Source organism: Pyrgilauda ruficollis, unplaced genomic scaffold (genome assembly GCF_017590135.1).
Source record: "Pyrgilauda ruficollis isolate IOZ18807 unplaced genomic scaffold, ASM1759013v1 scaffold33, whole genome shotgun sequence".
Lineage (NCBI taxonomy): Eukaryota > Metazoa > Chordata > Aves > Passeriformes > Passeridae > Pyrgilauda > Pyrgilauda ruficollis.
The window spans coordinates 1208342-1280430 of record NW_024524711.1 but is presented as its reverse complement, the minus strand read 5'-3'; the positions used below and the strand labels follow the sequence as shown (position 1 = coordinate 1280430).

General features: G+C 36.8%; 1 pseudogene; it reads right to left on the bottom strand.

Annotated features, from left to right (window-relative positions):
- Positions 1–20028: 20028 nt before the first annotated feature.
- Positions 20029–41681, bottom strand: LOC121357370 (annotated as a pseudogene).
- Positions 41682–72089: the final 30408 nt, after the last annotated feature.

The following is a 72089-nucleotide window of genomic DNA, read 5'->3' as shown; positions in this document are numbered from 1 at the left end:
GTCCCTGAGTGTGCAAATATGTATGCACATAGTAGAGAGAAAGAGATTGATTTGCGATGTTCAAGAACATTTCTGCATTTTCCCAAAACTGGTGATATAAATAGTGATTACATTCCATTGCTGAAATATCTCAGTTCTGTGGCACTTAGTTTTTCTGTAATCATGAATTCTCTTTCATTCCTTATTTCAGACTGATGGACTTGGCACTGCAACACTTACTGTAACAAATGGAAGGAGATGGGCATCTGTAAAATGTGGTCTCATTTACTCTTCACTTCACTCAGGATGCACCTAGAGAAGGTAATACATTTTACACTCTGTTCTGGTGGTGAATGATGATGCTCTGGATACTTTCTGGTAAGAATACAAATAACTCAGAGGTTTTATTTGTGTCTTCTTATAGTTTATTCTGGCAAAACTCAGCTTTAGAAGGCAAGAAACTCTTAGCAAAAATTACTTTTTGTTTGATTTTATTTTAATCACATGGATAGAAAGTTTTGTATTGACATGACGTGAATGAGATAGGATCTATCTGAGGTCTTTCTGGTTTCCTCTTGATATTATTGATTGGTTTTTTATGTTAAAATTAGCACTGGTAAATTTTCTAGGCAAAACCAAACAGTTATTAATTCCTGAAAACTTACAGTTGTCTGTTGTTCATTTCAGCCCTAGCAACAGCATAATATAAATGGCAAAGCACCAAGCTTATTGTCAATATGCAGCTAATAAGACATCATAATTATTAGTTCAGATGTATACAATGGGATTTACATATTTCTGTAAATTTGCCATGCTTCCTTGGCAACTGCTTGTTTTAATTACCTCCTTATAGGCCATATGAAAAAAACTGGAATGTTAAAATGAAATTTTTACTGTTTATCTCCAGGGAGGCCAAGCAAAATATGTTCCTTGAAATCACATCCTTGAAATAATTGTATATTGGTTTGCAGCACTGGCTACTGTTAGGCAGCAGTTTCAGTATGAGAAAACTATTAGATAGAAATAACTCAAACTAACTTACTAGGGTTTGATTTTATTGCTTATCATAAAACTACACTGCAGCTGTTCAAGAGAAGAATGTACTGAGCTTGTCTCTGTGAAGGCATCTGCAAAACTCCATCTTTTGTAACTCTTCTGTGTGTGAAGAAACTGATTAGTTCCGGCTCTTGTATCGAAACTCAGAGGCAAGGGTTTTGCGACTGTTGAGTTTCTTATTGCTTTGTGGGTGAAAGTGCTTCTGTCTAGATTGATATCATAAGCATGGAAGATGTTTTTGAGGTGGTTGAGTTCAGTTCCCTGCTCTCACAGCCCCCTCACACCCTAAGGGGTGCCTCTGAGTGCCCAGCTCCCAGTGCATGCTCTGGCTTAGTGCCAGCACCTTGCTGGGACAAGATGCGCATACACACCTCCTGTCAGCCTCTTGCTTTCTTCACAAAGGCAAGTTGACTGAAAAGGATTTTTAATATACTGGGGCTGACATACCCGGAGTGAAGTACTCATTCACACTTAAAAAAAAAAAAAAAAAAAAAAAAAAAAAAAAAAAAAAAAAAGAAAATAAAAGAAAATGCTTCTGCAGTTTAATCCCATAGATTTTAACAGTATTCAAGAAGACAGTCAGCAAATAAATAGTACTGTTATCTGAATGTCTCAGTGAGTTGGCCCTGATGCACATAAATTCTGCATCCAGAATTACAGGTTTATTTCTTGTTGCTTCTTTGCTGTTCACACCACAGCACCTGGTATTTTTCAAAGCACTAATGAAGAACTTATCTTCATAACCCAAAATGAAGGGGTCAGCATCAGCTCTGCCTCATTTGCAAGGAACTGAGACACAGAGGAAAGAAAAACAACATTCACTTAAGATTCTAGACTATTGTAGCTCAATTGTTCAGATGGTTCCAGCCAATGTGAAGTGCATCCACATGCATACAACAACTCTGTGTGTCCCTGAGAATGCTGGAAAATAACTCAGAATTACAATTTGCACACATTTAGATTAAGATACGTGTTTAAAGCACTGTAGCTGTTCCTGTGTAATTCTACCACAGGAAAAAAGTCCTAATTAGCTGGTGAGTACTGAAAGGATTTGCTTTGTGTTAAGAAGGAAATCTGGCAGCAATGGGCTTCTCCAATTGATTTAGCCTTGAAACAGATAGGCTGGCTACTGAAAGCAAGAGAATTGTCAGGAATGAGATCTCTGTAATTGGTAATTACAGATTTTCTTTATTTTAATAAATTTTAATTTTCTCCCTTTGTAAATGAGAGGGAGAAAAGATGTGTATATCCAACATTTGTGGCCTACTGCAAGAAATTAATGACCAACATAACATGACCTCGCACACCTACCACTGCCAGCAAATGGAATAGGTCCAATATATGCCAAACTTTGCTGTAAAGTTTAATTGACTTTCTGTGTGGTCTAGGTAAGCTGTGACTTATTGAAAGACTCATGACTTGGTTAACCAAGGCCTGTTTTTAATGTGAATGGTGAAAATCAGATGTTCATCACATTGCCATTAGTTTCTCAAAGAAAATAAACAAGCTTCACGACCAGAAAGTCAATGTAAAAAACTAATTTTTCCTCATGTCACTCTCTGAGTAGACTGAAAAATTTCTTTCAAAGATTTGTAGTCTAAGCCAGGCACACATCATGAAAAATGTACCTCTAAAGATTAAGATATAGAAAAAATACGATAAAAACAAACCACAAAATTTAGACAAATTTGTGAAGAGCAACAATATTTTTAATAGCTTTTGCTTTCTGGAGAAGAGTACTTAGGCACATTGTCTTTGATAGAATCTCCTGGGTTTATTGCCTTATTTGCGTGAATATTTTCTATGAACAGTGATGCAGAAACACTGACTTCATTAATGATACATACAGTTAATTTCTTGGCAAAATATTTCTGAAGGAACCCATTGCGAGGAATTAGGTTTATGCAAAACAAATCTTTATACCAAGGAGAAAAAATACATCATAGCCAGAAACAACAGCTCTTGTGTTAACCTCTGATTCTACTGACTGTGGCTGATTGGCCCCTCCAGTCTTAAAGAAAACATTTTCTAACTGAAAATTATTCTAAATACCATCCAGTTTAAAAACAGGAGCCAAAACCAAGGGAATTATTTAGATTGCATGCCAAAAAAACAGCAGTACAAAAACTGGCTTAGCTTCAGTTCATGAAGCTTAGATTTAATTCATAACCTTAACTATATTTTTAGATATTATTAGAGTTGAAAATGGTGTGTGATTGTAAGAAAGCATCACAATGAATGTGCTACAGGTTCAGGGGTTTAGTGGCCAGATAACTTGAAAACTTACCTAATATGGAAAGGTCTTGCTAGGTTATATGCATAACCCAAATCAATAGTTTATTGTGCTTTTGGGAATAACTGTGACCCAATAATTTTTCTGTTTATAGTTTTCCATCTCCAGAATATTTACCACAACCTTATTTTCTGGTTTCACATTAAATAGGGTACTGTTGTGCCTATATTTCTTCATTCAGGTGGCTTTACATCAGTGAATTCTCAAAATTTCTTGTGAAAAATGAGTGTGTCATACACATCACTGAAAAGCTGTGCTTAGGTCCTTTACACACAGGGCTATAAGGCATAAAGGTATAAGTGAAACTTCAGAATGGTGCTACCACCCAACATGTAAATGGTCTTGCATGTATTTTTATGCAGAATTTTGTCCATGGATGTTAAAACTGCCAGAGAATAGAAACCATCACTGTAAAAAGAATTGGCCAAGAATAGATTTTCTTTTTAATCTCTTACTGCTGCCTGAAAGTCACTGAAAGCCTTTCTCTAAAACACAATTCTCTATGAAAAGTTGTACTTACAATGAGACAAAGAGGATTAAATAATATCTGAATTTCTGTGCTTGTCACCACGGAGTATAAATTTACAGGATTAGTCAAATAAATGAGACATCATAATAAAGGGGCCCTCCAACCTATATCAGGAACTGCAGTTTACAATGTCTTTAATTACTCATCAAGTTCTAATTTCAAGTACTCTATGCCTTTCCTTGAAAAGCTGTTCCTGTCTCAAATTTTAACTTTATTGACTTTGAGACTTACCTAAGTGTTTTCCCAGCAATTTGTGCTAAAGCTGCTCCTGTGCAGAGTTTCAGTTTGTGGGAGATTTTGTCTGTTTGATATTCTGATTCTTTTCCCTTTGAAGTTCATTAAAAGTCCTGCAATTAATGCCAGGGAGAATAGGATCTAAGGGTAAATGAGGGTGTTGGGAGAGTCACTAAAAAATTTCTTCTACAGCCTTTGTCAGAGAAATAGTTCTGCATTGGTTTTTGGACTCCAGCCTTTTTCAGCTCATCACAGAGTCTCACATGCACATCAGAAAAACATTCTCTGCATCATTCCTAAAAGACATGTCCTTGAGCTTTACTCATAAATTATGAATAAAACTGGGGATTATAGAATTACTAAAAAAAATGTGATGGGGTAAATCGGTACCTAAAGGGGAGATTGTGATTGACTGTGTTCAGGAAAGGAAACTACAGGTCTTCCATTGTGGTGAAATTCCTTAAGCACTTGAGTTAGGCCAAATTTTATTTAATGCATTAATTGATACCCATTTAGAGCTTTAAGAACGTCATAGTGGTAGTTGCATACATTTAGAAAAATGATTCAGTGTACTAAGTGTAAGACTATAACGAATGAAAGTTATTGTCTTGAGAACTGGAGATGCAGACAGGTGAGAAAAAATAATATTATTCAGTAGAAGCAAAAGCTGTGAAATTTCTTCTGCTTTCAATAGCTGATTAGATGGAAGCAGCAGGGGAAAAGAAAGAACTGGATATATTGATGCACTACAAGAGGTTTTGGAAAATAAGATTGTGAAAAAGTCCAGTGTTCAATGTTAAGATCCCTCGAAATGTTAGATTTTTCTCAGCTAGAAGAAAATTGAAGCCAGAACACATGCCTTCTTCCCTCTCCAGCTGTGTTGCTTGCAGAGGTAATGACCCCAATCCTGCTCCCAGCTGCTAATCACTTTCTCCTTCACATTGTGATGTGTCTTCTAACTCGTTTTAGCCAAATGAGCTAGGCTGTCTTAAAAAGTTTCAACTGAAAATGTAAATAAGCTCTCCCAGCTTATTTAACCAGAAAAAAAAAAAAATACAATAATCACTTAACTGGCTTGCTGGCATAATCTAAGCAAGTGATAATCTATCAGGGTATTCGCCAACAAAAAGTAGAGCAGAAAATGGGAATGTTAGCCTCTGGTTATCAATATTAATTTTTTATGGCTGCCTTAAAAATGGGGAACTCTCCACTGGGTGTGATTAGAGGTGGAAGATAAGATATAACAATAGCCAACAACTACAATATGTCAAAATACAGCTGCCTTGCATTTGAGGGTTACTTTTGGTGAAACTGGAAAGCATGGATAAAATATTGGAAAACATGAAGAAGAACACAGTTTATGACTACTCATAAGAAACACAGAAGTCACCAAATCATACAACTTCTAGTCTAATATCAATTCCCAGAAAAAGATTTTACCAAGGAATCAAACCTATCTCTAAGCATGCAGAAGATAACAAGCAGATAAATAACAGACAGCACTGAATTGTCAACAGTAAATCATGTCAAACCTGCCCAATTTTTTTCCGTGACAGAACTGCAGGAATGGTGAAGAGGGGAAAAGCAATAGATATCGTATAATGACTTTTGTAGGGCATTTGAAATTATCTCTTGTGACAATCTCATAAGCAAACTTTGGAGTCATAGTCCAGATGAAAACTACCAGGTGGGTGTTAGGCAGCTTTGCTAACAGTACCCATGGAGTCCTTGGCAATATTTCACTGTCAAAAAAGAAGGAAGGGTCAGGTGTGAATATACAGGGTTCTGTCATGGGTCTAGTTCTGTTCAATGTTTTTATTAAGAAATTGAACTGAAATGGAATTGAAATGGAAAAGATGTTTATTAAATTTGCAGGTGTCATGAAACTGAGAGACATCACAAGGATTGAGGCAGGATTAAAGTTCTAAATTATCTTGACAAATGGGAGAAATGGCCTAAAAATTGGATGAAATACAAGGTACAGCACTTAGGCAGAAATAATCTGCAAGATGAAACCAGAATGGGAACAGCTGGCTCACAAATATGTTTCAAAAGAAACCTGGGAGATACAGGGCAAAAGCAAGGTAAAGATTTTATGCTAATATCTGTATGTTGCATAAGCATTGAAATGTGTACCAGTTGGAGAGATTATGGTGGCGAACAAAGAGGATGATGACTACTGAAAAAAATTATCCCAGATAAAAGATTTAATAAATGGGATTATCTATTTAAACTGCAGCAAAGATATACAAGGAAAATGCTGTCTTCAGGTAATTTAAGTAATATTGAAAAGAGAAAATATCTGTGCTCCCTGTAAACAGTGTCTTCAGATGAAACAAGAAAGGCTGAGTTAAGCATAGAGGAGAAAAAGTCTAATGATCAGCAAGATTAAAGCACAGGAATCTCTGTGCAAGGAGTTCCACTCATATCTTAAACATTCCACCTTCCAAGACTGGCACATACAGATGATCTTGCTGTGTGGTGGGTCTTGATAGTGCCAAAATTTTAAAATGATACAATGACTATATAGCACAATAAAGAAACATTATTGGCATTTTATTTCATAAGAATGTTTTTTTTATGAAAAGTGAGGGCCTTCAGTAAAACCTAATATGCAGTTTCATATATGGAAGTATTTCATTACAGAAATAGGTGTAGGCACAAGGAACTCCTGACATCAATTTATTAATAGTACCGTATTCTGAAACAACATAACGCCAATATGGAGGCTTAAGTTAGTGAAATGAAAATTATCTAATTGCAACCAAATATAGTAGACAAGGATTTCTTCTGCAACCTTTGGAAGTTCTCATGGGTCAAATTTAATGCCACTGTCTACAATTTTGGAAACAGAAATAAGACAGTATTTGCATACACAACAAACACTACTGAAAATACTTGGAACAAAAAGCATTCAGCTTTGCTAAAAGTTTGAATATATAATGAAATAATTTTTGCTTTATTATCTTTCAAACCTTGATGTCAGACTTGATGTACTGTAAAAATCTCTTGATAAATAATAACAATCTGATTAAATCTCAAAGTTTTTTTTCATTATGATATAAATATAAATGCCATTAACTGCCTGAATTTCCATAGACTTATATCAGACTATGAACAAGAGGTATAAGAGGAATGATGTAGTAAAGACAGCATAAAAGGGTGAGAAGAGGTGGTGACAATTTTTCTATAATATATTTTCCAAATCACTAGACACCTGTTTCACATGTAAGCTTTGCAAAGAATATATAAGTTGTTGCATTGTCAGTCAGGCTGTACACAGATGAATAGCACATGCAAGGCAATAGTTGATATAATAAAATGCTTTAGTTAGAGGACATTTGACCCAATTTCCTAAGAGAAAAAGCAGCTTCTTCAAGCATGACTTTTATTTCCAATTTTGCATTTATTAGGGATGAAAGCAATATTTTAAATACAGGATAAATTATAGTTACACTTTTCAACAAGGCATAATAATTGTTAGATTGCAAATGTTCTGTCTCATGGTATAAATGAAACAATTTACAATACATTGGCTGATAAATAATTACCCTTCTTTGAATTGTGCATGCAAAACTTTGTTAAACATATTTTCAATATCAAGAAAAAATGATAATGAATATTGCAAATAGATCAGGGAGACTGCAAACATAATACAGATAAGCTCCTTGAGAATAGAATCCCCCATTTTAGTGTTAAGTGCAACTATATATTTCATAATTGGAGAAATAAAAACTTCCTATTTCTGCAGAAAAAAATTCAGCTTTTGAAAACTCTTCTATCATCTGAAATGAGCAGAAGATTCCCCTGGAATTCACATAGAATTCACCTGACTCAATATACTGAAAAATTCCAGAATTATTGTCCAACAGCTTAAGAAGACAGACATGAACATTCTGAGCTGAAAATCTTCCTAGTTGCTAGCGAGAAACCTACTTAACTTTCACTAACAAAAATTGCTTCTTTAGTGGTTTTCTTTTTGGTTGACATTACTATATAATGACATTTTTTACAGTAACACAAGTAATAAGAGTTTGTTTGAAAAACAGTTTCAATCTTATTGAACAGTCATTGTGGTCTCTGGGGGAAAAAGAGTGGTATGGCAATATGTGCCTCAGTCACAGGGCATGGTATTCCACGTTCTCAGTGCCATTATGCTCAGACAGAAAAACAGGCTGTTCAGTCAATTACTTTGATTTTTGAAGCTTTTAGAATTTATCCTCTCAAAAGACTGGCAATTGTCATTAAAATCCATCCAAATACTATCTGCAATGAAATGATGAGATTGTGCTCACACCTATGGCCTCAGTAGAGCTGATATATTGTTTTACAGGCAATGGAAAGAAGAAGGAATCTGTGAAGACATCTGGAAGCCAGCATATCAGCTCAAGCTGTGCCTCACATCTCTGACGTCTGTGTGGGGGATTAGGAGCAGGAACAAAGGACACTTCATGCCAGACTTAGGCTCCTAGCCTTCCTTCTGTTGTGGTTACATACCTAGTGGAGAAAAGCAACCACTTTTCCCAGCATACTATGATACGAAAAGTACCCCAAAAGCCTTTGTTCAGGGTCCTCATCATCTTGAGGAGGCTGGATCCCTCTAACCACACCTAAATTACGCGGTGTTTTTAGTAGTGCAGTGAGGACTCTGGGTTGGAGCAAGGAGACATCTGGAAGAAGAGGTCTCATTTGGATAGAATAAAAAAGAGCTCTGTGCATATTTATGGGAAAACATATCTAGAAAATAGATAGTCCTAGGCATGGAAATTGAAATATGAGGTCTCATACCCTTTCACTAACCTGCTCTTCTTTCCTTTTTTTTCTACAACATTGGACTAAGTAAGTTTTTATTTTCCTTCTAACATTTGCAACCCTGAGAAAGTCTCATAAACCAGCATTAGTACTCTGATATGAAGATCAGCTCTAGTATTCATCTGGATTACTTTGTCAATATCCATACTATATAAAAATTAATGGGTAAGTTAGAAATTGTGTTAGTTAATCTGTGGCTCTGACAATAAGATGGACATTAGTTTTGGGTTTTAATGGCCTAAGGAACATGAAATGTTTATTTTTATTCAATCATGGAGCACTACTGTGTGTATTGTTTGATGGCCTTTTTTATTGTACTGTGGTCATTATTCCACAGTTTTTAGTGATTTTGTTCTATGAATAATTTATTTCCTCTTTTATTTAAACTTTGATGTCCAGATTTGCTCTGGTGGCAATTATACTCATGAATTCTCAATGAGATTGCCTTTGTTTAGAAAGCCAAGAAAATATTTGTTGCCCATGTCATCCCAATCACCACTTTGAATATCTATCATGCCACACCCAAACACTACATTAACAAGTAGCTTCTTTCAGATCAATTGATTAAGGAATTCAATTTGCCAGTTTTGCTATCAAAATAGAATGTACTTTTCAACGCAGCTCAAGTGGCATTGAAAATATGTATTGTTTTGGCTGATTTAGCAGATTTCTAGAATCTGTTTGCATTCCTTTGTCATGCTGCTGTAGCCATGGGCCTATACTCAGCAGCTTACTGCGTTATTTTCTCAGTGAATCTTAGTCTGTCATAGCAAGGATTTGCCTATTTCACCCTTTCTAAAATAGAGCTCTCCCAACTGAAATGGTTTATATATATATGTGTAAAAAGGATTATATTGGTGAAAAATATTGTACTGTAGTGCAGGTTTCTACAGTAATGTTTTGATGGCAAAAAATAATTTCCAAATATGTCATAGATATTGCAACACAACTTTCCAAAACAAAACAGCTTTTAGATTGAGGTGTACATGGTGTTATCAACATACTGATCAAATTAGTGTCTCCATCACCTGCTTGTTACATCCTGATTTTGAACACATTTCTACATTGGGCTTCTTTCTTTGTTTTTGTATAATAACAGTAGTGTTATTAATAATGGTAGTGTAATTAATAAAACACTAATAACATTATGCTGTTTAAAAGGCCAAGTCTCCACTCTACAGCTCCTTAATACCTTTTGTTCTGTCGTCATTCCAGGGTCATTCAGTTGGCTGCATTTGCTTGAAAAATTTGGACCACACTATTTTTTCATGATGTTGATCAAAGTATGAGTAATTTTAAGCATGTGTGTGAAATGTGAGTAAGTGCAAAGTACATCAGCAAAATCTAATATGGTCACATAATTGCTTTCATTGCTAACATTTTTTTACTAGATTAAAATGACTTTTTGAGCCTTTCCTGGATACACTTTTTTAGAGAGATGTTAATATTTTCCAAGATAATAAAACATTTTTTAAAAAAATTGAAAGTTTTCTCAAAGGCAAGAAAGAAGCAGTATTGGAGAAAAGAATGAATTGTCATCAAATGAGTTATGTGTAAAGAATGCTAGTGGTAAGAAGATTAAGAAGAGACTGAATCCTCATAAGTGAATGAGTTCCTATGAAAACATTTAAAAAACCCCCAAACATCTTAGCCTTTCCTCAGGGCCCTTAAGTAAATAAAACAACCCTGTAATGTCTCATAATACAACATAATATAAAATAGCATAACATCAGCTGTGAAAAATAAAAACAAGATGCCATTAGAAATGATTTGTGATAGGAAGTAAAAATGAAGGCGTTTTCCTGGGAATAAAGGTAGAAACTCCCATACTTAAAATAACAACTGAATGGTTTTCCAGAAGATATTGTCTAGTTCACCCCGAAGTAATGTGCTTCGTTTGGAAATCACTTGGTAAAAATAACGTCTTCTCTTTTGCAGGGAGTCAGACAAAATTATCAATGTGGTCCTTTCTAGGCTACAGATCTATGAAACCTCCATTGACAATTTCATTGTGATTTGAGGGCACTCAAAATTCATACAAACTTCATTGTGTATGAAGGCACATGAAAATAATGTGAAATGTCAATGCAGCTCCCTGGAAGGTTAAGCAGAGGATCAAAATGCTCCTCTTTTGGCCCGAAGTGATACACAGGTGAAATGCAGACCATGGTTAATTCCTAAGGCAGCCATGAGTAGGAATAGATTTTGACTTTTCACAGAGATTGCATAGAATCCTCTTGCCACAGTAAAAACACTACTATTTGAGTTTTTAAAATTGCTTAATTTTCCTTGTCAATTCTTACTGTCATCACGTAATGAAAGGGTAAACTCAATACTTATTTCTGTGCATTTCTGCTCATTTACCTTTAGGAAATGAGAAAAAATTTGATTTCTTTCAGCTAGACTCTTAAGAGTCAGTAGATAATTTTAGACATGCTCGCTTTGAAGATTATGGATTGATTCTTAAATATTTTCACTCTTCAGTTTCTGATTTATACTTTTGATTTTTTTTCTTCTGGTGGGTTACATAGTTATGAGAATTTTAAAAAAAATCCAGTTGCTCACAAACAATACCGTGCAGGATTTCATCATTAGGTCTAACTAAGACTGGGAGAAAGACTTCTGTTGTAATTTGTGGAAATAAAAAATTGCTTGTATAACAAATTTTACCAACAACCCAATTAATAACAACTTCACTTCTAGAACCCCTCAGCTGTAAAATTTGACCCTTGGAAAATTCATCAGGTGTTCAAGAGAAGTGGAAAGTGTGACAAGAGAACATGCTATGTTTTCCAACATCTTGAATCTATACTTTACGTAAAAATTAATTTTAATTTTACAGTTTAGTGAAACCGCTATCAGAGAATGGCCTCAGAGTCTCCATTTGCATTGTGCTTTAAACCATAAAATATTTAAGTTAGTGTCTTTTTACTTTTTTAACTGTTTGTATTTGGGTAGTGTTAATAAATTATAATTTCACAAATATCTTCTAATAGCATGCATTTACTTCTGTTTCTGATGAGAAATTAATGTAGAATTAATAAGAAAATGTTTAAATGTAAAACCAAGCTGGTTTAAATATGAAGGCAACAAAGCTTAACACTTCTGCATGATGCACATGTACTGTAGGTGTTTTCTAAAAATGGTTAAATATTCACTTTAAATACACTTTAAATCTTGCCTAGATTCTAAACATTTAAGAAGTGTTAAGCCTCTATTACAGCTCACCCTCTTTTGCTGTTTCCTATTACTGTAAATGGCATTTTCACGCATCTCAGTAGTTTTCAAAGGTCATTTTATTGGCTCAAAATACATGTATTACAGAAATAGATTATGTAATCCATTTGCATTTCTTCTGTAGTTAATAGGAGTCCCAGTTACTTACACTTCACTTAAAATGCATATGTATGGCATAGCAAATGATTAGCCCAAGATCTTCAATTAAGCCTGTATGAAATATATCTCACAGCCGAAGTCTATTAGGACTTCTTGAGCCAGCTTGCTGAATGGTGGCAGAGGAAAGAGAAATGTGGCAGCTACAACACTGAGAACAACAACAAAAAAATTGCATTACATTTTCTTTTATCTGACATAGGTGCAATATCATAAGATTTTTTGCATTTTCCAGCTACTGCTTCATGGTAGAATTAATCCTGTTTTTAAAGCATTCCACATTAAGTCTTTTGGCTTAATAACTGTTAAAGTAGGCATTAGAAATATAGTAATTTTTGAGGAGAAGTATATATATATATATATATATATATGTATATATGTATATATGTGTATATATATATATATATCTCATAGGAATCTAAGGATATTTTTCAGAAAAAGTACCACTTATATTTAAACCTCTGATATAACGTGACAAGAGCAGTGAAAATAACAAAACAATAGTTAACATTTCTCTTCTTTGTTTTGCAAACTTTTACCTGACAGAGGGCTTGATTTTTTATCTTGCAACTGGTTTTTATATTGTCTATTATTATAAAATTTCCCTAGAAAAACACTATGTCAGTTGTCATTTATTAATGTAGTAAAGTAACAGGGGATAAAATCCCCATTGGGTATAGTAGATTAAAGAAGATCCATGAAGAACATTGTTTTCTTCTTTCTGTATGACAGTGAAGATTGTATTTTGTATAAATATTCTTTAGTAATCGGGTTTTACTTAAACTCTTCATCATTGGATTAATCAAAGTTCTTAGGAAGAGATTAAATTTCAATTTTTCACTAGTTTGTTGTTGTCTAGAGGTAAATATAAGCATATGCTCAAGTGCTGATGTGCTGGAATTCTACTTGCTGGATTTCATGTTGCTAAGTGGAAGAAATCACATGAGATTTGTGGATATAGTTGACATGTTCAGATTGCAATAGACATTTTTTTAATGGGAACTTGAGCTGGAACATTGTTCCTTTTGTTTCAAGACACTTTTCAAACTGTTGGAGGATTTCTTCTTGTTGGCATTCTTCATTTGTGTTGTAGTTCTACTGGCTAAAAAAGGCACTTCGACTTCTTTTGTGTCTTTTCCTTCAACAGGATTTTTAAACCACTGGAATAAAAAATGCAAAATAAGTCAGAGATTTCAGTAAATTCTGTTTGGGCTCTGTGCTTTGGGTTTTTCATTCTATACTAAAAAGAAGAAAAAAAAGGAAATAGGGGAAAAATGAAAATAAAAAGAATGAAAGAGATTTGCACAAAGAAAGACACTTCTTAATGCATTATAGTTGAATATTTTTTTAGAGTGCCCACTGGGGAAGTTCACAAACTAGCAACATAACAAGTCCAGCTTGGACTTATTCATATTTAATGGGACTAACTTCAGAAGAGTTGATGAAGCGTTTATGTAAACCCCTCAGGCAGCTCATAATTGGCTGTGTTAAATGAATCTGAATATATTTTGAAGAGACAATAAATACTCAATGCCTTGAAAGTATCTGGCTGAACTTGTGAAAAATCACAAGGGTATTTTTAGAAGTTTGTGTTGCTGCAGTATGATTACTCTAAAACCTTAGCATAATTATAATGAAAATCACAGCTATGAACAGGGGAACTCATTTAGTTGAGCTCCAAGCTGTGGGGAAGTGAGCTGAGACCTACAGAGAAACTTACAGGCATTGGCTGTGTGTTGCTTCCTGAACTTTTAAAATGTTTTTTTACTTAGAAAATAGAATTAAAATAACGATTAGCAAGGGAGGAGGGACCAGAATCTAAGACTTCTCCCTGATGATACATACTATCAGTGTGCTAGGTGCACTGCACTGGGGAGCCACAAGGATAATTTTAATATTAAAAAAGCTTATTCATTTAGGAGATTTAAACTTCACAGTACTGTGAAGCACCAGGAACAGAGAAGGAATGATCTGGTAATTTGAGAATAGGTAATAAAATATTTTATTTTAATTATCTGATCTAACCTAACGAATACAACTGGTCAAGCATTTTGTGTTTGTTTCCTTTTCCATGTCTTTTAAAATTTTTGCTCTTAATTATGACCATTCCCTCCATTTAAGAGTTAGGTTTTGATTTAGCAAACCAGCACAATCTTTCTACAAATATACTAGAGTTTTCCACACAGCAGGCAAAATTAAGGAAAAGCTATTGGAAGTGTTTATCAAAGTATTTAAGGTTTTGTTACCTGCTTTATAGCCCTGTTCATATACTAAACTATAATTGTTATCCAGCACTTAGGAGAGAAAAGAAAAAGTGGACTGCTTGTACAATTTAGTAAGTAATTTCAGCTGCTGCACAACTGTTATTCTCTGATTAATGTAACTGCTGAAGCAGGGTACATGTAGATGATTATGAGCTTCATGCATTACATAATTATCAGGTTTTTCAGCGTGAATAAAATCTTAAAATGATTTATGAATCAAACTATTTCAACAGGAATAGCACAAGCTTAGATCATGACTTGAGCCTGCTACTCCTTAAGGGTTCTATCATTGATTTAGAGAGGTGTTAATGGAAGGTGCAAACTCGCCATCCATTTCTGGGAGACTCCTCTTGATCTCATGGACTGCCAGGCCTGAGCTCAGTGACAGGGGTTTCATGTGTGATAACTAACTGCCCTTTCAGTTCAGTTCAATGAGGGAACCCTTAAGATAATTTATATTTTTTGCTCTATGTATTAACCTCCATAACTTCAAACTGGGCTCAGTAAAGGCATTTAGGTGATAAAGTAGCTCTTAAACAGAAATAAGAAAAATAAACTGCTATATTAAAAAATAATTCAATCTCAGCTGCTTTCCAAATGCACCCTTGCCTAAAGTGCGGTGGTGGTTTGCTTTTTATGTTTGGTGGGTTTGGGGATTTTTTTTGCCTTAGCTCCACAGGCTTCTAAAAATCTACCCTCAGTCTTAATCATAGTGGACAGGTCAGTGCCAATCACTGCAGTTACTCAGGATTTGTGAGTTCATCTACCTTTACTACCGTAAAGGTTCAATTTAGACAGTTTTCTTGGATCAGATTGCCCCCACTACTTTAGTTCTCAAAGATGACTGAAGAGCTACCAGCTCAATTTTAGAAGTAACTTACCAATTAAGGCACAAATCAGTAAACAAAGGCCCTGAATTTAAGTTCTGCCTCAGCCTGGAGTGATCAAAACACATAATACTGACCTCCATGCGTGTGTCATTCTCTCACTACTTCAAGACAGTTTGTTACTCAGCTCTTCTGTGAAATCTGTTTGCATTCAAAGTGGAATCAAACTACTGACAGGTCCAGGGAGATTCTGCAGGAGTGAGAGTGGGAGTAGAGCTCAGGATGGATCACAGAGGACCAAAGATGGCTTGTATGCATTCATTTCAGACTGCCCTTGAAAAGAAACATGTACCACACAAATTAACTGGCCTGACAGATGGAGCACTGAATGTGATACAGCCTGACTTTTAGCAAAGTTTGCAACACACCTCCAAGTGACATTTTCATAAACAAAGTGGACAAGTGTGTTTTGTGTAAAAACATTGCTAGGTGAACACACAACGTGGTGGAAAACTGCTTCTGGAGGAAATGTCACTTGTTTACTCCTCACCATAAAGATATTTCAGGAGAAATCTTGCAGACGTCTGTTCTGGATCAGAATTTACTTATGTTTTCATTAATGGATAGGTGATGGAGTAAGGAATATAATACATTCTGCTGATAAGTCAGGCTTAGAATAGCTGTTTTGTGGAGAGGGATGAGAATTCAAAACCATCTTAATAAACTGAAGGTATGATTTGATATGAAAGAAGATAAGATTCAAGACAAAGAGATGAAATATTATGAATTAAGAGAAGCTGAATTAGAAAATGGAGACAGACTAAGCAACAATACTACAAAAATGGATCTGGATGTTGCAGTCTGCCACAAAAATGTGATATTTTTTCAAAATTGAAAGGAAACATTTTAGTATGTCTTAGCAAGGGTAGAGCGTTCAAGATATATATGGATCTAGACTGATAAAAATTTTTAAAGTCTTTTTTTTTTTGGGGGGGAGGAAACACATTTGGAGAAAGAGATAAATTGGAAAGAACACAGAAGGTAACAAATATAATAAGAAATTTCAAGATGAGTTGAAAGAATTGGTTTGTTTGTCCTTAAAAAAAAAGACTAAGGAGAAATGTTAACCCACTGTGTGAAAGAGATACTGGAAGAGAATTACATACATTTCTGAGAGAATTAGTTAGGCTAAATATTGCTAGAAATTTTAAAGTATGGAGCTGAATATTAAAAAATGTGGAATGTCATTCACTGGAAGTGAACTAAACCAAAGCAGATAAGAGGTTTATTATGGCGAGTGGGCATGCATACACCTGCTCCAGAGCAGAGGCCAAGACTGCATCTACACATATGTCATTGTACTGTTAGATGCTAAATAAATTATTGTTTGTAAGGTGCCTTGAAATTGTAATTTAGATAGCTTAATGTAGTCTTACATACTGAAAGTCTACAACTTTCTACAGAAAAAAAGATTGCTTTGGTGAAGAGCAAATCATAACCTTATCACTAGAATGCAAGCACAGGGAAAAGGATGACTTCTACTAACTGTATTGAGTATTTAGCTTTGCAGAAATTTAGGCAGAAAAAAATTGGGCCTCAATAGTTTGTTCAGCATAAACACATTACTGACATACAGTTTATGGTGCTGATTTTTAAGGAAAAGAGGGTCTGGTTAATTGAGGAATACACATCAAATACAGTAATAGCTTTGGTTGGAACTTTGGACTGGATACTAGCATTATTTTGCAATCAGCTATTTTGGTTGACAGCCTGTAACATTAAATTGCAAAAAGAACACCACCATGGTGAAGATGCTGTAGGGCTGGTGTATTTTTAAGTGAATCTTTTGTCTAGCCAGTAAGGAAAGAGATACAACAAAACAGTAAAAATTTTTTTTTCAAATGAATGCAAAATTGAAGTATAAATCAAAAACCCCAGAGGTTTAACAAGCAAATTAGAAGCACAATACTTCAGAGCATGGTAGTTTTTGAGGTCAGAATGTCTTCTTAATTGGGCTAAATAAAGAAGGTTTGAACATGGAACCACACGCTAAGCTTCTGAGAGATTTTGCTTTGTGAAAGTGTTTTATTTCAATATTATCTGTAGATTAACAGGGTGCATTTGTCAGATTCTGCTGAAGTTAACCTCCAGCTTCCTACAATCACTTCAGAGTGTCAGGACAGAGTCAACCTCAGCACGTACCAGACTTATTGAACAGACCTCACTCTAACCTAATAATCAACTAAGACATTTCAGAGAAACATCACATGCTTCTGTTTATGGCCCTTGCTGCAGAGAAAAATTACATCAATTTATGCCATTTAAAACAAATCAACATCAAAGTGCTTTATTGATTTATAAATGACACACAAATAACTGACAATCAGTGAAGGATTGGCGATTGATGTTGAGGATCATTATCAGTAATACAACTGATAGACCCAAATTATGAATCAGAAATGTTAATTAACATGCACAATTATTTGAATATTCTTTTGTAACTGGTGCTGAATGGTTCTAACACATATGCATATACATCCACACATCCATACACGTCACAGGGGTCCTCACAGCACACTGCTCTTCCTATCCCCTCCTGGCATGCCATGTGGGCAACCTCTTGCAGCCCCTGGGAAGATGCAGGTGCCATTTTTCACCCCACAGCCCTTCTCTGTGCTCATGACAGGTAGAAAGCCTCACCAAGAATTGATCTGGTAGCAATATAGTATATGCACTGCCAGGACAAGTTCCTTAGCCAGGCAGTAAGCTTTAAAGAGCAATAAGCCTTTCTGAGTCAGTCCAGCTAGGGCTGGATAAAATCTAATAAATTTTCTAGGCTGTTTCTCTGCTAGTACTGAAATACTCCCCAAGGTACACTGCTATATTTTCCAGACTTAGTCCAGTATACTTTTATGTGCATCAGGAAATGTACCTTTTTGCCCATATTTTGTTTATTTTTTTATATCTGGTTTGTATTCAGGTACTAGGATGAAATGAAGACAATATCTCTTTTGGGAAAGTTCCCGGTAAATCCTACTATTCTCAGGTGTCCCTTTGATATGAATATGAAACACAATCCAACAGTGAAATGAATGCCATGAATAACATTTTACCTAATGTGCAACCTTGGCCTAAGATGAAGGAAGTGCCTGCTGGCAATAGGCTGTGGGTACAGGGGCAGCATCTGAACGAACCTGGAGAGAGCACCTCTAACAGTTATCTATTTCCCAGGATGATACATGCAAAACCAATTCTAGTACCAGCATTAAGAATGATCTGCCTGAAAAAAATCTGAGAGAAAAATACAGAAATAAAATAGTGATTGACAAGTAGAAATGTAAACATTGAAGAAATGATGCCCCTGATTGCATGTATGGCTCTTCTAACTGGATGTAAAGTGCAGATAGATGCCCAGACAGAACCTTTCTGTGTACTCAGAGCCTCCTCCAGGTGCTGCTTTACATGCAGTAAAACACACAGACTTTGGCTTTTTGTTCCTCATTGGCAGCTACTGCACAATTAAATGCTCCAAACTTGCACTAGGTTAGCTTCAAATCAGAACCAGCTCCCGCTGAAGTGATCAGAAAATCAGCTTTGGATTCCAAAGGCAGCAGGGTAAGTTTGGAAAAAGTTGAAAGACTTAAGTGCACTCAATTTTGGCAAAGTATATGTGAATCTCTGATGTGACTTGATGCTGCTCGAGCTTTATGATCTACTACAGAAGACAAACCATTACAAATGAAGAGTACTACAAACCACCTACTTATTTTTCTGAAAAGTGAATGCTTATCCTATTACGTCTTTTTAATTCATGAGTAGTGATTTCAGTTTACCTCTCTATTAAAAAATCAGCAGGGTGTCACTGCAAGTTCTGAGCTGATTCGAACATAAATGTTGGTTTTTTTCCTGTGAAATGAATATTCTCTGAGTATTTGCCTCGGGATTATATTACTAAACAGTGAAATTAAATGAAAAGCCAATATAATTCTTTGTTTCTCTTTTACTTTTTTTTTTTCTTTTTCTCTAAGGAAAAAGGCTTAAAGAAATCAAGCAGTTTGTTTTCAAAATAGACATAATCCATTTCTTTAAAAAAACAAAACAAAACAAAACCCAAATTAATTTGATTCTCAAATCCTTCCCTCGTCCTCCAGCTCCAAAATCCCTCCTCAAACCCCAGAGGAAGGCACAAATAAAATTTTTCTTGGTCTTCATCGATTGAAAAAACCAAAGCCTAATAGATCTGGAAGTGGAGCTGTCCATTTAGATGCAGAATCGCAGAATCACAGCATCACAGAATGGGCAAGGTTGCAACAGTGGGTTGTCATCTGTTCCAGCTTCCCCACTCAAACAGGATCAGCCTATAGCACATTGCACAGGATTGCATCCAGATGATTTGGTTCTTAAATATCTCCAGTTACACACCCTCTTTGAGCAATCTGTTCCAGTAAAGAAATTATTCCTCACATTCAGATGGAACTTCCTATGCATCAGTTTCTGCCTGTTGTCTTATTTCTGCCTCTTGTCTCATTGCTTAGTGTCACTAAAAACTTGGACCCATCCTTTTGGATGTGATTTTACAGAATCACAGAATCTTTAGGTTGGAAAAAAACTCTGAGATCATTGAGTCACACCTTTGAACCTTCACCACCTTGTCAATGAGACCATAGCACTAAGTGTCATGTGCAGCTGTTTCTTGAACATTTCCAGGGGTGGTGACTCCCTCACCACCTGGGCAGCCCATTCCAATGCTTAACCACTCTTTCAGTGAAAAAATTCTTCCTGCTGACTGATCTGAACCTCTCCTTGCAGCTTGAGGCCATTTCCTTTTGTCCTTTCACCAGCTGCCTGAGAGAAGAGACTGACCCCCACCTGGCTATGCCCTCCTTTCAGGCAGTTGTAGAGAGCAATAAGGTCTCCCCTGAGCGTCCTCTTCTCCAGGCTAAACACACCCAGCTCCCTCCGCTGCTCCTCACAGAACTTCCTGTCTGGACCTTTCACCAGCTCTATGCCCTTCTCAGCACACACTCCAGCACTTAATGTCTTTCTTCTCATGAGCAGCCCAGAACTGGACACAATGCTCCAGGTACAGCCTCACCAATGTCAAGTACAGAGGGACAATCACTTCCACTGTTCTGCTGGCCACATTATTTCTGATCCAAGCCAGGATGCCATTGGCCTTCTTGGCCACCTGGACACACACTGACTCACGCTCAGCTGCTGTAAGCCAGCACTCCAGGTCCTGTTCCACTGGGCAGCTTTCCAGCTGCTCTGTTCTCAGCCTTTACTGCTGCAGGGGTTTGTTGGTACCCAAGCGCAGGACCTGGCATTTGCTCTTGTCGAGCCTCATACCATTGGCCTCAGCCCATGGATCCACCCTGTCCAGATCCCTCTGCAGAGCCTTCTTACCCTCAGCAGATCACCTGTCCCACCCAACTTGTAGTTTTTATTTGCAAACTGAGTGTGCACTTGAACCCCTCATCCAGATCATCAGTAAAGATATTAAACAGGACTGGTCCCTTGGTGAACCCCAGTAATGATAGTCTCTCTTCAGATACCTAGATTGATTTATAAGGTTCCCTCTCAGTCATTCCTTCTCAAGGGTGAACAGGCCCATCTCTCTCAGCATTTTCTTGTTAGAATAGATGCTCCAATCCCTTAATCATATTTGGCACTCTCTCCTTGTCTCTATAGTACTAAGGACCCCAGAACTGGACACAGAACTCCACTTGTGGCCTCAACAGGGCTGAATAGAGGGGCAATATCATCTCTCTCAACCTGCAGCAGTGTTATTTCTAATGCACCCCAGGACACCTTCTCCTTGGCCGCAAGGACACACTGCTGGCTCCTGGACAGCTTGTTGGCCACCAGAACCTTCAGCTCCTCTGCAGAGCCACTTTCTGGCAGGCCAGCCCCCAGCCTGTACTGGGGTGTGGGGTTGTTCCTCCCCAGGTGCAGGAGCCTGCGTTTGCCATTGTTGGATTTCAGATCTTCTCTGCCCTTCCCTCCAATGTGGCGAGGTCCCTCTGAGGGCTGCACAGCACCCTGGGGTGTCAGCCACTCCTCCCGGGTTTGCATCCTCAGCAAACTTGCTGCAGAGCCATCTTCCCCTTCGTCCAAACCACTGATGAATAAGTTAAACAATACTGGGCCCAGTACTGAACCTTGGGGGACACCAATCGTGTCTCAGACTAGACTCTGTGTGACTGATTAGGACCCTCTGGGATCTTATTTCTTCAATATTTTATGCTTGTTCAGCATGTGTAATTTAAGGCAACATGGGTGGAATATATGAAGTCTCTAAATCAGGTATTCAAAAAAGGGATTGAAAAGAACAATTTTCTGCCTTATGTAAAATCCCCAGCAGCTTAGTAATTCAGTAGTAAGACTGCTTTTCAACACCAAACTTTCTACACTGATTTGTATTGTATTTGGAGGAATAAAATGGAAGTAAAGTTCAATAAATGTGAACTAAATTAAGCATGAAATGTTCTGCAACAGGAATAGTGATATTGGAAATAATTTTAAAAGTCCAAAATTGAAAACCAAAATTACAGAATAAATATTAATAATACTGTAGTATGAAAATAAAGAAAATCTGTTTACATGAATTAAATCATCCTTTCTTATTATTACCATTATTATTATTATGTAAATATTGTATGATTCATACCAGTAGACTTTTTTCTTTCTTTCTTTGTTCTGAAAACCAGTGCAGTTCTGCAGCTGCACAAGGTCAGACCACAGGTTTGTCCAATAGCTAGCAGTAGCAACCAGAAAAATCTTATAGAAAGATTAAGGGAAAATGGAAAATATTATAAAGCAATTTTCCTTTTATATCCTATCAGTTTCTGACAATCATGAGGATTAAGAACTTCTGAGCTGCAGGTTAGGCACAAGACTCATTTTTAATAGCTGCTGACGGACTTTTCCCCATATACCAAACTAATCCCTTTTTCAATTCAACAAAGAATTTTGTGGCATTCTTTTGTCTGAATTGAGCCTGTTATCAAATAATTTCACTGGTTATGACCAGCTTTCTGTAGCAAAGAAAGTCGTGAATAAGCATACCCTATTCCTCTCTCTTACCCACACATGAGAGAGTGATGTCCTGTCTCAATAGTCTCTTATCCAATAAGGACACCTAATTTATTCAGTCATTCCTATATGGAAATACGTTTTGAGTCACTATTCTTGGTTATTGTTCAGTATCCCTCTATACCTTCTAAGATGGGAGAGTAACAGTTTTCAAGAGGTAGAATTGGGCTTTCCTAGGGAAGATGGTGTATGTGTTTACAAATTAGGTATTTAGTCACATCTTGTCATCTGAGCTCCTCTTTAATTCATGGACACATATTAGCATCTCTAGAATTGTATCACTTGGACATTTTTAAATAAGGTGACTTATTGCATTTATTTTTCCCTTTTTTCCCCCAAATGTGGCAAAAGTTAAGCAAACTAATTTACATCCTAGAGCATTTATGTAACTGACGTGATGTCAGTTCTAGTCTGGTTTCAGTGGTTTCATTAATACTATCAACATTTACCTTGTCTTTTCACAGCTACCAAGTGTTGAGCAGTTTCCAGCAGAAAGAGTAACAAAGGTGTGCTAATTCTATAATTTATTCTTGTTGAGATTTTGTTTGGTTCACCTGAAAACAAACCAACAAATGAGTGCAGTGTCAGATTTAATTACCTCTCTGTAACTGGAAACTGAAAGCAAGATTTCTTTGTAGTATCCACCAGAAAAACCTTCTCAAAATCACTAAATGTATTCTATATTATTTTATGAAAACAATCCTGACAATATTTTTTGTGACAGTTTTTGTATGCATTTATAAGAATATTTTATTTCTGTACTGAATTTCATATCAGTAATTATTTGTTTTTGTCAAGTATTTGGCAGTTCTAAAATTATCCAGTTTAGACTTGTGCTCGCTATAATTATATATCTCAAAACAATAGCAGCAACAAGAAAGGAATTCTAGAAGCAAGACAAGCAAGAATATAAGATGTATTCTCTCTTATATTGTCACATATCAGAAAAATGTTATTTCTTTCCTTTTAAAGATAGTTTTAAGGAATTTCCATGGCTTGCTGAGCTTGTCTGCAGCCTTAATTGGGTTTTTTTTGCAGGGCAAGGGAGCAACATCTAAGGGACAATTTCTGGAATTGTGAGAGGGCTTGGTGGTCTATACCTTTCAAACTTAAGACTGCGCTTATGTGAACACATTTATTTTTCCTCTGCATTGATTTGAGAAGCAGCAACTGAAAAGTAAGGCTTTTGAATCTTGTTCTGTCCTAGTGGTCTTTGGATACTAAAGGACTCCATAACCTCGTTCCATGATCTTCTAATCTAGTCCTCTGAAGTCAGTGTGTTTGCTGCTGGATTTTATAAAGAAAGGATCTTTTGAGAAAGAGAAACATTACTGGGTTCACAAATAATTTGGTTTGGGGAAAAGAAACTTGCACACAAATAGTATATGTAATTTTTAAATACTTTGATATTAATTTCAACTATAATCAAACTTCTAATGCGTTACTTTTTTGGTCTTTGCAGAAATGATCTTTACAAGTAAATTTAATTTTATGTTCAGAAAGGATAAAGGATAAAGCAGACTAGACCAGGAGTACACAACTAACATAATTTTGTAGTCATTATTGCTGTTTTAAAGGGAAAGTATTAGAATGACATTCAATGTTTCTGAAACAAATGAAGGACAAAAATGAAATAAAATTCATTATGATGTATTAATGGAAAGAAAGTTTCTGTGTATATAGATGCTTTAATATGACATTTTAGTTTTAGGGCCAATGTAAGCACAGTGGGTTGAAAGGAGATTTTTAATTTATATAGCATTTTTTTCTAACAAAGCATTTTCTGATGAAAAGTTAAAGGAAAATAATCAAGAAAGAAAATTAAAGAAACTCAAAGGGACTATTATATTTTTAATGAAATGAGACAATAGTAATTAGTTTCAGAATTTACAATTATTCAGATACAGTTTTCCTTTTCTGTAAGAGATTGGACACAAGCATAGTCAGTTCTCAGAGAACATTGGGAGGTTCCATGAGTGAAGGAACTGAGAGCAGGCTTTACCTTTAAAAGCAAATGAAAAGCATTTCTGATCTTTGGGTATGAACTAGAGAAGGACAGCTTATTCATTTCCAGTCTTCAAGGTGTTTTATGAAGTGAAAAATTTGAAATATACCCAAAGAAGACAGTGCCAAGATCAAAAGTGAGGGAGATGTCAAAAAAGAAACTTTCCAAAATACAAGACCTATTGTCTTTTAAGACAAAATTAGAATACGTGTAGTTTCAAAGGACTGTGAAATGTTCTATACAGGTTTAAGCTATATTACTAAATTCTGGTCATTTATGAAAATAACGCAAAATAACACTTCCCTCTTTTATTGCAGGAATCCTTGATTTTACACTCTGAAGTTTTTCTCATTATCACATAAATGCTCTATCAGAACATCCACTTGTAAGCATATATCAGCTTCCCCTGCCCTCTTTGGTCACTCTTTTGGAATTGTTGATGCAGAATGCTCATCTAATTCTGGAATTGAGGTATGGTCCCCATTTTGGCAGCAGCAACTGGACGAAATCCTCACCCATTGTCAACATGACTTTACAAGGTTTCTGAAGATATTTTCTTTTTTCTTTTTTTTTTTTTTTTTTTTTTTTTTTTTTTTTTTTTTTTGTGATTTGATCATGAACTGAAGTCAATTAGATTTGATTATCTTGGCGGAACTCCAAACTGCTTGAAATATATCACTAACCATGAGCAGCTGCTTATGCATTGCAGGGAATACAAATCTCTTATTCTGTTTTCTATGATTTTCTCATTTATCTGACTAGAAATATGCTTTTACCACTCTTATCTCATGCTAAATATGGCAGCACTGTTTGTCTTAAGCATCTCTTAAGCATTTCTTAATACCAAGTTCCCTAGAACTCTATCACATAAAGATTCCATTTTTGAGAAGTTGGGTCTTTGCACTGCATTGGAAAAATGCAAGTTAAAGTGTTGTTTGTGTTGTTGTGGATACCAAGAATAAAGACAACTGCCTTTAGAAAATGAATACAGCAGACACCAGGAGATCATTTATATAGCTATGGAATGGTCTGCAGGAAAAAAACCTACACAGTGACTACACAGTTTACAGATGAGTATTGGGTCATCTGTGTATTTCCTGGTGGTAAAGGTCCAGATAATAGAAAATTCTATTTCTAAGTGTGAAACCCATAGGTTGATTTTGCTATTGTTTGTTTATTCGTGCCTATTTTTTCCCTTTAGTTTGGTGTTGGATTGCTTTTTCTGTTTCACAGAACACTATTAAATGTGTTGGTATGAAATAGCTATGCATTGGCCACCTCTGAGGCTCTTTCACAACACATGGTCTGGCATTAAAAAATGTCTTTAGTGTTGGACTCATAAAGCTTCTGACAGAAAACACTTGATTCTTTTGAAATCAATATATATTGGTATGTACACACATCTCCTAGCTCTGTGCTATGACATGGAATATGGTACCTCACAGAAAATAAATACATATCATATTAGAGGTCTGAATTCAAGAAAATATAATTGTACCTTGCAAGACTTAAGACAGCACTATCAAATGCAGAATAAATAAATTAACAGATATATTAGACATATTAATGGAATTTCAAAACTTTTCAGACATCCCTGGATCTTGCATAATCATTCTGAGAAACTGGAATTCCTGTAGCAGTCTACTGGGACACAAGAAAAAAAAAAAATCAGAACTGTAGCAAACAGTCTGAAATGCACTGAAAAAAAAAAAAAAAAAAAAGAAGAAAACATTGGTCAGTACTGAACTGCTTTAATGTGTTTCCAATATGAAAAGTGATTCCAAAGAGATCTGCTGCACAAGTGTCCGGATTGGTTAAATATCTAGAGTTCCTCTATCATCAACACAGAGGAAGAAACACTGTACGAATCCAGCCTATCACACCTATATTAGAAATTTATTTTTAGAAGGAATGAAGTCAATTGTATACTTGATTTCACTGACCACAAGGAAATTTGCTTAGCTGCAGGCATCTACATGGCAGATGTCCAGGTTTAGTTACCTGAATGCCATTGGGATATTTGGGGTGTTTTTTAATTTCGCAAATTTAATATGTTATAAAATAAAATATTTTATTTGTTCAGGTTCTTTTTCATAATTTATTTCTCAGTCTTCCAGTTAGTTGAAAATATCTATATTATAATCAAATTTCTATCTGACAGATTCCTATATTTCAAGCATATGTGAGACTGTATTAAAAGAGAGAAATCCTATCCAGATTTTTGAACAGTTAAGTTCATACTTTTTCCTTAGCTACAGCAAGCTGGGGATGTGGAGGGAATGTACCCAGGGGAAGAAGTAGAAAGAGTTAAACCCATACGTCCTAGATCCCTCATAAATTGTTCAGGTTATTAACTACCAGTGGTGTTACACTCAATTTACCTAGCTTCAGGTTTTTTTCCTTTGAAGAATTTTCTTTTCCTGTCTCACAGTACAGTTCTACTGCAAAGCACTTGATATGCAGTACTTGTAGTAATTACACATTACTTCTGAGCATTTCATTGAATCTTAGTCTTGAAGCAGTATGTTCTATCTACAGTCCTAGTCAAAATTAGTTTTATACAATTTAAAATTCTCATGTTGAACATCGTTGGGTTTTCATATTTTTCTGCTAATAATTGAAATAATATTACTATTCCATTTGGTCACTGTAAAATATTTCTCATTATAATAAAAAAGTAAGATTATAGAAGATAAATAAAACACAGGTGATATTTATATTTTTCATCTGTCAGAAATGCTAATGATAAAATTTTAATGCTTTGGGATTCAGACATTGAATTCCTGTCTGGATAACTATGCCTTTTAATAAAGCTGCAATAAACATGAAAGAATTAAAAGCATTTACTTAGATTTTTCCTTTTTAATTCCTGTATATTTAGTAGAACCTTAATTCTGTCTCTGTACCTTTTATTGAAGCAATATGGGGAAGGCAGGTTGGATATAGCCAGAAATTGATAAAATACTAGTTTGCTTAATCAAGAACACAACACAGAATGAAGATATTGCAAAATTCTGTGTCAAATATGAGAGCAGACAGATATCCAACATTCATTGCTTTCTTGGGGAAAAACCCAACCCTTATGAACACTGCTGATTTGAAAAGGAAACAAATTCACATGCTTGTATATGTACACACAAACACAGACACTTGTCATGCCTCTATGAAGTGGGAATTTGGATCTCGCCTGTCCTGGTCTGATCACATCCTTCTGCTTCTCCTGATCATTAGAGCTCATCCAAAGCAGAGAATTGCACTTTGTCTCGTTATTGTCAGTAGACTTCCCTTAGGATCAGGAATAAAGAAAGCTTGTTGTAAGTCTATTTAATTGAACGCTTCTTTGTGAAAAATTATTTCACTGATATAAAAGTGTATCTGTGTGTGTGAGAGAGAAAATGAAAAAAGATAAAAGATAAAAAGTACTATTCCTACAAATATACTTTGCCTAAACGTTTACCTGGTTACTTTACCTGGCTATCTTGAACATGTAGTTGAGTGCTTTATCTCTCTTTTTTTCTTTATTAAATCTTGGATCTAAGAAATTTCTCTTAATGATAGCTACATTAAAAGTACCTTGCTTGATTGAAAGATTTTTTTCCAGAAGTCCATATTTCCTGTTTAAACAACTATTTGGAAGTGTTTTGTTCACCAGGGTATCTAACTTCTAGTAAAATATTTTTGCCCATGCAAATTTTATTGATTTAAATTGAATTTTCTGTGCATTCTTAACCTGAGTTTATTTGTCTACTTCAGTCACACCTAATCAAGAGAATATTGAATTATCACCAGACTGTCTCATTCAGTTGGCTGTTAAAGTGCACCAAACATTAATTATTTAGGAACTAGGACTAATGTTTATTTTCTACTTTTGAATATTGAAGTAAATGAATAATCCAGATTTACAGATTGCAATAGCAAGGTCAGCAAAGATTAAGATAATTTCAGTGTTTATAGAATTATTAAAAGATTATGTGTTAATATGGGATGCAACAGAAGGAATGGGAACATAGAAAATTTGAAAAAAGGGGGTGATATTAATTTAAAACATATCCTATGCAACTGACCAAATGTTTTAAGACTCCCCTATACAGAAATGTATAGGATATATGTTTAGTTTGCTTAGACTAAACACCTAAAGTGTTTAAGGTGAACATAAATCACCTGCTGGTAGAAGTAGGGCAACTGTTGATCAGCATAGAGAAAACTCATTAATTCTCACATCACTGATTTGCCAGTCTGTGTCACATTGCTTTCTTGCAGAGATTTTATGGCAGATCAAGGCAGTAGGGAACTTCATATTACTAATTCTTCATTATTTAAATCATATATGTGAACATAATAAAAACTATTATCTTTAACACTTAAAAGTAGACTACAGATGTAGGACTAAAACCAGTGCATTTTTTTGGTGCCATTTCCCTGATTTGTTGTGTCCTCATGTCTGTATCTGGTTTCAAACTGGTCCTATGTATTTATTACACTCAAGGTTAAAGTTTTTCTCTTTAAGTTAAATTCATCCTTTCATTTATAGTTGCTCTCCTCTTCTATCCCATAATGCCCATATGGAATTACACCAGTGTGAAACTGGAGCTAAACAGCAGTCATAGAGATGCTAAAGCTCCTTTACAAGAATGCGGTGTATGGAAAGGTTATACTGGAATTGTGCAGATGTGCTAATCTGTAGAAGAATTATATTTCACCAGAAGAAACTGAACTCTTAATGGTGCATTGTGCACCACAGCCAAATAGGTCTTTCATTCCCAACTCTCCTTTCACTGCAGTGTTTCATAATCCTTCTTGTTTAAAACTTTCCTGTGAGTTAAGCCTGTTTTCATGTACTTCATTTAGATAAATCAAAAATTAATTCTTACTGGCTATTTTTTAAAATACTGAGGGAAAGATACACGATTTCAGTACTTTTTTTCTTGAATTTTAAACCTTCTCATGCTAATTCTGATGACATTCAAGGGGAGTTGTTTTATTTTTTTTTTTTCTGACAGAGACAATTTATAATGGATAATTTACATAAGTACATGATAGATCAGGGTATGCTTTTATTGTGTTAAACAAAACTATATCAGATACATTATAAGGAAAGAAGAGTGGTTGTGTTACCTAGCTAGATTCAATTTAATATGAATTTTAATAAAAGTATGTTCTGTTTACTCTTTTCCATGTGTGGAAACTACATTAACTCTAAAGAGAAAGCACTGAAAGCCAATTGCTGCCAGGAAATCTTTGTAGCAAGTCAGACCACTAGGTCTGGCAGGTGATAACAAACCTGCTTTCTGTGTCATCTGCTAACACTGCAAAGCAAAAAAAAAAAAAAACAACCAAAAAACACCAAAAAACACCAAAAACAACCCAACCCACTTTTATATCCAACAAAGTAAAAAAAAAAAAAAAAAAAAAAAAAAAAAAAAAAGTAAATGCCATTAAATAAAATAAAATTTCAGAGGAATTTTTTATATGGCTTCAGAGAAAAAGGTTTATGACATTTTTTTATGACATTTTCTGGCTGGTAACAGTTCTATTCTAAGAGAAGGAAATCTTCCTTAAAGATAGGGAGAAAAGGAAGAGACTGACAAATTCACTGGGTATATTTTTGCAAAGATACCACTTTTTTTTTTTGTTGTGGGGAAATATATATAATATCTGTTTTAACATTTTAAAATATAGATGGATTCAAGATGTCTACTCTGGACCTGAAGGCAATGATGCATCATTGAGTTTGTTTGTTTATAGAATGAAACATGAAGCCTTAGAGAGCCTGATGCTGAAACTGCCAGTGTACCATGAATCACTGGTGCATAGGACAATGCATTATTTTATATGCTTCTTCCTGAATAAAAATGACAGCAAATAAGGAGAACAGCTTAGCAAAATATGGAGGACAAAAGCCAAAGCTGAAACATTTCACTTCAGTTCCTGAGGTCAGCTGCTTTCCAAAATATTCTAATTTGAAAGAGACTAACAATAGCACAGTCTTATGGTAGTCAATTGTTTGAACATTTTGGTCAGAATTCCTTTGGATTGACACAAGGTATGGCAGTCTTTTAATTATGTGCTCAAATATTCAATCATAATATACAAAGAATGCTTTCTCAGTCACAAAACAGCTCAGTGCTTTTTAATCCGTATTAATCAGGCTGCTGAAGAGGAGCAATGAGCTAGACTGCTAGCATGCACAACTGGGTAACATTTTTTTTCCACTGGAGGATTCTTCTATGAAATAGTAATAATAAAGTTTTGCAAAAAGTAGAGCTATCATATTGCATTTTTCACTCTCCTGTGGGATTTAGACCATTGCTGTTGCTGTGGTGGTCTCTATTTCAACTGTGTAAGTGATCATCTTGTGATATTTATACTTCCCCTCTTGTACCTTTGGTGTAACCTTGCAAGTGAGTAACTCAGTATATCAAGTCCATTTGAGGTAATCTTAAGCTGTCTAATTGTCCAGTGTTCCAGTGTTGGTACTCCTTTGGTAGTTTTTCTCCACAGATTAGAACTACACAATGCAGAAATTACATACATTATTTCTAAATACATCTTCTGTTTATCTGTAATCTTCTGAGTTAATATGCTATTATTATTCTTGTGAGTGAAAACAAAATGCTCCCCTAACTCTCATAAATTAAGAAACAGTATTTGTTTCACCATTTATTACTGTGTGGTTTTAGCCTAATAGCAATGTGCTGTATGTGGTACTTACAACTTTTAGAGCATTTTGAGTAATTCAAGTAGTGCCCCAGTGACCTGTTGAGCGGTAGTTTTACTGCAGAAGATGCCTTTAGCACTTTCTGATTTGCTTTTAAGAACAGCTCCCTTTTACAATATTAACATGTTTACAAGGCCACAGCTCTTTAAGTTGTGCTAAATTGAGGTACTCACAGATGAACATAAGGAAAATATTAATTAATGTCACAATTAGGTGTGAGACACTCCTGCCTCCCAGACTTCTGTCTGATCCATGACAGCAGGTGTCCCTTTGGAGCACCACAGTTCTGAAAAGGATTCAACAACAGATGTCAGGAGTTTGTTGTTTTTCAGGAGAGCATTATGGAACAAGTGTGAGAGACTGAAATGTTATGGTTAATGGCTTAAACACTTTTATGAAGAACTTTTTGCCCATTATGGCAAAACTGTATAAAGAAGCTGTGACCACCTAAGCCCACACTTACCTGAACATATCTCCTGACTGGAACTTTGGACTGTGAGTTAATATGCCTAAGGGATCTTGAGTTAAGATAAATCTGACACTAGATCCAATTATCTCAGGTCTAGGGAGAAGTAAACACAGCTGAGGGAGGGGAATGTATCCACAAGGAAAGCCAAACCCAGCAGCTGCCCTGAAAATCATCTCTGGCAGGGTTCAGGGTGGGGAAGGCCACAGCCCATGGACTCATCTGCTAAGGCCAGGTTTGCACACACTGCCCCCCAACCAAGGGGGAGGAGGAGAGTTTTGGGTGTGTGGCATAACCTCTGGTCGCAGGCAGTGACCACCCACCCTCCCTGACACAAACTGGCTCAGGTGCAAACCCCCACCCCAGGAAGGTCACATCCACGGGACATTTGGGTGTGAGGCAGCTGAGGAGGTGTCACAAAACATCAGAGACCCTCAAACCATCCCTGAGACTGATTCCTCACGCCTTCTACCTGGCTGAGGATGCTGCTGAGGATGGTGATGCGAAGTGATGTAACAGATCCAGAGTCTGTTGAAAGAGGCTCTGTCAAACTAGCCTTCCCAGAGGAGGTACCTGGGCATTCCCATGTGTCCAAACATATATTAATCCATTGGTCTCTATGCTTTGCAGGACTCTTACCATCAAGAAGACCAGAAGAATAGGGTCAACAAACAGGATGCCATGGGGATCCATGGAGTGGTGATATTTTCTCCTTAATCTGTTTCTCTGTTACTCTCTTTCTCTTGGCCGCTCTCCCTTTTTCTATTTTTTTCTCTCTCTCTCCTCACGTTTACTGTTAAATAAAAGCCACACTATTGCCATTGACAAATGGTCTCCTTTGCACCTTAATTTGGGCAGAGGTATTTCTCCAATAATTTTAATAACCAGATCATAAGTCACTTTTTTTTTAAAGAAGTCTATGCAGCAGCGGCAGAAGGTGTTGGAAAATTCTTTTGATTTCAGTGCAATGGTGTTTGATCTCTGTATCTGTGATGAATATTCTTGTGCCAGGAATTGCTTCTTTATTTACCTACGTCAGTGATTAATATGCACTAACAGATGTCTTAGTTTTGAGAACAAGGATTGTGTGTCAGAGCAAAGAATGATAAGGGAAGTACATTATGACCTGATCACATGTTTGACACCCTCTCAAGGAGAAGAGAGTCATCAGAAGATCCAGAACCATATCCAAATAAGTCCATGGAAATAATTAGCATAAATGCATGTATTCAGGCAATGTAATGAATATGTAATACAAATGTGATGAATGTGTATTATTTTCAAGAATATAACTTGTTCTGTTAGGTTGCTGAGTATGCATTGCTGTATGAGCAATCCCCATACTTCCAGCACTGTTAATAAAGCAGTGTTGGCTTTCTAACATAGCAAACTGGTTGGAGATTTATTTAATATTTTTCAGTGACAAGAGGAGGAAGGAGGCATTGAAATGTGAGAGATATTTGAGAACTAAATATTGGGCCAGCAAATGTTACAGGGCAGTGAAGCAGTGCTCAGTGTTATTATTGCTAGTGGCTGTATGGACTGTCTTCATGATCACTGGGTGAATTGCTTTACTAGCAATTGCTGTCAGTGGACATCAAAGAGTTTGGGACAAATGACATTTTCAGAAGAGATAAGTAATTGAATAGGCTGAGCAGTGTGATAGGAAAACAATTGGAGAGCTCCTAAAAATACATGTCCTATTACATTCACATTGTACATTTAAATACAATCTCTCTTTGCAGCTATGAGCAGGAGTAAGATTAAAACAAAGATTTTTCTTAGGTAGTCTGTATGCATTAAGTATTTAGTTCATGCTCACTTGATTTAACAAAGCATTAAAAAAGAAGTCTTTTGATAATGAGAGGAAGATATTGCTATTCACAGTGAGTAGACAAGAAGGGATCTGCAGATGAACATTGTGCTGTTTGTTCATCTGTTATGTAACTAAGAATATTTCTGAAACTTTGAAAAGGAGATGGCCTACAAGGCTTCACAAATAATGCATGCAGGAATTGAAAATCTCCATTAATGCAATAGTGGGTATTTGGATCATCATAACAATCACTGTGACTATAGCAATGAAACTGGTTGTTATTAGAAGACATTTTTATTTTCATGCATTTGTAAATTTTACAAGTATGTTGAAAGCTTAAGACAGCCTTACCCAACATGAAAAAGATTTCAAATCTGTGTTTAGCCCTTCAAGACTCTATCTGAGCAATTTACTAGTATGTTTAACTTTCAGAGTGCCCATTAGTGGGGGAGTGCATTGATTTATCAGCTCAAATCCTAGGCTTAAGTGAACTCAGGGAAAAAAGAACTGAAATAATTCAAATAGCAATCAAAATGTGAAGAAACTACACTTTAATACTTTTAAAGTGTAAAATCACCACTTTTCATATCTGAACACTTTTGTCAATTTAAGAGAACTTAAACATCATTCACTTTGGAGTTGATATCCACAGGATCAATTCGTCAGCAGATAAAGAAGAGCAGTCAGGAGCATGCTTTGGTTATAATTTCCAAATGATATTATTGCTCAAATAGACATGGGAAACAGAATAAGACCTCTCAAAGTTGGAAGATGAATAGGCAAGTTCACAATAATTAAGTAGATTAATTAACATTCTTAGTAAAACTGTAGTTTATAAAGATTAACTTATGAAGGAAGGTAATTTAAAAGAAAAATCAACATATTCTGGTATTACTTGTAAAGTGATGGGACAGTCTTTTGCTTTTTCCAGCATTAGAAATTTGATCTAAACATATCCAAAGGAAACCTGCAGTCTTAATTTCCACCTCCATACTGTCTGATGTAATTTTTTCCCCTTTATTCCATATCACAATTTGGGATTTGTATTGTTTACATTCCTCAGTTTGTTATAAAACTTATTCTTTCACACTTTAACATCTATCATTTAATTTTTGCTGACATACATTTCAATCTCTCCCTTAGCCTAAATCTTGTTATATTCTCCTTTTATGGAGGGATGGATGGTCCTACTTGTCCCTTTACCAGCCATGAAAGGCTTTACATTGAAAGGCACCTTAGCCTGTCCTTGTGACCACATCCCTCCCTTTCCACCTTCCTGCAGGGGTTCACCATCTGTGGTTCCACCAAATTCAGTGCTGCTGCACTCTGATATTCTGTTTCAATGACATTGCCTGCCTTCACTTCAACACCTGTACTTCCCCCTGTTTTTGGGTTTTTTTTATTCTCAAAATTCCTATGAAATACTTCTTCTCATTTTCTCTCTCTAATTAGACTAAAGACTTATTAGCCAGGGACCCTTTCTAATACATGCACAGTGCCGAGTTCAATAAGGTTCTTATTGCTGTGAGAACCTCTCTGCTTTATGCATATGAGCACAAATAACCCATTCTGTAAAGGCACACCAGACTACAGAGCAAAACCACATAAAAATACGGAGTGGTCAGCACCTGTGCCACTGTCTCTGATCCTCCAGTATGAATAACCAGGTAAGCTATCATGGCTGAGCTGCCTGCTGGAGGTACTTGGCAGGTCACCAGAGCAAGGCTTGAGCTCACTGCCAGACCTACTACAGTTTCTTATCAGCTCAGCTGATGACCCTATCCATAAAGATGCTGTAAACAAGTAAAAAATAACATATCCATTAATTAATTCTTCCTGGACTGGAACTGTATTGTCTGGATAAGAATAATTCCTGAAATTATTCTCTTGTGTAAGTTGAACTTCACTCCACCTGCCGGCTGATGCAGAAAGACAAGGTCTTTCTGTAAATTTGGATTTCTGTCACTATGAAGACATCCTTTCTTAAGTCTTGTGAGGGGAAGAAAAAAGGACCTGAATGCTCCTGCTACTGTAGGATGAAAGAAAACACAAGAAGGAGAACCTTCTGATGCTTTTTGGCCTTACATTGCATCTGAGCTTATATGCATTTGAACCTGATATTTGGTTTTCCCTACCGGGTGTGGCAGCACCCCTTCCACGCATGCCCTAGAACAGAAATGCAAAAAAAAAAAAAAAAAAAAAAATCCATATATCTTAATACTTAAGGAAAAATTCTCAAGGTGTTGCTAAGGAAGTGGATATGAAGATGAAGATGGGTATCTCAGGCTATTTCCGAAAAATTCTCAAGGTTAAGGAAGTGGATATGAAGATGAAGATGGGTATCTCAGGCTATTTCTGCTCAGAGATGGTATTCACAGGTCCTTCCAACCATTTCCTCTCCACTCACTTGTGTTTAAGAGATCTCCTTGATTCTTTTGAGTTTAATGCATTTTAAAATCTTGGTAAAGCTAAAAATGGAATTTGCTAGCTAATAAAAGTACCTTAACTATTATTAGTATCTTGGCACTCTCTCTAGGTTGTGAATGTGTTGGGACTAATTTACTGGGGTCCTATTATTGAGGTATTAATCATATCAGACTTCCAGCCATGTCTGTCAATTGCTCAAAATAAGTGTAACATTATTCTTTTTCACATGCATTGTCTCCAACTTTCCAACTGTCAGATAAGAAAGAAAAAAATGATGTGGCACTCCTTTGGAATTCAAATGTAATACCACATTCATTCCCAATCTAGTGCATTTAAGACATTGTGAGCCTAATTCTCTGTGGGAAAATATTAGTGCAGCTTCACTTACACCAACAGCAGGCTCTGTTGATTGAAGTCAGCTGAGAAACTCTGCAAAGTACACACGAGTAACAAGCACAAACCTCAAGAAAACAGGACCCTTTCACCTCTTTGCCTTCATTTGTGAACTCCATGTTAGGGGTCCTTGCTACTCTAACACTGACTCTTTTTTCACACTTTTTAACACCTTTCCTAGCCTAGGAGATTCTATCTTTTCTTCCATAGTGGAGGAAATTGTTCAGAAAACAATTTCAGAAAACAACTTCAGAACAGGAAAATTTCAGCTGAAAAGTCTGCAGATGGCATGGATACGTTCAATGTTTATAACATTCAGAATAAAGTTATTAGTGATCCTCAAATTTAGGAATATACTAATTGACAAATAGAAATATTGTTTTAACTACCAAAAGATTTTCCTCTCTTTGATTCTTTCATTATTGGTATTATTTGTCCCACAAAATTTCTTTTACTTTTATCATTTACACAAATTCTGTGACAAAGAACCACAACCCCTTCAACAAATAAATAAATAAATAACTTCACCTCCTACCTGCTGGCTTTGTTTGCCCATAGATCACACACTCATCTCTAATTCCTGTGGTTTCTTTTTCTACTTTAGTCCACCCATATTCAACACAGCACTGGGTAACACACTGACCTTATGATATCCAATCCCTTAGGCTGATCTGTCTGCTCATTTTTTTTATGAGGGTGCAAAAGGCTGTAGTAGGATCTCCAGGCTTGCATGCTGTTGGTGCAGTCTGTGCAAGATTGCTAATATGTGGTGTTTTCCTGGCCTCACACATTACTCAGGTGTTACCACAGAGCAGTGTCTCAGAACTTTTACCCCTCATTGAACTGAGATCAAATCCCCTTTTTTTCTTCCAGGTAAAACTTGTCTCTTCCTCTACTACCTTTTATTCACCACAAGGCAGAAGATAGGTTTGTACATTTTAGTTCTTCAGACTTAACTCAGATTATTATATGCCAAGACTTTTTTACAACATGAAGCAGCTCTACTTCTACTCTGTTAAAACTCATTTTTCTCACAAGTTAACACTTTTTTTAAAGGTTTCTGCTAGGAGAAGCAGCCATTTTTAGTCCTGAAATCACCCTGGTGCCTTGGGTCGTATTGTCAATATCTGAACTGACCCCATCTTTGTAAGCCAAATACAACCTCAGCAGCAGCTGCCTAGCTGGGACACACACTTTGATGGGTCTTTCTAGCAGGCAGACAGCTCCTACCTGGGTCAACCATACCCATCATCACATGCTACCACTATCCATGATTACATGGCAAAAGAGCATTCCTTTGTTATGCTTTCCCTGGTGATTCAGGGCTACAAATCACATTTGTATAGTGGTGCTCACCAGAAAGGTTCTGTATCTGTGAAGATGCGTGCAGCTGTGCCTACACACTGCATGCTGGTGAGGAACTCTGCACGACTCTGCAGGTGCAAATACACAGCAAACACTGCATTACTGTAAACCCACCTGGCTTGCCCTTTCTGCAGACAGGAAGAAGAAAGAGAGTTTATATCAAATCACATGAACTTGCAGCAAGACTCATCATACACATAAGTCCCAACTCTAGATGTTGGACTTCTGCAGCTATAAACACCATTATGCACTGCAGTTTCCTCATCCATATCCTACTATTCCTTCTCTAATAGTCAACCACTCCTTTCTTTTCTCTCTCTCTTTTCATTCAACCGGTGGTATTTCCACTTTTTTTCCAGCCTCCTGGCTCCTCTCCATCTTGTTCTAAGTCCTGTGGTACAGGGACACTCATTTTCTGGGGTCAGGCTCATCCCGGAGAATTGCTTTTTTTTATCCTAAAAATAGTGTTCATCTTTTGTGTTACAGCTTTCTCCCCTTTTATTCCTCCCACTTCTCTCCTCTTTAATAAGCACTTACCACCTCCTTCTGGGAAGCATTTTGTGTTGCCAATAAAATCTTCCTTTTCTGACTACAGCATTCTACTCTTCTTCCTCCTTAGGGAACTGATCATGCTTCCCTCCCAAAAACTTCAACATGATGCTCTTTTTTTTTTTTTTTTTTTCAGAAACAATGCAAAAAACTATGAATTAAGAAAATGCAGATGCTGCTGGCCCATCACACACCACCTGGAAAATTCACAGTTACAAGATTCTAATACAGGTTGATCAAGTCTGTAGGTGTATGAGCAAGTCCTGCTGTGTCAGTCAATTGCTTGTTGCTTTCAGACTGCAGAATTGAGACTTAAACACAAGTCAGTCTGTGCTGCTGGCCCCTGACCTCATGCCTGTCTGAGGATACAGACGCCTTGTTCTGCAGTTGAACAGAAGTGTGAGCCAACAGACATTCAGTCTGGGCAACTGGGAGGTTTGGGCTTGAGCATGAATTGAAAGCAAGGAAACATGACAGCAGAAGACACTTGAGGAGAGAAATTTCTTACATGACATACGTGCTGCCATTCTCTTCAGTTAATCTTGATGGGAGTGGTAGTGTGACTAATTCAACTGTGAAAATTGTGAGACTTCACAACTTTGGTATGTCTTCCCAAATACTGGAAAATAGATGAAAAGTCAAACCAATACAAATGAATTATAGGGTAGGTGAGCTTGATATTCCTGTTCAATCAGAAAATTGTATACCTGTCAAATGCTGTGACATGATAACCCTCATTTGTATATAAAAGCAAAATAATCTCTTAAACTATGAATTTCTCAAATTAATTAAATTATTGGAAGTGATAAATATTGAACAGATAAACAAAAGATGCAAAAAAAATCCAAAACCTTTTCAATATTTTGACTGGCCATCTTCATTTTTATTAAGTTTCAATTGAATGTAGAATTTTGGCTTAGAACACTTCCTGTACTAAAATTCTATTACTGAGAAACTACACAGTAGCCTTTGGCGTCAATGAACAAAATTCATGTATGTTATAAGAAAAGGGCAGCTTGACTGATAAGAAGGAAAAATATTATTTATTCTATGTTAAGATTTATAAAATGTTGTTCATTTACTTTTTTGTTTTTCACTTCTAGAACTTATTCTATGTAATATACAATTGTATAATGTCTACAAATGGATTAGTGGTTTGTTAGTAATCCTTAATGCATACAATATGCATGCAGTGCTTCTGAAAGATCACCACTGAAACCGTGTAATTAAAATTTTTCTCTTACATTTGTCTAATTTTTATTAAACACCTAAAAAAGACCTCTGTCATTCTCAATGCTCCTAGCTTTTATCTAAATAGCTGAGTATATTCATGTTTTCTCTATCCTTTGTACCTGGCAATCTGATTTTTTACGAATACAGCATAGTTTAATTAAAGAAATGTGTGCATATATGCAGGGGAAGATAATAATAACTGCATTACAGTAGAAACTTGTTAATTTGCATTAATGATAGGGAGAGCTATGGTGAATTACAGAATTTTGCAAATTAGCATCAAAGTGAATAAATAATGAAAACCAGAGGGTAGTTAATCCACAAAAGTTTCATTAATTCTTTTTACGGGTTGTTATTTGGCTATAATTATCTGCAATTTTTGTTTTTCTTTTATTAAGAGGTAGTGGAATATCTGATGTGTTATGATGCTAAAAATTATTTCTGCTCCACAAAGTTTTGCCTGACCTGTTATTCTTTCTCATCATCATCCATATCTATTGCTGAGGTCTTTCAGCAATGAGTATGATAGTGTTCGCATGCATACTGGAACACAAGAAAATCTTTAAAGTAGACACTGGAAGAAATTGAAGGGAGTTTTGGACTGTTTATACATAAGTGGAATGCAGATTAGTGAAGTTTTGCAGTATGATGCAATTAAAATGAAACATCACAGTGTAGTTTCCTTTAAATTTAAAATAATTGAAAGGTGAATATGAATGTACATTTTAGACTTTTGCAAATAGGTCCTGATACCTTAAAAAACTGTAGCAGGTTGTGGTTTGCCTACCAAAGGAGATATTTCATGCTAGTTTTTTACAGAATCATAGAATGGGTAAGGCCACCCAGTCTGACTTCCCTGCTCAAGAAGAGTCATCCTGGAGCACATTGCTCAGGATTATGTCCATATGGCAGGTAATAGGTTAAACAATACTGGGCTCAATATTGAACCTTGGGGAACACCACTGGTGACAGGTCTTCAACCTGTGCCACTGAACAACCCTCTGAACTCTGCCAGTTCTCAATCCACCTCCCTATCCACTCATCCAGCTCACCCTCCCTGAGCTCACCTATGAGGATGCCATGGGAAACCTTGTTGAAAGCCTTTCTGAAGTCCAGGTAGGCAACTCCCCTCAAGTCTCCAGCCAGTTGTCCAATCATGGAAAGTGAGCAGGCTGGTGAAGCCTGACTTCCCTTTGGTGAATGCATACTGACTACTCCTGATCACCTTCTTGTCTTCTACATGATTAAAATGGCCTCCAGAACATGGAGGCCTGTTCCTCCTTATCTCCCTTTTTGACAATTAGGGTAGCTGTGGGATCTCAACACATCACTGTGGATGTGCAGAGGCACCAGGGGAGCCCCTGGGGGGCTCGGAAACCCCTAGGGTAGCATTTACTTTATTCCAGTCCCCATGCCCCTCTCCTGACTGCCATGACCTTTCAAAGATGAGAGTGCCATAACAATGATGTGTGCCAGTTTCCTTGGCACCCTTTGGCAAATCCCACCAGAGCCCATGGACCTGTGGATGTCAAATTTGACTAAATGGTCTCTAGCCTGAACCTCCTCAAACAATTTAAAGTCACCCTTCCTCCAGACCTTCTCCATGGTCTTTTGGGTCAGGGATTCCTGAGGGCTGGCCTTGTTGGTGAAGACTGAAAGAAAGAAGGTGTTCAGTATCTCAGCTTTCTTTGAAACTTCTGCTGCAGAGTTAGTGGTCAGTCCACACTTTCCTTGGTATTCCTTTTGTTATTAATTAAAATTACATTGAAATTGAATTCTATTCAATTAACTGAAAAAGTTCTTCTTGTCCTTGATGTCCTTAGCCATATTTAGTTCCAAATGGGCCTCGGCATTTCTCATTTCATTTCTGTATACTCTGACAACTTCCCTATATTCATCCCAGGTATCCTGTCCTCTACACCTCATGTATCTTCTGCTTATATGTGAATTTTCATAGGAATTTCTTATTCATCCATGCAGGTGTCCTGCCTCTTTTGCTAAATTTCTCATCCATCTCTGGGGCACATTCCCATATGATTATTCCAAGAAGATTCCTGAAGAGGGCAAAGTTAGCTGTCCTGAAGCTCAGGTGTGTAACCTTTTCATTGCCCAGCTCCTTGCAGATACTGAACTCCTTGATCTTGTGGTAGCTGTAGTCAAGGCTTCCCTCAATGCTCACATCTCCAGACGTTCCTTGTTTGTCACCATAAGGTCCAGCAGCACACATCTTTTTGTGCTGCCTCCTCTATTACCTGTTATTGTCTTTTAAAGTACAAGAATTTTGGAGAGAAATAAGTGACAGGATTAATTTTGTTTTTACCAGAATGCAAAAATTAGGGCAGTAACACTACAACAAATTCCATCTTATACTGCTTCAGTTACATTGGCAGTGCACATTCAGTCCACTTGACTGTGTCTGCCCCAGAAATGACTGGTGCACTGTTGTCAGTATGATGTGTCTAAACTAGAAGTGATTGTGGGTTTTTTTCACTTTTGGTGTAAATTTTGACCCAGATACTGTGCTGGGGCAGAGCAGGTCACAGTAGTACAGATGGCCACACTGTCACACAAATGGCTTTGTAAATTGTCCTTACCCTGCTTTCAGCTTGCCAAATGCTCAGGCTACTTCCAGCCTCCAACTGCCAACTGTTCCATCAAACCTTCTTCTGCCTGACTGTGGATTGTCAGGACAGAACCTAATAGAAAAAGAAGCATGAAGAATGTGAAGAAGGCACAGACACCACTTCAGGTGAATCCCTGTTCTGCTAAATTATCTAATTCAGGGTTTGTTCCCAGGCAATCCCAGGTCAAGTACTTTGCAGATATTTTAGATAAAACTCAAGCTCTCCTGAGCAAGCTATGTCCTTCTGAGAAAAAAATTCATGGAATAGTTCAAGGCATAGTTTGCTTGGGATTTCTGTTCCCCTGTGTAGGATGGACAAGAGCATTGGTAACACTATTTCTATGAAAACATCTTACCTAGTTACTACACATCTACAAAATATTAGTTACCTCTGTAATTGATGTAGGGCTTTTTTGTGGGCTGTTCCAGAAAAACATGGCACATGTTTATGATAAATGTCCTCAAGGTGTTCACATCTGCATTATCTAAATGCTAGCTACTATTTTAGCCAACCCGGTCATGTTTGAATAAACTTGAGTGGTCACTGAAGTACAAATTTTACTACAGTGCTGTTGGATAATTCACTGGTTGGCATCACACTGGTTACTTCATGCAGCTGTGAAAATCCACTCTGATAACTTTAAAGTGATGATTATAACACATTTCATTTGGATTTGGACATGTCTGTCCTAATCTGGGAGGCCGATGAACTTTTCCAGCAATTCATTGACCACATCCTCCCACAGGTACAGGTTCTGTTGATACAATCGTCCTTTGTTTGTTTGGATGGAAGGGTGTTTCTTCTTAATTGCCATAAGTGGTGTGGACCAGAACTGCCAGTTGATGAATGATGAATCTGTGAGACTGTGTGTGCTCTGCAGCTTCTGCTCCGCCATCCGCTACACAGAATGGCTCCACCCTGATCACCCTGATGCGTGAACTCACACAAGCAAGGGCACACTGTGGAGCTGGAAAACAGACTATTAAAAAAAACCAGTTTCACATCTGAGTACCTGCAATATTAATTCACTTATGACAGTATGGGCAGATAATATATCTGACTTTGCAGGAATGTTTGCGGGAACATTCTGGATTATTTGTCCAAGTCTGCAGGATCAGTTGAGAAAAAGCCCTGTGAAGGAACAGTACCTGCACTAATATTTGATTTATCTGAAAATGGATCACTTGAACAGCATAGATTGTGAAAATGAGATAGCACAGAACTAAGTGCTTGGGAACATGGGAAATAGGTACAGTGCAGGAACAGATATTAGCTATACAGAGGGCTATCCAGGGTCCAGGTGTAGAGGAATGAAGGCAAAGCGTGATGGGATTTATTATAGTTGGATTTAGTTCAAGGAGAACTCTCTCCGGTAAGAAGTCAATTTCACGAAAGATTTCATGAATCTCAGTCTCACGTTAAACAAAATAGCAGTCAGAAAATAGAGCAGATGCAGTAAACCATTAAAAATGGAGGCTCATTTGATATGGATTTTTCTTGTTACTTTAGTGTCCCACTTAATAAAAAAACCTAATATGGAAAACACTATAAATATGTCACTCATCATAAAGCTGCTTTAAACAATGAGAATGTAGTGGCACAGCAGGGTGAGTGTAGGCACTAAAATAACATACGCAGTAATTCTGCTCTCTCACCCAAGAGCTGAAGAAAATGAAGTGATAGTAAGACTACAATGGCTGCAATCACTTTTATTTTATTTATGCTCCACTGAAGTTTGATGCACATGCTCCTGCCTGTACTACACATTTGTGTTAGATAACTGGCAGTATTTTAGTAATGGGAATAGATATGTGTGAGTGCAGGATTAAAACTTCTTTTCTTCTCTCAATGCTATTTATATTTCAAACCTTCTCATGTCTACTCATGCTGTAGCAAAATGTAGCTCTCATTTTAGTAATTGCATTTTTCATTGTCATCCTGCTTGTTTTCTCAGAGTGCTTTCATAAGTTTTGTCTTTGATATTTTATTTCAACGTGTTTATCACAGCACTTCATCTCAGTTCTTTTCAGTTGAATATCTGACATGGAGCTGTTTCCTCTCTTCACTTCATTCTTCTCTTTCTATTATTTGTTTATTCTTTACCTTATTTTTCTTTCCAGTTATTTTTCAGTCCCCTTTCCCTTTCTTCCTTCCACTCAGCTCTTTATCTATACCTCTCCTTTCTCCTGCTGAATGCTCTTTTTCTCTCTTGAGACTTCTCCTTTCTTTTCCCGTTAGCTGCTCAGGCAGACATTTCTCATTTGTGTTTTCTTTTCTTTCCACTCCATCATTTGTTTGATTTTATACCTATAGATATATCCCCAAATATACCAAAATGGAGGGGAACTCATAAGCAAATGGTGGAGAACTGGATAACTGATAAAGGGGAAATGGGCAAACCATGAAATAGGAAAGTATGGCGGTTTACAGGCAAAGATGGTCCATTTGGTGGCTAAATGGCATTGCCTAACACATATTATTGAAATCACTGTAGCTTGTTTTCTGACAATGACGTCTGGGTCTAAATGACCTCTGGGTCTAACATTAGCCCAGCTGGTGGGATCATGGTGCTAATGACACCTGGGTTGTGGGTTTGATACCCTTATGGGCCGTTGTTCTGGTTTGAAAGCAAAACCAGTGAGAGACTCCAAGTCAAAAACACAATTTATTAGGAAAAGGGAAAAAACCCCAAAACAATAGCAACAATACAAAAGAAAAACCACTGACAGAGTCAGAATACAGCCTGACACCCTGCTAGTTAGCGTAGTGGTAGCAGTCCAAATGAAATGGTCTTGTTGGTGTTCCTGTAGAAAAGATCTAGTCGCTCTTGTCTTCCAGAAGGAAATCAGTGGGTAAGGGCAGCTTGTTCTGTCCCAAACCCAAATTATATCCAGGTGGGGATGCTCAGCTCCTCCCCGCTGAGCAGAGCATCTCACAATGGGCTGTTATCATTTTGTGAGTCATGTGGTAGGTCCATTAAACAGAAATGGCTCCCTGAGGGATTTATCTCTGAGTCATGTGGAAAGGCAGTGATGGGCCCATTAACAGGAGATAAGGAAAACCAACGCTCCTCTTGATTTCAACAGCTCTTGAGGATGGGATTAGAATATCTTTATATTGTGACCTAGGACAGCCATTGACTTTAGAGCTGGACTTGATCCTTGTGGAATTCCTTCAACTCAGAATATACTATGAAATCTCGGTGGTGAGGTGGATGGCTTTATCTGGGACAAGGGGCACAAGGCTGCTCTTTCTGTAAGCTCCATGACAAAGTGGAGACATTTGATTTTTTTTTTTTTCTTAAGCTTCCCACAATACCTCTGAATGTTCTTCTTAGATGCTTTCCTTCCTGCAGCTCAGTGTTGTGAATAAACACAATATCTGTGTTTTGTCAAAGTGTCATTCCAGAAGTTACTTTGGTGGATAGCAAGGCTCTGGTATGTGGTATCATGCACATTGTTTAATTAATAAAATTTCCTGAAATATTTTCATAGAGCTGGCATGTAGTACCTACCATATAATAATGATGTCATACAGCACAGCATTTTAGGAGCTGCTACAACAGCTAAGTATGGCCCAATTAGTGCAATAGCTGAAGCAATGTAGAAATCTCTGACAGACTTCCTGTGAGAGTAAGAAAGGGCCAGTAGGCAGGCATAATGTATTGCTATTAATCAGTAAACATTATGATACTGGTATAACATCTTCTCAAGTAGCCCTAGTACAATATATGCTGCATTAGTAGCAGATGCCACCAATTCTGAGGCCTTATATAACATGCACTATCTCTACAAAAAAATTAAAAAAACGCTTTTATGTGAAAAATATATCCATAGCTTAGCATTTTCTCTGCTCTTGTTAGGAAATTTTGAATACTAGTATTGTATTTTATTGGGAAGACAGTCAACAGTACTGGCCAAAAACACAGTATACATTTAAGGTTGAAAACAGATCCCATATGTCACATTGTGGTGGAAATACTTTCCTGTATGTATTAGTTTTACATTATAGAGCAGTGTATTTTTGTGGTGGCAAGAGACACTATAGACAGTGGGTAGATGGAGGCTGCAATGATAGTGAGAATATCTAATACAACATTCTCTTCATACTAGATGCTGAAATTGTACTTCTCTAGAAAACTACTGTTGTTAGCATCGTGTCTGAAAAGAGTATGCTTATCTTACATAAATGAAGTTTGGATAATGCCTTTAAAGTCAGGCTTCCTTTTTGTACAACTTAGTCAGTGTCTAAGAAAAAAATGAATGAGAAGGTGTCAGTGTTTACATGTGACTGTTTAGTTGTTTGAAGTTATATGCTTAATTTATTTGTTTTAGGTTTATTTTCATATTAAGATTGTGATGATGTAATTAGCTATAGATACTTAAGATGTTCATATTCTTTGTGACTTTTTTTTTAATTATGGTCTACAAAAAAAAGACTCATAAGAGGGTAGCATATGGAAACTGTGTCTTAGAAATAAAAATTCACTGGATCATATTAGATAAAACTGGTATGGGGACATTACTTCTTTATATACAACATTACTGATATATATGCTGGAATGTATGTGTTCAAGGTAAATATTTAGATTTTGCAAATATGTTTGAAAAAATATAGAAGGGGAATTACAAGCATGAAATTAGTTGGGAAGCCTCCCACCCCTTCCACTCTGTAGTGAATGTTAGAGGGTTTAGAAGCTTAATGTATTCAGTAAAATTAAGGTGAGAAGCACATGAACTTTCTTTTTAATTTCTTCCCTGAAAGACAATAAATTTTACTTTGTCTGACTGTAGGATAAAACTGTCAAGATGAATAGTTGCTATGCAAAATATATCTGTCCATAGCCTGAGCAAAACACAAAAAAAGAGTCTGATCATAATTTATAAACTTGCTCATGGCCTGTAAATTTCTGACACCAGACAACTTTTGAATCTATTTTAAAGAATGCAAAATGTAGATTTTTTCTCCAGGTGAAAGAAATCCAATCAAAAAATTAGTGTTAAAAGAATTTAATTCTGTTTTCTTGCTAGGACACAAAGATCACTTCTAGCTGACTTTATTACCATACATTGCAGTTATGTTTACCAGTATTTCTGTCTGCTGAGATTTATTCATTCCCCTGGAAGGAGGTTTGAATAAGAGGTGGATATCACTGTGCTTATAGTAAAGCCATGAGTACTCTGAAGAATATAAGGTACTAGGAGAGGGACCTTAAATTCACTAAAAGAATAGTTTGAACTGGGAGTGAAGAGGCTCAGTTGTAGCAGACAGAAGAGTTCGGACAGAGATGCCTGGACCTGCCCAAGGGCTGCATTTTCCTTCGTAATCTCCAGTGGAGAATTGAACACCCTGTACGGGTAACAGACCAGCAGCAGAAAACTGCTTCTGACTATCTGGGATTCTCACTGGATGAGCATCAGATCAGTGGATGTTATACTGAACTGAAGTGAGACTTCGAGCCATTATCTGACTAGACAGCTCTTATTTGTAATTTCTTCAGAAAATTGCTATTCATATCAAGAGATGTTTTTCTTTTTTTTTTAATTCTCCTTTTATTTAGGTGAAAATATATTTAGTGTTTATAGGACAGTGAATGATTTGACACAGACTTCCTGAATATTGCTGGAGAAGAAAGAAGTTTTAGGAAGTGTGATAATGGTCTGAGCCTCAGCTATACTTATTTGCAAAAATTGGACTCTTTAACTTAAGAATTGCATAAAAATAATTATCCTGATTCTTCCTGCTACCATTATTAAGCACATACTGCTGAAAAGATAAAATATGTTTCCATTCAGCCATAACTGTGAAGAAAATTAAACATATACCCCAAACTGAATTATGCCTAAATGGGGGAAGTGGAGGGAGTGGGAAGTACAGCAGAACTTTTTAAGAAGTTTTTTGAGGATCCCCCTGAGTCACAGTTTTCTATCTTTTAACCAGTTTTAGGATGAAAGAACTTGTTGAGAAGATTGAAAAAAGTATTTTTTCAATATTGATAGGGGAAAAAATGCAAGATGAAAATATCAACAGGTGTTGATGTCAGTGTCTCTGTCATCACACCTGGATAGAGTGTCCTGTTGGGTTGTGGAGAATTCCCTTACCTAAAGCCAAAAAAGGGCTACAATCATGATAATAAATTATCAATTAAATCTGTTCAAGTCTTGTTTATTGAAAATTGAACTTAACACCTAAACTGACCAAAAAAGACATTGCATTGATAAAATATTTTCCTGAGAAATATGTGGCTCTGGAACAATGTGGTTCATGTTTAAAAATTCAGCTATAAAAAATCAGTGTGGTATGTACTAAATGAACTAAAGACAGGCTAGTTATATGTGAAAAGTTATATGTGTCAAAGACTGTGGCTAATGGAAAGCCTTCTCAACCAAATGAAAATTTTCTTTCTTATGGGTTATTTGTCCTGACCCACTGCCACTCATTCTCCTTATCAATGTCCTAGAGAAAAAGTGAAATATTTAAAACTGCCAAATCTTCCAGCTATGGGTTTTGAAAACAAAAGTGATCAAGGGCAGCTGTTGTAGCAAGCTTTGTACATTCAAACAATGCATATTTTAACACATGCAAATTCAAAGTCTTTGATCTTAGTCCAAAGAAAACTCACTGCTGTAAAGCATCTTTCCTTGCATGGTTTTGTAAATATTCTGGAAAATTTGAGAATTTTCAAACCCTTTAGAAAGATAAAATGAGTACATTCTTGTTCTGCACCCATTTCTCTTGCCTTATTAAGTCATGAAAAGCATGCAGATTTCAAGCAATATCTTTTGGATAGGACAGGATGAGTTGTTCTTAGAGAAAGTTAGTAGGAAGCAAACACAAGCCTTATGGATCAGGAGGGATTTTGTCATACTCATTAATCTTGATTTTCCTATCTAATTGCGCATGTCCTTTTTGTCCTTTTCTCCTGAAATGCAAGAATTCTTTGTGTCTGAAGGGAACCAGTTTCTGTCTGAATAAGTGTTTGAAAACCAGCTTCCACAAATCCATCACCTTCAAAGGAAGTGTTACAATTAAATTATAAAATGCTGAAATTGTGTTCTTCCCTGTGATAGGGACAGAAAACACAAGGTTCTGCCACCTGCATCAAGAAACTGACTCCAAAAATTAATTTGGCACCTTCTATGATGTTTTGAACTTTCAGCTGTCAAAGAATTCCATGAGTTATTTCACAGCATCCTGAAGCGAAGAGGACTTCAGGGGGGAAAGCATTGTTTGTGATGTACTTAGCTAAAGAACATAGGCTGAATTTTATTAAGTAGTTTCTTTCTGCTTAAGGAATCAGTCAGTATCTTCCCATATGATTCTGTAGAGTTGAGATCCAATGAATAAAATATTCTACTTCATCATAAAATATTATGTTTATTAAATGCACATTTAAAAAAAATACTGGATACATGCAGAGCTTGCAGTGTTATTAGGTAGGACTGGATTAATCTGCCTGATTCTACTAGAGTTTATTTGTAGAACATGACTTAATACGCTGTTGTAGGCTGTGTTATACTGGCACTGCATCCCACACTTTTATAGTGACGATTACAGCTTTCAGCAGTCAAGCGACAAACTCCATAAAAGTACTCTGAAATTGCATTTTTGAAATTCCATCCCTGCCTACAACTATAAACTCTGAAGAACTGAAATTTTAATAAAATAACTCAGGAGTATTTAATTTTTCTCTACTCTGGATCTGCTACCTTATTACACCTATTCTGTAAGCTATTAAATGTTCAGTCCTGTAAAGCCTACATTTGATCTTTAGAATGTGCAGAGACGGCAAGGTATGACTGAAGAAATCATGGAAAAGCAGAGGTGCAAAATGCATTGACTTTGTTGTGTTAGTCACTGCTTCAAATGAGAATGCCCAATCCTACTCTCTCTGTGTCCACAGTAACAGGAGGCAGAGATGAATGGAGTTGATTTAATTGTGCAGACATAAATAAAATTTTCAGCCATTGCATAAACACTAGACCATTTTCTAGTACATGCAGCTACCTAGAGAAGGAACTCATCATCACATTATGACATAAAATCAATACCTTGCAAAAGTCAGAAATAAGATCATGAAAGAGCAATGTGTTGTATCTACAAAGGTTGCATATATCCAGTTTGGTATTTATGATATCAGACTTAGAGAAGGGAAAAAAAATATTTCTTATTCAGAAGTGTGCAGCAATGTGAGACAAAATAGGCATTTAACAGGCCTCTGTTTATGTTTTTATTGAGATGAATTTGGGTTGGTTTGAAGATCTCTACTTTCTGCAATAATCACTCCAATGAAGTACTTAAAAAACCGTGTTTTAGCAATATTTCTGTTATGACAGTAATTAGTAATTTAGGTAAAAAGAAGTAAAACTGAAGAACCCTTGTGGATATTGAGGGAGCAATATTTATTACATATCAATAACATTTTCTGGGGTACTACTTGTACAACCCTGACCCTGTAAAAGGAGAAAGGATGATGAGCTCCCTTATACTGGGGAAAAAATATCATAGTGATAATTTATTTGTAGTAGCTTTTGGAAGATTTATATAATTATAAATTAAACTGATAAAGAAATATTGATGGGACAGGAAAATTGCTGCATTATTCCATGGGATTGACATAATAAAAATGTCATTAAATCAAGTAATTGTACAGTGTAGTGGATCTTTTTTCATACAGATTTTTATTGCATATGTAAACCTCTCTCTTAATGATATTAATGTAACCTATCTGCATTCAATTCATCTGCACTGGAGTGTCTCAAGGTGAAATTTGGCCATGCAGGACAGATTGACATGGGAATGAGTTCATTTTTTAGCACTGGGTTTTGTAAACAGACTCAATCTCATTACATTCTTCCGAATGGAACCCGTTTCAGTGGTCATTCTACCCAAAAGGCACTGTCATGCAATCACAGAATCTTCTGAGTTGGAAGGGACCCACAAAGATAATTGAGTCCAACACTGAAGTGGTGTGTACAGGGATTGAATCCATGGCACTGGATTGTTAGCACCATGCTTGACCAACTGAGCTAATCATCCCCCCTCCTACATTTATAACTAACCACCTCACATAACAATGTCAAAAAAATTAACCCTTCCTTTTTTTTTCCCCCTCTCAAAACCTTAATTTTCAGAGTTAGAGTGAAATAAGAATTTTTAAAAGCAGAGAACTGTACCTGAGTAACAGTTTCAAGGAGGCTCATTTGGATCCTAGTCTGAGCTGATGGACCAAAGATTTGAACATGTTCCAAATGAACATCATAATCACTGAAATATTGTCTATTCAGAGCTCTGGTTCTCACTCTGGTTTGATCAATTCTTTCCTGAGCCTGAGAAACCTTTACTGTCAAAATTCCTTCTGTGCAGGAGTTACCATTTAGTATGAAAACTTCCTGATAAGTGCTATGATTATTATTATTGGATTACTTTAATCACTCTGTGTTGATTGGGACCATTAACTCTGAATTTAGCTTTACAATAAAAATGGGAGAGAATAGAATGCCTTCTTTAACATATTAATTTATGGTGGAAAATGCACATGGTATGCGTTTCTAGTGTAATAAAGGTAACCACGAGGCAGAGTACAAGGTTACCCAAATATCTTATTTGTAACAAGAGCATTGTGATAGTGATTTCAAGCAAATGGGGATGCTTGTATGAAAGACACAATAAGAAAAGCTGAAACTGTGGCTTTTGATGAAACTGCTACCAAGTATGTTATCTAAGATGTAAAATAAAAGGAAAGAAAAAAGCAGAAGGAAGAAAAAAAAAAAAGAAAGCAAGCATGTTACAGGGACGAGTTTGGAGGCATCCACTTTGTATCACAATCTGTTGTTGTTGTAACTGTTGTAATTCAGCTGCAAGTCATCAACTGAGAATTCCCCTGGGAGAGAATGTCTCCTGTTGCTCGACTCAGTCTCAGCAGAAAGCAGGTGTGTATGTGTGTGTGTGTACTGAAAACACTGCTACAGAATACATATTTCCATCCAGTCTGGGATCTATTCAGAGACAGGGCTGAACCAGATCTAAAGTATACACACAAGTGATATTAAAGCTGCAGTGTGGGTTTGTGCATGTCATATTACGCTGAAGAGTTATGTATAAGCAAAACAGTTGGAGGGGACAAAGAGTAGATAAAATTCCTAAATCTCCATGGGGTATACAGACTTCTACATACAACATTCCAACATGTCTTTATTAAAGTAATTTAAATCTATGCTGATGCCTGTCTTCCCAGCAGCACATATTTCATTGAATGTTTTTGTCCAAGTGAATTCTTTCTAGTAACTTCCTTTTGATTACTGATATCACTAAGAATTTCAAAATCAGTTCCTGAAAATTGGGATTCAACTGACAAGATGAAAACAAGATGAGATGAAAAAAGTGATAGTCAAGGTAGGAAACTAGGAAGTTAGCAAGCCTTTCTAAGAAGAAATTAAACCCCACAGTTACCAGCCTGGTGATCTGGTGGTGGTGGACAATACACTGATTTCATAGCAGCTCTGCAATTGAAGCTGGATGCAGCATCAGTAAGGTTAGGTCCTGCTGTACTACACTGCACCCACACACATCTCTGCTCTTCTTACTGCTCCACTGTGCCCCTGCCTGCCTCACACATTGCTCACCACAGTCTAAAGGAACAGGGGTGATGTGGCTTTGACAGAAGATGTATATAATTTATTCCTAATTTGCTCTTGGACTTGGGTTTTTACATATTTTTCATTTAAATCTGGAGTAGTAGATTTTGTAATTGCCTCTGAGTTTCTATATGATAATGAAAGGCTTTCAGAAGGAGCCTCTAATACCAATAATGAGAGACCTACAAAATGTTCACCCAAGCTGAAACTGTCCTTTGCTGATAAGGCTGGCGAAAGACTCACGTCCTCCATGCTTCCTGCACTTGGACAATGTCAGTGAGAGACGAGTGCTTCCACTGAAAGATGCTATTCCCAGGTGCATGACAGAGTTCTCTTCATCTCAAAACTGCAATGTATGAGGTAGGGAGAAGGGGAAAATACAATCTGCATAGCTCTCTTGAAACAAAATCTACAAAAACTGCAAATCTATGGCTTCCAATGTTTGGCAGAAGGGAGGTAGCACATTAATCTCTTTCTTCTTGCATAACACCTAAAAAATCTGTAAATACAATATGCCTTGCCTTGCCTTTCCTCTAACATTTGTGCTTATTTTACAGGTGAAAAACCACTGAATGTGATTTACAGTTTGAAAGTCATTAGTCTTTTATCTTAATTTTAAAGAAAAGTATCAAAAGGAAACTAAAGCCCTGCACTGAAGAGCAGAAAAGACAATCACAAGACATCCACAATTTTGTGAGAATGGCACGCTGATAGTGAGAGACTATAATTTTATGTTTCCCTCATGTGGACTCTTACCTAGTGCCAGTAACAGTATAATGTTGGATTAGACAGACATCATCCCTGATCCTCAGTAGCAGTACCTTTTTTTGTCCTTACTTTATTAGTGATATATTCTTGAAAAGTTGGTTATTGATGTTTGCCACTGAAAGCTCTGATTTCAGGATGTCCCCTTGGACTGTAACAACAGGGATGGATGTCAGACTTCTGGATGACAGAAATCTCTCCAGACTTTTCAAGTAAACTGATTCTTACATCCTTCAGGCTCCCAAATATATGCATAAAATAAAATGTGCATAGCTCTAAACAAGTTCTTGTAGTGAGGAGTTGTAGTGGTTTAGCACAGGAGTTTTTAACCTTTATGAAAAAACCAAAATGTCTAGGCCTATACACAACACTGCAGTAATGTCTTCAAACATCTCATCATTAGGAAATATATTATGCAGTTATCCATCTGGAGACTAGCTGGTATTGTTGTCACTGTGAAATGTACAGCTGAAATAAGCAGAACCATATTTTTAAGTGATTACATGTTATTAAAAAAATAATCAGTCAAGCGACAAGATTTGATAAAATTAATATACATATATGCATGAATTTCATGTGTGTGTGTATAAATGTATTTATATATATAAACAAACAAATATACACAGAGTATTTGTGAACTCTGAAATAAATGTTCTGAAATCAGGTAAACAGCTCCAGTATACCTGACAGGTGTTTGAAGGAACCACACTTGAACTGTAAGGTACCTGACTACTGATGCTTGCAAACAAAATTAATTCAACTGTTGCAATTTTGCATAAGTTCCATGGGGGTTTGAGACGTTGTTTTTTATTGTTAGTGTGTTTTAATTAATTCAACTGTTCTAAATAAATTATTTGAATCAGATACTACCACAAGTAACACATAAGAAAATAAGATACAACCCAAATAAGTGTGAATCCACCTTCATAAAACTAATACAGCTTCCTGTCATTCTCACTATAAAAAACAGTGTGGTTAATCATGTGGAAATATTGGTGCTTTCTCCTAGGAAATGTGACAAGATCCTTGATTGCAGAGAAATTAGATAGGGAAAAATGCCATTTCTTCAGTGTCAGAATAACTGCTTCTGCAAGAAATATTGGATGCAGAATATGGTTTTTTGTTTGCTATAAGGATGCTTTTCCCATAGTTCACTTCATTTTTTTTTTCAACTGAGGAAGAGATTTAACTGTGTAAACATTAAACATAGTTTTCAGTCTGTCTTTATCTCTCTGATTCCTCTATGTCGCCTTCTATCCTAATAACTATGAACTAATGTGCAGGACTGATTTTTGGAAAATACAACTGGCAGTGAATTTAAGATGCTATGGTTTCAAGCTGCATTTATCATGACTCTGTAGCTCTCTTTTGAGGATTTCCTTGAGATCTACAGTAGAGGCCAAGCTCAGTTCAGAACACAAGAGTTTTGAGTGTTTATAGCAGAAAACCTACAGTAATCTGCCCACTCTAAGACCTCTAGGACTGCAAATGACTCCTCTGATATGCTGCCAGAATTGTTTGCAAATACTTGCGTTTGATGTCAGGACCTGGTAGCAGAACACAACACACTGGGGCTTTATGGGCTACTTCTTGAGCCAGAGGACCAAAGGAATATGGGGAATGACTGGCTAGAGAAAGGCAGTTGTATGATATTTTATCCCTTGTCTGTCTGAAGGACTGGAAGCCAAAAAAGGGAAAATCAATAGTGGGAGAATCTGGCTTGGAATCAGATACCCAGAGACAGACAGATGACCTAATGAGGTCAGGAGAAAGAATTAGTGAAAAGGCATAGGAAAATAAAGATGCATGGAATGTAAAATTGGTGAAGAGCTAGAGCATATGGAGAAGCAAAATGGCCAGAGAAATGGACTGAGACAAGGAATTGGGAAAGAAAGGTGAGAAAAATTATGGATTGGGAGTGAGGCTAATTTCAAAGAGGAACTAATTTCAGCAGAAGGATAGCAAAGAAATGTAGAGTGTAAGACCAGCTGAAATGATTGACAGAAGACTGAATAAAAAGCTGATTGCAAGTGGGCTGGTTGGAGGGACTGTAAGAGATGAAGGAAAGGCAGGCTAGGACTGGAATTGGAGACTAAACCAGCAAAGGTAGAATTTTCTGGGAAAATGTGCTTGCTCTTTGTTACAAGAAACCTGTGAGAGCCTGCTCATGGAACAGTGAAGTGAGTTGGCAGACACTGGGGGAAATAAAAGAGAATCAGAACTAAGAAATGTGTCAGGAGGCTCAAACATGGCACCAAACCAAAGTGGAGTCTACGGCTTGGAGTGATTTAGTTCTCTATCAGCTACACTTTGTGAAATCTGCCTGTCAGGTGTCCCATAGCTGACCAATAAAGGACCTTACAGAGGTTAATAATCTAATCATTTACTTATTCTATTAGAATAGTTGTCAAAAATGAGCATGGATGAGCTATATTTCAATTCAAAATTGCAAATAGAATATACAGGTGAGAAGGAAATTAATTTTAATTTTGTAAAAAAACATATTGCAAAGGGTTTTTCTTGTTAGATATAAGTTAATTTAAATTTAGGTTAAAATAATTTCTGAATAGTGCAAACTTCAACATGTAAAATTAAAAGTATGTCATAATGCATCACACTGCTGGGCAAGCTCAACCAAATTCCTGTCTAGCAAGTTTGTTATTTTTTTCCCCATGATTGTACATATCAGTCCTTTCTCCTTTATGGGTAAGGTTGTCTCAATGGATTATCTGAGTACAAATACACTGTTGGCAGGCTGGTAAACAGAACATCAATCCCATCAGAAAATTCATATATACAGAGCCAAATGTAATAGTGGGAAAGGAATGAAAGCTATGGAAAATATTTTCATGGCCCTTGCCTTCCCATTTTACAGAGCAATCACCTGCCTCTGTATCAGCTGTGTCCACCAATAAAGCTATTATCCTGTTTCCTATAGTACCTTTCACTTTTTAGTGTGTCCCGTGAGAAGGACAGCTGGAATGCTGGGTATCCAAAAAGCTGGTCTCCGTGGAAGCTCAGTAGCCCAGGAAGGTTAAGTGCCCAGGAAGTCAAGGCAGCTGGACTATCCAAAGATAACCAGTGTGAGGAAATGGGCAATATGGGCATTTACCAGCTGGGCAGCCTGTGAAGGAGAGGAGAGAGGTACCAGGGGACTGTCCAAGTAGGAAACACAGGTGTTGTGCCAGTGTAGGGGCCTGTGAATGCAAGAGCTTTGAGGAATAGATGGCATTGTAGGTGATACCATGGCAGAAAGCTTGATGATTTGGCTGCCAGTATTGGATTAGTCATTTCCATTGAAACCTGTGATCAGCCTTTGGGATTTGTTTATAATTGTATCACTGGGGGCCTGAAGACAGTCCTATCAGCTACTCTAACCTTTGCCAAAACTGTGGCAAGATCAGAATGCTTAAGACAACGTAGTTCTTGGCAATGTTACAACAAGAACAGTTTCCTTGGCAAGCTAAACCAGAATTTTGTTAGCCAGAAAATATGATTAGCTTGACAGGAAAGTGGAGAAATAAGGTGAAGAAAGAAAACAAATCAGGAAGGAAGGGTAACCAGTTCCAGCAGGTGGCATTATGCAAAAATCAGCTAAATTTCATCAAGTGTTTTATTTTGCTGGCCTAGTCCACTCAGGATGCCTGATATGGTCAGAAACATTCAAATACAGACATGCCCAATCCTAAAGTCATAGGAAATGGTGGTCCGGAAAAAGAAGAATGAAATGGAGACATCAGCACCCCTTTGATCACTGTCCAATTAACACTGCCTGACAAGTGACATTCCACTCTCATAAAAATCAATAAATCTAACACTTTTTGGAAATATTACAATAAGTGTGCCTTCCAGAAGTATGTCAGTTTATTCCCGTACTATGTGATGTTCTAACAAGAAGCCTGCAAGTCTGTCTATTGCATGTCTTTAAATTTCAGCAATCTATTTGGCATGTTTTTTTGTTTGGTTGTTTTTTTTCCATATCCCTCTTTTACCTATCTGGTACAAAATTTCATGTAACAGGCTGAACCAGCCCTGAAATTGTGAGTTGGCATTTGTTATTTTGGACTACTTATCACGCAGTCTTTTGCACATTCTATCTCTAGAGGGAGAATGAACTTCATAAGTGCATCAGCTCTAACAATTGAGATGTAGGCAAGTGAAGAAGGATTATTACAATTCACTGAGCATCTTTCATTCCTTCTGCAAACTCATGTAAGTCATCTCCTTCCCTATCACTCCTCCATAATGTCCCAGTCCCACAGACAATTTTTTAGACAGGATGCCCTTTCCAGCACTTGAGAAAAACAAAACATGGCAAACCAAAACCCCAAAATCCTATTGGAATCATTGGGCAGAGGAAATAGCTCACCTGAGATGGTTTTTGTTATCACAGGTTAGCTTCCATACTGTGGGACATCCAATCTGAAAGTTCAAAATTAAGGAATACTGTTTTGAATATTCTGACCAAATATGACTGAATGATTAACCCTGAAAAAACCCTGTCTAGCATGAAGCAGAATAACAAATATGTTTTCTTCTCCCATCTAACCTTTCTAGCTGCGATTTTTGTCACTTAGCTGAGGTGGTATGTTTCTGAGCCTTGTAGCAGCCTCATTCATCTCTGTCCATAGCTGTTTCAAAATAATGTTTTCTGCTTTAATGATTAGGTTTTCCATTTCAGTGCTATGTGTCTGCTTGTGTACTTGCCCCTTCTTTGCATGCCTTGTCAATGTAATTAGACATTACAAATGCCCATTACAATGTACACTGGAGGAGAATACTCCCAGCAGCACTGCCAGATGCGATCCTCCGGCTCATATCGCTGTAGTTAATGCACAGACCTTTCAGCAACTGGCACAAGGAGTGCATCCCTCCTCTCATCCACCAGGCTGTATCCAAATGTTTTGTTTCCTTTTGGCCAGCTTTAATGCTCTTTCTTCTCACATGGGTCTTGTTTTGCAATAGCAAGTTCTAACAGGTTCTGTAGCCTTTCTGTCTCACAGCAGATAATATGTCTAGAAACAGTCCTCGACAAAAGGCAGTTGGCGGCTCATGGAACTGACTGAGGCAGCATCCAGACAGTAGGGAGACTGAGATGACAAAAACGTGGGAAAAATAAATGGTTACTTGTGTTGGATTAGACAGTAATTTCTCTTTGCTGATTTAAAACTTTGCTTGGATGATTAGATTTTCATAGTGTGGGGTAATTTTGTGTTTCCCTTTTTGAAGACTGGAGTAGTTTCAGTAGCTTTTAAGGAGCTCCTATGTATGCCCCAGGCTACCCATGAACATTAGATTTCTTCCCCACCCACAGCCACCCCATGACAGAATAGCTGGCCTAGGTTCTTCACAAGAGAGAGGAGACAAAAGTATTCCTCATAATCTACTGCTGGTTCATTTCAGTGAACAATTTCTGGGGTTTAATTCTCTTGCCATAAATGCTGCTTATCTGAAACAATCATGTTTAAGTGATGAGACAGAAAAGAATTAATCAAGTACACCACTCAGTAGTGGTATTCTGGACTTCAAAACAACTCTAAAGAGAAATCAGTGCTTGTAACTAATGCTTTTATGTAATTGAAAAAAAAAATATTGCTGTCATGGAGAATAGAGAGAAGCAGAAAATACAAAAGTTCTGTTAGAGTTCTTGGGTCAAACTTGAGAAAAGATAGGACTGGGTATTTTAATCTTCCTAATTTATGATCTATCTGTTCATTTTACTGCATTCAGTTGTCAAAGAGAGTGTGTTCTTCTGCTACAGAAGACTGCAAAGTGTTCATCTGTGGAATTGCTCTGGGTAAGAAGGTTTTTCCTGTGAGAAGACAGTATGGCAGATTTTCATCAGTGTGTACTGGTTAGTGGTTCTCTTCTGATGTAAGTTTTTTTTTTTTCTGAGATAATTATTTTGAGAAGAAGGGGTAGTCATTTTCCTAAAAACAGATAAAAAATTCACCACAGGTGTCAGTTGCTTGTGAAAGATAGCTTTACATCTGTGAACACTTAGGAAGGGATTTGCCTAAGTTCAACCTGAAGAAGGGCAATGATACTCCTTTTGAGTTCAAAAGCTCTACCTGTATAAAACCTCATACCATTGCAATAACATGGAGTGAGTAAGGAGAGAAGTAAGCCATGTCCTGAGTAAGTAAAGGGTCTCTTCATGAAAAGGCTCCGTCCTTACAGAGCACTCACCTCAGTCAGTCAGTCAGTCTTTAACAGGAATAATTTGCAAGTGAGACCTGTAGATAAAAAGGCTCTCTCCTCCACCCTCATCCTTCTACACCACCATTTCATACTTTCACCAGGTTTCACCACATAGCTTCTTCTACCATTACAGACATGGATGTTAAGAGGTAATTCATACTTTTGAACAAATATTCTTTGCCTAGGGTCTAGGAGTTCATGTGGGCTTCCCTCTCAGGCCTATCTGGTCATGGATACTCCTTTTCACTTTTCTTACAACCTCTGACTCTAAAAAATAAATTCAGGTTTGGGGTAGACAGTGTCAGATGAGGGATAGTCCCTGGTTCAGGATGTCTCCATGTTTCTGTCAGTAGACCTGAGCTAGCTTTAGCTCTATTTACACCAGCTTGAAAGCTACAGCATCTGTGAGGAGTTGAGAGTGTAATACACTGCCCATCCTTTTGGCACAACGTGCTTCCCCCTAGGGGGTGAGCTAAGTGGGAAGTGGATACACCAAGGCTGTGAGGGCCCTCCGCACTGGACAACGTTCATGGAGAGGGTATGGCTCCATGTCAGCCCATCTGTGACCCTGGAGCATCCTGAAGGCAAAGCGTGTATGAGTGAAACTGCCCCAGAAAGTGCAATTTTCCAGTCCAACTAAGCTTCAACTTGACTTCTTCAATTTCAGTTTGCTTGTGAATTAGTGGGTTCCAATAAGCTGTTTCTAAACATGATATTTTCCTTGCGCTCTTGCATGAAAACCTCCTTCATCCTATGCAGGAGAGTTGCAAAGATCACCAACTAATGAAATAGAAGTAATTAATTTAATCAATTAAAGAATATATTTTCCCTTTTTTCCCAGAAAGGTCTTGCAAGGATAACTCAGGGGAAAGAGGGCAGGGAAAAAGAGAGATTTCCTGATGAGATTTGTATTTACCTTCTGGGGCAAATGTTCTTTGAAATAATTTAAAGCAGCAAAATAAGCCAGTACGTGTAAGCAAACTAGCAAGCCTTTTTTATCAGTAACATTTGCATCATAAATCACAGCCTGTGTCATAAGTCAGGAGAGAGCAAGATTCTACTGTACATTGTTTGCTGTCTCTCTCTTGCCCAGTATTCATTCTACAATGCACTGTGCTTGTGTTTTGTTAAAATAAAATGTTGGGCACACTAAAATATGTCTAATTAAAATAATTTTGTTAAAAATATGTGAAAAGCAAATTTTATTTCTATTAAAAATTGTGTTAATGAATAGAAAGAAAGAAAATCATATCTTGACATAGTTTGGAGGATTTACCAAATCAATTTCAAAAAATATTTAGAAGTGCCTTATACTCTCTGTTTGAATAAAATCTGCCAATATCTAGGACATTGCAACAGTGAATGCTTCTGGCAGAGACATAATTTAAATTCAGAAGAGTTTATGTGCATGTGCATTTAAACAGTTGTGGTGCAATTTTCAACCAGCTCTACAGATATGATGAACATTTATCCTACCCCTCTCTGTTTCTGGCATTTTTAGGTAATTTCTTTCCTGTTCTTGGTAATTTGATTTTTCTCCATTTCTGTTTTCCTCTACCCATCCATCTATTCCTCCAAGCTTATCTTTAATGTCAGCTGAAGACCAGCCTGAAAATATATGATTATATTAGAATAAATTTGTCTGATTTTTATTATGATGACAGATATGAAGCTTATTTTTCTCTTGGGGAAAATGATTAAATATCTATTTGCTTTTACATTGAAGAAAAAGAATCTGAAGTTGAACAGCAATGCTGAATGTTTGCCCATGGGTCTATTTATCTTGTCAATTTAACTCACAACTGCACAAATTATCAGCATGTAATATATTTTCTGTAAAATAATTTTTTAAAATTTGACTTTATAAACATATGAAATTTAAGACAAAATTGAAACAATCTTCCTTGTTTAATTATAAAGTTGCTTTTTGATATTTCTCTCTGAAGAGATAATTTTTCACACAACTAATTGTTACTATGGTGTATGACAGATTGCCTTTTGACATTTTGTAACAGCAAATGCATAAAGGCAAAACAAGTACATTTTTGCAGGTTTTCCAACCACAAATAGCACATACCTCATGATCTCTGAACAGACTTAAAGTATCACCCGTCAGCAGCTAACATGCTGGGATAAATCTAGGAGCAGAGAGAACTAGATAGGCACACTTACGCTCTGCTGTTTTAACCTAGAATCCAGGTCTTTTTTTTCTTTTCCCAGAAGCTCATGTTAGAGTTCAGTACTGATAAGGTGATGCAGGGTGTTGGTAGGTGCTGTAAATAAGCATAGTTAAAGGGATTTTACAATGAAAACTTCTCATGGCTCCTCAGGCATGCCGCATGGTCTGAGGGTGCACTTGCTCCTGCAGCAGTTCCTGAGCTGATAGCAGAGAAATTTTTCACCCTGTGCAGCCCTGAGAGAAGATAAAAGAGACAAATAGTTGGTTTTAATTTTTGTTAAATATTAAATCATGTTTATAAATTTTCCTCCTGTAGCTTAAATAACATTTAAGTTTCTTCAACAGAATTTAACTAACACCACATACACTTCATACCCTTTTCAGACAACTTATATGGGAAATTTAATGAAAACTATTGCTTTTCTAGTTAGCATATTATCTCATAGCTTACAGAAGTGACAATCATGATGGCAATAAAACAAAAAGGAAATACAGTTTTTCATCACAGATAAAAGATACAAAAATTACTTAAATATTTTTTGCTTGTAATATTGAGATCAGTAATACTTCTTGGAATTTAGAGACCTGTTACTTTATTGTATTAATTTTTTTTTATCATAGCCTTCTGTAAGATATTGTGAGTAACTTCAGTCTTGTGTCTGTATTAGGAATATACTCAGTTCTATCAATATAAACATTGATATTTTATTCAACACAAAACAAAAAGTAAGTTTGTTAATATGCAGTCTGAGACAAAATAAATCTTCATGGGTTTTGGAGCATGAAGGTGGTGTATGTTGAATACTTCCACAGGAAGTATTTTAATCTATCTATGATTCAAGAATATTTTGAGAGGAACACAACAAAGTTGTAATTCTGTCAGACTGTCTTCTAGACTTGATGTGCCTGAGAACCAGGCAGCCTTGGGTGTGTCAGTGAGAGGGGATAATCAGCCTTTGACAGTTCAGGTCTCTGTGTGTCACCAATGTGCTCTTCGCGTGATACCTGTTCCAGCCAGGGGAAGCAATTGGTTAACGGGAAAACTTGGACTGATGCAAAGTTACCTGAAAATTTTGAAGATCCAAAAGTAGAAAGGCTGAAATATAGCATGTGCAAGTGAAAGCCATGATAGGTGTGTAAGAGGTAATTGACCAAAATATGTTGTGTGTGTATATTTCCACTGAAAACCAATTGTGATATGAAATTATCTCTTCATTATTTTTAGTTTACTATTAGCATAACTACTACATTAAAATTCTTTCCAAGTTATGCTGACAGCAGGTGCTGTGGTGTGGCCAGGTGTGTTGACTCTGCATCTCTGCGCTGGCACCACAGAGGAGTCTTCTCTTGCAGACCTTACACCTGGCACACTGAAAAGAGTGGAGTTTGTCCTCAATGGGCCATGAGATGCCCCTGGCAGGGGATCCCTGGCTGTTGAGGCAGGTGTTTTGTAGTCATGGTCCATTCCACACCCATCATGGAGTTTCCAGCTGGAGAGGCACCACTCAGGCATGCTGGGCACTCAGCCTGGTACAGTGACCTAGCAGCAGGCAATGCTGCTTGGCAGGCACTGGGGCCACGTTGGAGGTTTCTGAGCTGGTGGTGTCCAGGAGCATGCACTGTCCACACAGTGTGTGAGGTGTGATGCCGTCCAGATGGCAAATCTTGCTGTGCCATCTGAGCACTGCCATGCTCCACTGGTACTCCAACAGCTACACAATATTTGTGGGGGGGAATGTGGTCTTGCAGTGTCCTCAGGGTGCATCAACAATTCAGTGTAAATGCAGCTGCAGGCAACTGTAGTGCAGGTATGTCCTCTGAGAACACCATTGAACTTATTGATGATTTAGCTGCTCAACACACTGCATATTCTTAAAGAAGGAGTCAACATTATACAGCACTGGATTATGCTGGCTTGGCAGATGGCCGTTTTTAAAAATCCAGGACTTCATTTTATATACCAGTATTTATTGTTACATTGGGTTTCCTTACTGCCAAGTGCTCTTGTGACCTGATCACTGCTTTACATCTATTTACATTCTGTTAGAGAGCTGTAGCCTTATGGTGAATAAAGAGCAATAGGCAGGCTATTTGGTGGCACAATAAATTTTGCTGATAAGCTGTGAGGCCATATTTCCTGCTTGTTTGGCCAGAGTGGCTCTTGTTTCCATGGTCTATAGGATCTATCTCTTCTGTTTTGCAAAGACAATATATATTAAGAGTGTTTCCAAAGTAGTTGTCAGGAAATGTATGAGAAAGAAAGGAAGGAGGAAAAAAAAGAAAGAAGGAAACCTGGAAATCTACTTCTGACAGCCTATAATTCAGTGATAACATTCCAGAGTCATAGACAAAGTTAATAGAACTGGAAATTATATTAGCCATGCCTATATATTTCTGTCACTTTCTGTCCATTTTTATTTTATAGTCATGTTATACTGCTTACTGAGATTATGATTGTGATATTCTATCTTTATTACTTTGTGGCCTAACCTTTCAAGTCTGAGCTTTCACGGACTAAACAATAAATTTTGCTATAACAACCTCACTTAATTCCCCTATAAAACTGATGCTTCCTGACGCTTGTTCGCTGATCTGCACTATAAATATGGCATCCATAAATTTTAAAATTTAGTCTCATTTGGTCCATACAAAACAATAATAAAAGTCTGTAAAACAGGAAGCAGTAAGACAAGATTATTCAGTAGTAACTGTGTCTAACTCTGTTCCCCAAACGAAAAAGTATAATTCAAAAATGCCTTGAAAGGCAACATTTCCCAAAATTACATTTGCAATATGACTGATTGCTAAATTCACTCTTTAGCTGGTACTTGATGACTAAAGTATTACTGGGAAAATGTATGGATGTAGGGAAGGGTAATGAGGAACAAGACCTCTGTCAGTACATGTGTGAGCTGTGGAGTTGGGTGTGAAGCAGCAAACAATTAGTTAGCCTCCTCTCTGAGAAAGTAGGGAGAGACAGGCATGTCTTCCTCCACTGACAGTGAATACAGTCCTGCCATAGGGATCTGTAGTTAATGGATGACACTCCCTATCATGAAGCAAGGAGGAGAAAAAGGAAAGATGTTTTTCCTGAAAAAGAACCTTCCTATATTGAAAACTCTTGCCAGATTTTCTCATACATTGGACATAAATAACAGCCAAAGCTCAACTTTCATTTTGTAAGAGTCTGTTGCTCTCTAGATTCCAGATGTGCACTTCTAATAACAATAATGACAAAGCACAGCTTCTGATTAACATTAATGATGCAATTGTGAATTGGCTCTGTGACAATACAAATGTTTTTTGGACTGCTTCAGCTTTTTACCTTAGACCTACTCCTATCTGTCTCCATCTAAGACATTCATGTAGCGACTTTCCCTTACCACATTCCTGGTGGGATTTATGTATTTTTTCCCCTTGCTCTATTTTGTTTTTCTTGGGCTGTCTTGAATCATACTCTCTGTACAGTTAGATTGTTATTTTGTACAATCAGTGGCTTGAATAGAGCAGTCTTAAAAAGAAAGATGTGGAAAGGGACAAATCAATAGCCAATGATTAATGAATCATTGGGAGATGACATATAAAATTATACACACAGAGAAAATTGAGAACAAATGAGACAGCTTTGAAAGTTGGTTATCCTTCTGTCTTCATATTTCAGCCATCCCAGTCAATGGTATGGATGACGCATCTATTTTTCCAGAATATATTTATAATTAATAATTTCAAGTCTTGCAAGAGGTTCTAGATAAAAAGGGCTGGATGGCAAGAGCCAGTTTCAGCAGCAAAAATTATCTGCATTCTTTCAACATCTATGCTGGCTGTTGCATATATTGTGAAATATTCTTCATTTAGCCTTTCTAAGCCTGTAAGAGATCTTATTATTTTTAAACATAAGATTATTCATAATTTGATTAAATTAAGAGAAGTCCAAGAAGGCAAGTGTATCTTTATTCAAACAGAACTGAATCTTGTCCTATAAATATGTAAGTGCCTGCATGGTGTCATTGTACAAAATTATGTTGAAAATGCGAATCTCAGAGAGCTGTTAATAGTCCTACTAAAAGAATGTAACCTTAAGGATTCAGGAAGTTAAATCAGCTAAAATTAGGCACACCTCAGAACTGGTTTACATAAATTGCAATTTTCTTTGCAATTTATTCTGGCTGCACAAATATCATGGAAGTGAAAGGTAAAAAAATGGATGGATGAACTGACAGATGGATATGAAAAATCAGAAAATTAGTTTAAATTTCAGGATTTGAATAAATTAAGTATGACAAGCACAACACAGGAACCCATTATTTATTTAGTTAATTTAGCTTTGTTTTTATTCTAAAAAAATTGTCAGTACATATTGGAAATCTCATTTTTTGCAGAATAAAAGAATATGAAGTTGGCATCTGATGATGCCAAACCCAGAGCTGCAAGAAAACACACATTCTGCTAGCAGGATTAGGGTGTGATTTAGAAAAATATGGTCGTGATTTAAGAAAGTTTTGCACAATTTTGCTATTAAAATGACAAAATAGTCTTTAACTTAAAATGTTCCCTCCCCTCCCATTATTATTAGACTTTATGTAAATAATATCAACAATAAAATTAAGCCATTTTGAACTGATAATTTTCATGCTGTTTTGTTAAGTGCTTGATAACATTTGGACATTTTTGTGTTATTCAGGGATAATGCATTATCAAATGTAAACCAAAACATGAATTTCTGCAGATTTTGCATATTATTTCACAGTGGAAAGAGTGTTGTGCATATCAGAATTTAGGAGAGGACCTCTACATGTAATTATTTGTCCATTCTTTCCTAAATGAATACATATATAAACATTTATTCCAAAATAGGAAGTTAGTTTCTTTTGTTCTTGGACTGTATACTTTGATATACTGGCACCAAAATTTTTTATAGCCTGCTTTGGCTGCCAGGATAATCAAGTGTCAATATCTCTATTCAATGATAGAACAATCTTACTAGCTTCCCAATCGCTGAGGAACTAACTAAATACACAAATAATTTTCACATCTTTGTTGATCTAGTTAATTATAGTGTAGAGAGAAAGACTAGCAGCTGTCCTGTATATGTTTCATTTTTGTCCTCTTTTTTCTCCTTCCTGATTTGAACCTCACATGACTTCTTAAGTATTTTGGAGGTTAATAGACTGATCCAACTCTTTTTATCCATAGCAATCCATGGATATTATAACCCTCACAATAAAAACTGAAAAAAGATGCTAGAAATATCTCTAGTACGAAAGTAAATCCCAAAAGAAAACAGATGCTGGATAAATATATTTTGGTGAACTATTTTTAAAGAGCTTAGACAATTAGCAGTAAAAATTTGGGCACCAAAATCTTTTAACTCATGCAGGCCAAACTTACACTGCAGTAGCTTAGCCCATACAATGGTGTTGATTTTTAAATTAAATTTGAAACACATAATTGATTGTTTTACTTTTTTATAACTGTCAGCAGAGCTGAAGAATTACATATTTTTCTTAATGGCAAGCTAATAAAATTCCAGACAGGCCCACATATTGAGATTGCCATTAAAAGACCCAATAGTTGCACTGAACAGGATATATTTTGGAAACTAGTATTTGTTGAATAAGCGTGGGCTCTTCCTGGTAATTAATTAGTATGACAGTTCTTTTCAAAAGTTAAAAAAAAAAGAAAAGAAAAATACAGGTCTTTCAAAATGAAGATTAAAAATAATTTTTTATATATAGGATTTGGCCTAAATATACTGACAGGCTTCAAGTTCTGTACAAACTTGAAAGCAGAACATGGTTTATGAAAGTTCCTATTTATGTTGTGTCATCTGTTGGATCACATTTTATTGATCTAAAGACTGCTTTTCTTTTTGATCTGCTGCAAATCTTTACAAGACTTCATAATTTGACAAGTCACTTTTGTATCACTACAAAAGAAATGGCTTTTATTAAAGAACTCAACAGCTGACAAAAAGTTGTAAGGCAAACTTAGGTGAATGAGGGGAAAGTACAAACAAATATATCCATGAAGAAACCTGAAAAGAGGTTAAACAATTCTTGCTGCTGGGAATTCGCCTACCAATTTTTAGCCATGTTAAAGTTTGGCATGTGGAATTAGTTGATTTTCTGGACTACATCTCTAGCAACTGGAAAAAGACCAGCACTTACGGAAAAAATTCAATTCCAACTTGCTTGAAAGACCTCACCTGTAATGAATATTTGGCATATTTAATCAGCTTCTAAAGTGCTTCAAATAAAAAAAAAAATAATAATGAAAAGCATTGTGGGAAATACTAATAATGTTGAGTAAATATACCAAATTGCTTATTTCCATTGCTGTGAAAAACAGTAAAAAGTGTTTTTATAAATGCACCAACAACAAAAGGAGAGCCAAGGAAAATCTCAATTACTTCATTGGGTGCAAACTAGGAAACATTGTCACCAAGGATGTGGAAAAGGCTGGGGTATTTGATGTCTTCTTTGCCCCAGTCTTTGATAGTAAGACAAGTTACCCTCAAGGCAGTTGGCCCCCTGGGCTGGTAGTCAGGGACAGGGAGCAGAAGAGACTCCTGGCAATCTGGGAGGAGGAAGTTAGTGACCTGCTGTGACAACTAGATGCCCAGAAGTCTTTGGAACTGGATGGGATTTGTGCAAGGTCACTGAGGAAGCTGGCAGAAGAGCCCACCAAGATGATCTCTTTCATTTATCATCTGTCCTGGCTAACCAAGGAGATCTCAGATAATTGGAGCTTGGCCAATGTGACGCCCATCCACAAAAAGACCTGGAAGGAGGATCTGGGGAACTACAAGCTGGTTCATCTTAATTTTTAGAATCATAGAACAGTGCTGGTTAAGAATGACCTTGAAACATTGTTTTATCCAACCTTTTGTTGGAAAGGAAGCCTAGATCACAGAATCAGGATCACAGAATCATGGAATATTCTAAGTTGGAAGGAATCCACTTTAGGACTTTGTCCAATTGCATCTTGAAAACTTCCAGTGGTGAACACTCTACCATGTACCAGTGGATGATTGTTCTCATTGTAAAAAGTTTCTTTCTTCTTGTTACAATCCAGTTATTAAAATTATTGAGGAATTCCTCATGCCAAATTAAAGTGTAAATGAGACCATATGCCAGTGACAATAGTATGGATTTTATTTGATAGTAACTATGAGGGAAAGAAAAGGGGACAGGAAGAAATAGGGAAAGAGAGGCTTGGGGTATATGAGGATGGAGAGAGTGAGGTGGAGACAGCCTAGGAAGAAAGTATCACCACTCCATAGATCCTGATGGCGTCCTACTAATCCTCATCTTCTGATCTTCTTGATGTGAAGGTACCCTAAAAAGCATAGTGATGTGATGGTTAATATATGCTCAGGCCAGGTGGCAATATCCAGGTATGTCTCCACTGGTCGGGAGCTGGGGACAGTCTCTTGCAACAGACTGGATCTGTTACAACACATGCAGTCCTGTGGTGCAGGGCCTCTGGGGAGCACTTTGGGGTGTCTTTGATAGATTGTGACAGCCCCGCAGCTGCCTCTCATATGAATGTCCCATGGATTTGGCCAGTGGGGCTGGGGGTTGTTCCACAGCTGGGTCAGTTTGTGAAAGGGAGGATGGGTGTTCAGTGCCCCTGAGCAGAGGTCACACCTGAAACCTCCTCCCCCTCGCCCTCATTTTGGTGGGTGGGGGGGGGGGTCTGTGTAAACCTGGTTTCTGTGGGCTGTGGTCCCCCCTACCCCAAATTCAGCCAGAGGTGACTCAGCACAGATCCTGGGTTTGGTTCTCTTCTGGATGCCTTTCCCCCAGCCTTGTTTGTTTTGTTTATTTCCTAGGCCTGGTGATTGAAGAATTGTTTTCCATTTACCTAATCAGTAGTCCGACTTTCAGTCCAAAGTTCTAGTCAGGCATCCTTTGGAGAGGGATGGTCTTTATACAGTTTACAGCTTTATATCAATATTTGAGGCACGAGCTATTCCAGTCTCTGACACTTCTATGAAGTTGAAACCCTTCACAGTGCAACTGGTACCCATTGGCCCTCAGCTTCTCAATGTGGCTCCTTGAGAAGTGAGAGGACAGCCTTTGTCCTCTTCAAGTACTGTAATAACTAATAAATGGAAAAATTAATAAATACTTCATAAAATGAGAGACAGAAACTGGAATCAAGGTGACTTAATTTTTTTATAAGAAATGTCTTATTTGTAGAAGTCTTTTCACTGTAACGGGCACGTCAGTATTGTGTAGGAGGAAGTGTTAGGACAGGTTACCCTTAAACAAGATATATTTATACATGCTATTGGAGGTTACTCCTGAGCTTTCTCTGCTCTAGGGAGAAGAGCCCTAACTTTTTCAGTCTTTCCTCAAAGGGCAGGCTCTCCATTCTGAAAAACGGCAAATTTATTTTCAAATGAATTTGAAAATAGCATCCCACTCATACTGTAGTTGCCTAGACAGCTTTCTTTCAGCGACCTTGCAGGCAGAAATGTTAATTCTTCTTCAGGACTGTTTTCAGACAAACCAAAATATTTTTGAAAAACATCCAATTTCCTCAGTGTGAAGTGTGCTGTTTTATTCTCTCTGATATAATAAGGTCATAATGTAGTAGTGACTAGGTCACTACTGTTCATCAGTGCCTCCATGAACATCTGGTGGTGAGATGGAATAAGAGTATCTTATAATATTAATTTTAAACTTTATAGAAAAGTCATCAAAATTCTCTTAAGAATGAAAAAAAAGGCAATGACTGAAATTTGAAATTTATTTTCCTCAGCTTTGTTTCAATGACTGGAACATTTATATCATATTGTCAAATGTGAAAACTTCAGTTAACAGCTTTTGTGCGTTGAAAACATCTTTTTACTTGTAAAAAAAAAAAAAAAGGCGATTTTTACACAGAAGCACTCTTTGTTTACTGCTCAATGTGAAGTATTATCTGTTAGATTTCATTAAAATCTCCTAAATGTAATGGAAGACTAAAGTCTGCCTAGAAGAGGGCTGGAGAAGGACTTTTTATAAGGGTTTGTAGTGACAGGACAAGAGAGAATGGCCTTAAACTGAAGAAGTGGAGGTTTATATATTAGGAAGAAATTCTTTACTGTGATGATGGAAAAGCAGTGGAAAAGGCTGCCTAGAAAAGGTGTGGACTCCCCATCCCTGGAAGTGTTCAAAGTCAGGTTGCATGGGGCTCTGAGAAACTTGCTTTAGTGGAAGGTGCCCTGCCCACGGCAGGGATGTTGGAACTAAACTGTCTTTAAGTCCCTTCCAAGTCAAATCATTCTACGAATGACTTGCAGAAGTGAACCTGTTCATTCCTGCGTCAGTGATGGGAATAAACCCATCACAATGCATCAGTCCACCAACTCCTGCTGTAAGTCTATCTCTGGCTACCCACAGATATCCCAGTCTTGCAATAATTGAAAAAATAAGTGATTATGGTATTTTACATCATGTACAGCAAACAAGAATTAGTCCTAATTACTTGATTGACATAGTCATCTGTATTCATGTATTTCACACATTGGGGAAGGAGAGGCTGCATATCGATGCAAAAATTGTATGATGTACACACACCATGCACTTTTCTACCTTGCAAGGCAATTGACTCAGTAAGATGGAAATCTCTGGTTTGGTATAACTTTTTCCTGAACAAAAGGTACACAGTTCCAAAAACCACCCATTAAATTCATGAAACCCTGCTTGCTGAGCTGCTGTCCGAGTTTCTCTGCTGATAAGCTATATATAAAAATGTTTTCAAATAAGCAAAGGCAAAATTGTGTTTTCATCAGTGATTTTAATTGCCAATGGAGCTTTGTATGTGGTGAGCAGTATTTAGCAATAGTAACAGCTTAACTGAATGATGCACAGTGAGAAATTTTTGCACTGGCTATTACCAAAAAATAGGAACAAGATGGCCCTATTAAGTTCATTGAATGATTTTCAATAAGATTTCCATGGTTCTTTTACTTTCCCTTGAACTCTGCAAAATAAGAAAAGTCTGAATAATCATCATACATTCTTAATCAAATTATGATTAAATAGTATTGGGATAGTTTTAAGGCTGGGTTTAAGTTGGTGTCTCAGGGATAGGTAGCCATAATAACCTTTCTAGCATTTAGTATTTTCTGTAGTATTGATAACATATTGCTACAGTTAATTATTAGTCTCGATTTTATGGCTACAGACTTCAAAATGCCAGATTGCCTGAGGACTAAGGAAAAATCTCTGTGATTT